The sequence below is a fragment of the Schistocerca gregaria genome, chromosome 3 (assembly GCF_023897955.1).
Source record: "Schistocerca gregaria isolate iqSchGreg1 chromosome 3, iqSchGreg1.2, whole genome shotgun sequence".
Taxonomy (NCBI): domain Eukaryota; kingdom Metazoa; phylum Arthropoda; class Insecta; order Orthoptera; family Acrididae; genus Schistocerca; species Schistocerca gregaria.
The window spans coordinates 430,207,934-430,280,022 of NC_064922.1; the positions used below are offsets into that span (position 1 = coordinate 430,207,934).

General features: G+C 39.7%; 1 protein-coding gene across 1 annotated transcript; it reads left to right on the top strand.

The window, feature by feature from the left end:
• The first annotated feature begins 1,856 nt into the window (after nt 1-1,856).
• On the top strand, nt 1,857-43,874 carry LOC126354645 (polyprenol reductase). Its single transcript, XM_050004415.1, has 6 exons — nt 1,857-2,524; nt 8,323-8,471; nt 15,917-16,111; nt 21,860-21,991; nt 23,427-23,590; nt 42,523-43,874. The coding sequence occupies exons 1-6, from the start codon at nt 2,340-2,342 to the stop codon at nt 42,613-42,615; spliced, it is 918 nt and encodes a 305-aa protein (XP_049860372.1). The 5' UTR covers nt 1,857-2,339; the 3' UTR covers nt 42,616-43,874.
• The last annotated feature ends 28,215 nt before the right edge of the window (nt 43,875-72,089 follow it).

The window sequence follows — 72,089 nt, forward strand, 5'->3', positions numbered from 1 at the left end:
TTGTCTCTGACAGAATTACGATGTCATCGGCGAACCTCAAAGTTTTTATTTCTTCTCCATGGATTTTAATACCTACTGCGAATTTTTCTTTTGTTTCCTTCACTGCTTGCTCAATATATAGATTGAATAACATCGGGGAGAGGCTACAACCCTGTCTCACTCCCTTCCCAACCACTGCTTCCCTTTCATGTCCCTCGACTCTTATTACTGCTGCCATCTTGTTTCTGTACAAATTGTAAATAGCCTTTCGCTCCCTGTATTTTACCCCTGCCACCTTCAGAATTTGAAAGAGAGTATTCCAGTCACCATTGTCAAAAGAAACGTAGGTTTGCCTTTCCTTAATCTTTCTTCTAAGATAAGTCGTAAGGTCAGTATTGCCTCACGTGTTCCTACATTTCTACAGAATCCAAACTGATCTTCCCCGAGGTCGGCTTTTACCAGTTTTTCCATTCGTCTGTAAAGAATTCGCGTTAGTATTTTGCAGCTGTGATTTATGTTCTCTGGTAGTGAGAACATTAGAAAGGTCTTGTTTTGTGTATACTCACCGAGTTACTACTGCTGATACTTCGATCCCATTTGTAACAGAAATAAAATTATCGGCTGTTTTGCCACGATGTACACCAGGCTTGACGAATGAGAATTGGCGTTACAAAAATTAGTTTTCATGTCTCGGTATCTGGTAATATTCTTTCATGTATACTGTTTCACAATACATACTCACAACTGACTGTCAGTGCAACGCATTAACGATGTGACCGTAGATTTAAGACGGCTTTAACGGAGAAAGAGACTTCTAAGACTCTCCAAGATGGTGAACACCTGGGCCCACTGGCTTCAACTGATGTCTGGGCTCGGCATAGATAACGCCATCTCCTCTATCCTAACCTGCTTGATCCACGGAGGTTCCATGCCTTGAACCACATACCACAGATAACTTAAAGTTCTCATAACGTCATTGTACTCAAACCAACATCTAAGTCACATGACTCGGTGCACTAAGCCGAGCATGTTATTACGCATTTATGGTGCACAATTTATAACGTTTTTGTTACAGATCAAATGTTGTACATTTTAACAGATACAGAAGTAAAGACCTTCACACGTGCTCAATTAGTCTTGCTTTATATCCTACAGATTGGGTAAAGTGCCGAAAATCTCAGTTGAGTAAGTGAATTACTTTAAAATACTTGCAGAGATATTTCCATTAGTTGAACGTTAGGATGTAGGCCTAGTCCTTGGATGTAAAACTTGGCGAATGACTAAGATTTTGAGACGATATGTCATTAACATCTAGCCCACTACAACAGTATAATCAACGTTTTGTAATATATTACGCTTCCTATCTTGATATCGATTCGGTATCTGTACTGGACTAAACAAAAGTAAGAATAAATTTGTGCTTATCATGTGTAAATACCTGACATTATGCACATAAACGAATTTCCTGTCTAACGAAAGCTTGCTAAAGCACTTCAGACATATTCTTGTGGAATGCTGCGTTGGAAATTGCTATTTTGTCTTCCACTCTTGTGGAAGCGGCGAACTACAAGAATTCACAGCGAAAAAAAAAGTATTCACTATAGAAAATCATTCTGTCGCTTATTAAAAGCACTGTCAATTCGTCTCACTTGACAACATATAAAAACGATAACCAGAGTTTTATTATCATGAATTTCGGAGAAAATAGGTTAACTGCACTACAACATGTGCAAGAGAAGTACTACAGTTCTTTGAATTGTTAAAATCAGTGCCTGATTTCAGCTGAAAACGGGCGAAACTTTAACTGTCAGCTCCATTTCACACAGCACGTTATGACAGGAACTCTGCTTTCTGCCCCAAGTCATGTGACTGGATGTTGGTTTCAAGTGTTAACACGGCAAAGATGGGGACGTGCGGTGTCCAAGTTATATGTAGGCTGTTCCTTGAACGATGCATTCTAACTCCTGCGTAACTCCTTGGCGCAGACACATCGTTGCATGTGGAGCGAACGTTGCATTTTGGTCTTTCTTCCAAGCGTCAACTTTGGTCAGTGCCGTGCGGGTCACATGGACTGTGTTTGTTTATATTTGTGTTAGTTTGAAATGAATAGCGTTTGAAAACTTTGAACTATACCTAGTATCAGTTTTTTGATTACTTGTTTCTGAGTTCAGTAATTTACGCAGGCGGTCACGTCCGAGAGGGTAATAATGCGTTACTCTCATTCTGTAGATAATGAGCTGCGGACTGGGAAAAGTGTGTTAGTAGCACGGAAAAGAAAACCACCTTTCACCAAGTTTTTATACTTCTTTCAAGAGAAGTCATTGCTGTGTTGCTACCCGTTGTGAAATCTAGTGTTTACAATGCTTGATCTAAATTTGCTAAAAATTGGATTTGCCTTATTAACTTTGGTGATGATAGTTTTGGGAAGCCTTATGAATACAGTTGAGAAACGTTTGCCTAGTTTTGTGAAACAGACTTTTAGATACGGTAGATTTGCTTATCAGGGTAATGATACGTTTCTGAAACCCATCGAAGTTCCTAAAAGGTAGGCCTATGTCGTAAGTAATTTTGGCAGTTCATGCGACTAAGAACAAGTGTTTGTATGAAATTGATTTTAAGTTGTTTTTACACAGTTGGTAATTTTGGTTGAAATCTGCTTTTGATTGTGAATGTTAATTTAAATTACCAAACTGTTCAGTATTGTAAATAGGGCTAATATATGTATAGAACACTCTACTTTAACTAAGACTCCCTGAATTCTTTTTTGCAAGATATTAATACCGTATAAAAGAATACAGCTAATGTATGTATGATGTCCACTTCCATGATTTAGAAGCCCTGATTTTTTGGGATTAATATGACTACCACTCAGAATGCGGTCATCATTCATATTCAGACCACACACGAGTCAGAGATTCACCGTGTAACAAATCAAAACTTCGAATAAAATGAAGTATACAAAACTTTGTCACCTTTTGAACATTTTCAGTACAATCAGGGTTGACAAAGTTTGTATGAAACTTTAAACAAAGTACTATATAATATTTACACCCTACATTTTACACATTACATGTTAAGTTAATTTGTTTCGCATTATTGTAGGTTACAGTGCTAGTAGTAAGCCCTTTCTAATGTTTTATTGTATTTATTATTTTAAATAATGTAAGTTTTGTATAGTATTTCTTATTTTAAATCCATTTCCTATGTGGTTTTTGTAATTTATTATTCATACACTCTATATGGGCACTTTGTAGAATTTTGTTAAGAGGCATTAGAGCAAGTGAATCTCTCTCAACTTGGGGTCCTAAGGGACTTGCCCACTATACATCAACGGAAGTGTCGGATTCCACCCATCAGCTTTGACCTGTGATGTAATCCTGGTGTGGTGTGTGACGTCACGACAGTGTGGAGTTTAGTTTGTGTGTGTGAAGTGATTATAGGTGTCGTTTTGATGCGGTTGGTGGTGTCTTTATGGGTTGCATGTTATGTGGTGTATAGGGTGTAGTTGCTTGTTAGTCCTTGACGCGTTAGGTATTAGGTATTTGTGTTGACTGTACGTTTACAGGAATAGTTTTCGGTGAGTTAACTATTTATTTTTTGTTGTGTCTAAGTTATTGTAGTGTTGTTTGATGTTCATCGTATGTGAATTTTTGTAAATTATTTTGCTTATGCCTTTATTAGTTATGGATATGACTGACAAATTTAACAGGACACATTTGTGTGCGTAGATGGGGGACAGTGCTTTGTCCCGCATCAAGTTTCTCCAGCTTTTTGGGATGTTGGCCGAAGGGGTGAAGTGTTCTGTCTGTCTGGAAGAAATGCAATTGACGTAAGTTCTGGGATCTCGGACCAGGAACGGCTACATGTGAAGATGCCGTAGGGATAACCCATGGTGCTCTATATGGCGAGGTTCCTGGTTCGAGAAGTCTAGGCTGGGCATGTGAGAAATTGTGTTAATGACTTATCATTTTTGTCATCTCTCACAGTTTCTGTGCTCATGAAATTGGTGTGAGTGAGAGGACTGTGCTTGATTTGTTATCATTTTGTCGTAAAGTGTGTTCGGAGTTTATTAACTGCAGGGGTAAGTTGGGTGGGCCTGTGGTGGTGGTGGTGGTGGTGGTGGTGGTGGAGGTTGATGAGTCGCAGTTTGGGTGGTGGTGAGTCGCAGTTGTGGTGGTGGTGGTGGTGGAGGAGGTGGTTGATGTTGATGAGTCGCAGTTTGGGAGGTAGTAGTATGGGACGTGCAACTCTTTGGTTCTTGTATGGATGTGGGGCAGCTGCTGTATAGGGGGGTGGTTTTTCAGAGTGTGTATTTAGGGTTTTGGAGGGGCGGATGAAAAGGGAATTAGTGGGATTAATTGAAAATTTCATAGAAGAGGGTAGTATCATAGTAGCAGACGCATTTTCATCTTTGGGTTTGGGTAAGCAGGGGTACAATCATTTAGTAGTTAATCACAGTGTTGATTTTAAAAATTATGAGACCAGAGCCTGTACGAATACCATAGATGGGTTTTGGGCGGCCGTTAAGTCAGTTATTGGGAGGGGGAAGAGGTGCTCTTCTTACCTTCAGCCTCATTTAGATGAGTTCTGTTGATGGAAGAGAGTCCCTGAGGGCTGTTAGTAGGATGTATCGGCCGAAGGTTGTTGGTTAGGGAGGTGTGGGGGGGGGGGGGGGGGGTTGACTGCGGCTCGGGTGGAGAGGTTAGTTGTTGGTTAGTTTTTTGGAGGTGTGTGGGTAGTGGTGGTTGTTTTGTGATGTTGTTGTGGAGGATCTCTCTTGTTGCAGTTGTTGTTGAGTTGCAGTGTGTCATTGAGATATTTTTGGTTTTTATTTGTTTATGGGTTTTTGATTTTGTGTGTGTGTGTGTGTGTGTGTCCTAGAGTGCAGTGCCAGAACTTTTTTGTGGCTCGGGTGGAGAGGTTAGTTGTTGGTTAGTTTTTTGGAGGTGTGTGGGTAGTGGTGGTTTTTTTGTGATGTTGTTGTGGAGGATCTCTCTTGTTGCAGTTGTTGTTGAGTTGCAGTGTGTCATTGAGATATTTTTGGTTTTTATTTGTTTATGGGTTTTTGATTTTGTGTGTGTGTGTGTGTGTCCTAGAGTGCAGTGCCAGAACTTTTTTGTGGTAAATTGTTTTTTTCTGTGACCGATTCCAGAGGATATGGTGTGTAGTGGAATTTGGGAAGGATGTGGGTCATTTTATTTTGTCGTTTTGTGCCGTTTGGTACAGTGGCGTGTGTTTGTTTAGTTTTTCCCCACCAAAGAACCTCCAATATCCCACACTTGTCCTGTTAGTGTCATTATATATTTTTGGGGGAAGATGTGGAAGTTGTTGTGAATGATTGTTTCCACCATATTGGTGACATCATGGGTCAAAGCAGACGGGTGGAATTGGCTGCTTCTGTGTTCCCCATGATGTCTTATAAAAGCTAACAGGTATCTCAACAGGTGCACTGTCTTTCCCTTAGGAAGTAAATACATTCGCATTACACAAAAAATGCACGTTAATTGACATGCCTTACACCATACTAGCAAAAGTCCACTATAGTAAGGTGCCTTTGACTGATAGTTTAATTATCATTTGATCTGTTGTCTGCAGGAAGGATTAATGAAAGGCAAGGGACAGCAAGGTCGTAAAATAAATAGATGAATAGTTGTTGCTTAGAATGTGGTATACTGTGATGATTCAGTTCTGGCAAGGGTAGGGGAATATGTTGCCTGTGACTTTGTAGAATGGTTAGTTCTGAGATTGATCTGGAATGATTCAGATACACCACAAGAAAATGTAACCTTCATTATTATATACATCATAACTGCTTACTGACACGTAGGAAAACACCTACAAAAATTTTAGATGAGATTTACATTGTTTTAACACGGTAGGTGATATGATACATTTGCAGCTGCCTGTATAAAGAGGTGTGTTGTATATAGCTGTTGGAACTGTTAGTTGCTTTTCGAGAGAGAAAAGAGGAGTGGGAAGGGTGGAAAGTACAGTAAGGTCGCTCAAGACTCCAGGCCTAGGTGACCTTCCATCCGTTCTTTCCTTTAACATACAATTTTTTTTTCTACTGCTGAACTTATCAATCAACATTATTTAGAATTTTTTCTCCCAATCATTCGGTCTCTCTATAATTTTACTTTTTCTCAAGTTTCCTTATGATACTATTTTTCATACAGTGGTGATTATGAGTAGTGCCTAATAGTGGCAGTAAAATAATGATTTGTGAGTTGTCATGTAAGACACATGTTAAATCTCTGCTTCAGCAGCATATGCCGATCTAGTAAGCACTGATTTACTTTTCATATTGGACAGAGAATATTTATTTTAGTGGGAAACTCAGCTCTGCAACAGCAGTTTATGTGTGCTTGAATGTAGGAGAAGGGAAATGGAGCCAAACTGTATGGAAAAAAATATAGATTCAGCAGTTTAGAGACGAGTATATTGTGCGATCAAACAACATAATGCTATGCTCTACATGTATTGGTATCATGCTAAGTGCATTGGGGTTTTGGAGGTTAGTCTGCGGCACTAAATTGTGTGGACTACATTTTTATAGGTTAGCACACTGGACTCGCATTCGGGAGGACGACGGTTCAATCCCATCTCCGGCCATCCTGATTTAGGTTTTCCGTGATTTTCCTAAATCGCTTCAGGCAAATGCCGGGATGGTTCCTTTGAAAGGGCACGGCCGATTTCCTTCCCAATCCTTCCCTAATCCGAGCTTGCGTTCCGTCTCTAATGACCTCGTTGTCGACGGGACGTTAAACACTAACCACCACCACCTACATTTTTATAGAGAATTCTCTTTGGAGTATTGCAATTTGTATATTAAAATAACATGTAAATTAGTTGTAAATAAAATAGAAAGAAACTTCCACATGGGAAAAATATATTAAAAACAAAGATTCCAAGACTTACCAAGCGGGATAGCGCCGGCAGACAGGCACATTAACAAAACACACAAACACACACACAGAATTACTAGCTTTCGCAACCGATGGTTGTTTCTTCAGGAAGGAGAGGGAAAGACGAAAGGATGTGGGTTTTGAGGGAGAGGGTAAGGAGTCATTCCAATCCCGGGAGCAGAAAGACTTCCCTTAGGGAAAAAAAGGACAGGTGTACACTCACACACACATATCCATGATATGTCTGCTTGTGTCTGTGTATGTGCGGATGGATATGTGTGTGTATATGTGTGCGAGTGTACACCTGTCCTTTTTTTCCCCTAAGGGAAGTCTTTCCGCTCCCGGGATTGGAATGACTCCTTACCCTCTCCCTTAAAACCCACATCCTTTCGTCTTTCCCTCTCCTTCCTGAAGAAGCAACCATCGGTTGCGAAAGCTAGTAATTCTGTGTGTGTGTTTGTAAATTAGTTGTGTAGATATATGAAAATTTAGTTTCTACTGATCTCTGTAGAACATTTAACTCTTTCACTCAGCAGCTCTTAGCTTAATGTACTCCAGTTTTGGGATAAGTTGCATAGGCATAAAAATTAGGCCTCATTGTCAGTTAGTTTGTTACTGCAATCAGGTTTTCTGCTTTCACATTCATTGGCTTCGCCAACACACAACCAAATTGTCACCTTCAAACCTAACCTTAGACCTGGGGTTGTGCTACCGTCAGTCTATCACCACAACCAGGTTGGATGTGGTTGAGACTGCTTTTACAGTCTTATCAGTCTGTGACCCCCTGACTGCTCCCCCCCCCCCCCCCCCTTTTTCCACCTTGTATGCCAGCACTGTGTGGTTAATGTTCATTAAATTTTGTAACTGGACTCCCCTGACTGGATCCGTCCACTTTTAGCAGACCCTCTTTCTTCTTACTCACTTCAGAATCACAGGACTGATGACCTCGCTGTTTGGTCCCATAACCCCTCCGTCAGTCAATCAATTATCACCAGAACCAAGATTGCAGAAGGGGGGGGGGGGGGGTATGTAACTGTTTCTGCAGGTTAGGCAGTTTGTAGGAAAGTGCTGTCTTGTGTTACAAATTGGTAGTTTCTGTAGCTGTGTAAACACAGTATTGCATATTTTCAATTAAATTACACTTTTTTAAAAAAATTATGGGACACCATTTTTGGGTAGTATTTACCATCAGATGATGACGGATGCGTATAAAGGTAGGCACTGTATACTTGTGTCTACAATTATATTTGTGTATAAGCAGTATTGAAATTCTGCCTCCTCAAGGAAAGTGATGATTAGCAATTCTGTCTCTTAGTTTTATATAGTCTTTGGAAGAGAATTTATCTTTTGATAAAATTACATTTTTAATCAGATATGCTTACCTGTTGACAGAAGTTTGGTGTTTCATGCAGACTGTTTCTTTTTTTTTTCTCCGCAGGTGGTTTCGCCATTTTTATGTTTTTGGAGCTTTTTTCACATCATTAATATTTGTGGTTGTACTGGGAGTATATGTTTTTCACGGCAAGCCACATCCATTGTTGCTTGCTTTGCTGGATTTGCTTGGGTCAACTAGCCGCAGAGCAAATGGTAATTCTTCAATATTTTGTAATTTCCTGTTGTGGTATGGTATTGCTGTATCCTGAGTGAACTATAAACAACAGGAGGGGGGAAGATTATCAGCCAACCATTCAGGGAATATTAACGGCATTGGTAGTGGTGTTGAGTGCTGTGGCCTGGCCATAATACAGAAACAGTGAATCTGTGTTTGCATGCTGTCATTTTTTGTGTACTATATATAAATAATAAAAGTTCGGCCTCTTTCCAGGTTGCTCATATGTATAAGCTGCATGACGGCATAAGACGTCGAACTGCACTGCCAACAATAGCCCTGTGTACACTGGCAATACTTTAATCATTCTCGGTATCTTCGCTCTGCTGAGTTTTGTAGACAAATGTGAACACTCGCTAAATTCACAATCAGTACTGTCTGTAAATTAAGTCATGCTAGATTATCTTTGGTGAGGGAACACTTTCAGTATCTTTGAAGTGTGTTCAGTTAGTATTAATTCAGCTCTTGCACCCCTCTCCACCAGTGATTTGCTGCTCAACCAGGGAGTTTTGATTGTCCTTGTGTTTCCTATTTTATTTTATGATTATCTTTTCACCCACTTTGTCTTTTTCCTCCCCATTTTATACTTAACTCTCTTCTGTCTTACTTGTTTTTTTCCCCTCTCAGACCACTTTCTATTTTCTTCTTTTTCAAACTTTCATGTCTCTTCCACGCTGCTTACCTAGACTCCCTATTATTTGATTAGATGTTTGACTTTCGTTGATTAACTGCCATGGTTGGAATACAATCCCAAATATACACTATAAAATGAACAGCGGCTAGTGCATTGAGACTGAATGGTGGAGACAGATTGTTAAATTTCAGTAAAGAAGTCTGATGTAGTGCCTGGGAATGTGTATGTCACACCAACACACAACAAAGGAAATAAAAGCAATATGCTGAATTATAGACCTGTATCATTGACATTGATTTGTAGCAAGACTTTGGAACATTATGAAATACACTCGTGAAAATGAACTATTGATACACAGCTACCATGAATTCAGAAAATATTGTTCTTGTGGAACACATTGGCTGTTCATTCCCATGAAATTACGAGTAGTATCGACAGGGGCTGTCAAGTTGATTCCATTTTTTTCTAGATTTTCAGAAGGCTTTTGACACTGTACATTACAAGTGACTTCTTATGATACTGCTTGCGTTTTGAGTATTGTTACTGTTGTGTGAGTGGGTTCATTATTTTCTATCAAAAAGGTCACAATCTGTGGTAATTGACAGGATGTCATTGAGTGAAACCAAAGTGATATCCGAAGTTCCCAAGAAACTGTTATAGGCCCTCTACTGTTTTTAATGTGTATAATGTATACAGACAGTGTAGGAGCCAATATGAGTATCCATCTCAGATAGTGTGTTGATAATGCTGTAATTTAGCATCTAGTAAAGTCATCAGAAGATCAACATGAATAGCAAAATACTTTAAATAAGTTTTCTGCGTGGTTAAAGAGGAAGCAGTTTAGCTTAAATAATAAACTGTGCAGAGATCCTACATAAGAGTGCTAAAAAATCTCATTACACTTTGGTTACGCAATAAAGAACACAGATTTAATGGTTGTAGATTCAGTTACGTGCCAACAGCAGAATTGGCAAAAGGAGATCCCTGACAGTTGGCAATGCCACTGCCAGCTTTCAAGTGCAAAGTGAAAATGGCTGCAAGTGAAAACAATAGTCATCTATAGAGATGCTGCATCACTGAACTGTCGCTATAGAGACATACAAAATCAAGTTATGTGACTGGTTGAGATTGACGTGCAAAGTAACCTTGCCAAACCCACTGCAAAGGCCAGAGAACATTTTTCGCTAACTCTACTCTAGTGATTACCATTACAGACATCTTAAATTGAAGCAGTCACATTGGAAATATTATGAGGAAGACGAATCAAAGACTGTGTTTCGTAGACAAAACACACTTACAAGATGCAACAGAACTACCGACGAGATTGCGCACACTAATGAGTCAAGAAGCAAAATTCTAAATTTATCCAAACTGGTTTTGATGCCTGAGTCCAATGATGGCACAAATGTGTACAGCAGCATTGTGACCACAGCTTGTTCACAAATAGAAGAGGAAGGGCTCCCTAGGCCTAAAATCAGCAGAAGTCGATAGGAGTCAGTTGGTTTTGTTCGTCTGGGTGCAGCCTACCTTAGCAATCTAATACAGGACATTCTGTATGTAGCCATTGTGAAGTGACTGGTGTGCCGTGTTGAACTCCACAGTAAAATAATACATCACTTGATGGGTGACGATGAAGCACTTCCCGGCCCATAGAGGGCAACTCCTGATACTCCTACCATTCCTCAGAGAAGGGCTAGGGGTACCACATTACAGAGTGGACCAAGAAAGTTAATTAATGATATTGCTGAATGTTGCGAGCCAGAGTGTTTCATCCTCTCTCACCCGATAAGGTGTACCATGACATATACATGGGCAAGCTTCATCTCAATGAAAGCAATTTGCAGATTTTGCAAAGAGAATCCTGGGAAATGACCAGAAACTCCTGGCGAGAAGAATTAAATTTCAGTTCATATTTTTCTGTTCGACAGTGCTTCAAAACTGCATTCTGCTTTGTCTAAATTACTTTAAAGTGTCATTTTGTTTTGAGTGTAAAAGAATTCCTTTTTATCCAATAGGTGACACAAATTTCTCTCAAACCCTAACATAGTCTTATGGTAAAGGTGCTAGGTTGCTAGGCCAAAGGTGGTGGGCACAACTCCTGTCACACGTTAGGATTTTTTATTTTTGTGCGCGTCAAACTAGAAATGCATCATGGAAAATAGAAAACTGCTTCAGATGAAGTGGCTATCTGTTTTCCAAGATACATACTCACAGCTGTGGTTGCTCTGACTGTACAGTCTTTTGTGATAGAAATGACTGCCATCAATATTTTTATTCAATTGCTCATGGAGGCAACGTGTGATACTTGTTACCATAACCTACACTACTTTATAAGTGGTTTCAACAAGTGGATCATTTTCTTTTTGGCCTCTCCTCATTACTTCTAACTATATATTGTGCATCCAGTAATTCCGACATGGCTGTCTTGAAACAAACAATTGAAGAATTCCACATGGTGCAGAGATTGCTCCCAGTCTGCAGAAACTTCAACCAATACTTAATGAAAGTATAGACTGGAGTTAAGGTATTACATCTCTGTGGAATATTTCGTTATCCATGGGATTTGCGTGGGGAAAAAAGTACAGAATAAGAGATCTGTACATCTAGAGCATAGAGACATTGCTGATTGGTAGAAATGAAATATCAGGAAAGCAGCCACAGAAATATTCTGTTTGGATGAAACTTGTAATATAATGGTAAGTTTTGGCAGTAGGATGATGATGTCAGCTTTACGAGATGGGGAACCTCCTCTAAAAGACTTGTTATTGGAAGCGTTGATTGCAGAAGGGTTTGTCAGAGAATCCCAACTAAAATTCTGGATTGAACCTACGAAAGGTGATTACCATAGTTAAGTGACCACTGTAAACTTTGAAACTATTCTGCAGATATGATTCTCCCAAATCTTCTCAAGAGTCAATCATTGTAATACCATAACAACAAAAAGGTGGACAAAACACTCACATGATATGATACCAAAGTGAGGATGTAGGAACGGCTGCAAAAGAGGTGTGTTGCTGTAATGAGAGCATGAGGAAGCGGGGTTGCTTGCTTTCAATTCAAGAACATAGACCTGCTAGAAAAACATATGTAATTGATAAAATGGGAAAAGAGGAAGGTCACACGGTGGTGCACCTGCCACCCTATACTTGTGATTTGAGTGCAGTGGAACTGGCATCTGCAGCACTTCAGGATAAATGTCCAAAGGTAATCTGTTTAAGATTGCAAGTGAATCCTTTCTTTCGGTAACTGCTAATGGCTGGGAAGGGTACTGCAGGAAGGTCCAGCAACTAGAAGTAGGTTACTGGAGGCGCAAAGGTGTCATCAAACTTGAAATAGAGGAAATCAGCATCAACAATGGTAATATTGAATTGCAGTAACAAAAATAATGCATCATTCACAAATGAGAAACATAGTGAGACGGAGTCATATTGATTTATTTTTCTGTTCATAGACAGATATGGTATAGAGCAGTTGACAACTGTTGTTGTGGTGGCTAATAGATGCACTGCCAATGCCACTAGGAGTACAGGTTGCATTTGTACGCAAGTGTGTTTCCAGCACTGCTCGACATTAGCATGTTCCCCTCACACTGCCCCTCTCCTCTCGACAGTCTGTGTACTGGTGGTCAGTGGATGGAGCTTGCCTACCATTCTCCTTGCACCCTCTCAGAATTTGTTCTTTGTTTTGTAAACAAACTGTAAGTTGAATGGTAGTGTTGTTTAGAGGACAGTTCGATCTTCTGCGTCAGTTCTGCTGTTATATGATCATTATTAAATTTTATACAAGGCAGGGGACATTGCTTTTTGAGTCAAGCTTCTATAGTACAAATGGCCCAAAAGCTATTCAAATACTTACATAAAACCTCAATATCATCATCTTAGTTACGAAGGTCACATGTACAGTCCAAACAGTAATCATAATTAAAAATATTAATGTATTACAAATTATAATGTCAGTTTATATGGAGAAATGGAATGTAGATTCTTTTCTTTTGTAAGATTTCTCATCAGTGTTTCTAAATGATGATCAACAGTGAAGGATCCCAGCATCCCTGATAGCGATGTTCAACTGTAGGAATGTCTAGGTGGTAGTGTTCACCCTGTTCATTCCTTACAGCACCCAAGTTTTAACAGAAAATATCAAGATACAAATATGAGAAGTGTATTTTTAGGGTTCAATTTTCCATTTTCTGTAGTTCTCCAACAGTGCATTTACTACAAAAACATGATGCTCTTCTCTTCTGTTGCCCAAAAGCCGTGAACAATGGCTTCAGAAGCAGTCCAAGAATGTAACTCGACATTTGTTACTTTAACATCAAAGGTCTCATTGATCGACAAATTTCTGATTTCTGGTCTGACAAATATAGTTTCTTCCAACTCAACTTGTTCTTGAGAAAGTTTTCCAAACAGTTCAAAGCAACACAGTGTTTATCAAGCCCCTTACTAAATTCTTCATTAGTCCTAATGTAATATGAAGCGGAAGCAGTGTGATTTTGCGCAGCTGATATATTATTCTTTACATTCTCCTGCCCAGCAGTATACAGTTGTCTCATTTGCCATTCTTTGAAATTGTAGTGGTTTTTAATGTCGTGCTTGTTCCACAACTTCCAAAAACAACAGTGGTTTGTGAAAAAGTAAAGCAGTCATCAACCCAAAGGTTAGTTTGAACACCAGAATGCTTTACTAAGCATGGTTTTATTGAAGGTGGTATGCCCTTGCCCCCCTCTGACCTATAAACTGACTTACACATCCAGTTACAAGGGGACCCACAGTGTAATGTGGATTCTGAACAATGGTGCAAGTAATCATTTTCCAGCCTATAAACTATGAAGTAATGCAACTTTTATATCACAACTGATAAGCTACTCATAATTTAATTTCCTCCAGTAACAGGACATGAAACTTAAATTGGAGAGGCTTGCATATTGGTTGGGTTAACTCAGCCCTTTCAAAAGCTGGCAAAAAGGCAGCATGCAATACTGTTATGTTCTCCTTGTGATAACCGTGATCCATAAATGTTGACTGTTACGGTGAGTAGAATAATATTTCTTTGTGTTTATTTTGTGTCACTGAACCAGAAAGTGAAGCTGAAATGGCTCTCATATTTTTCCAGTAATGTTTATTGTATTGTACACAAAAATAGGAAAAAATATGAAAAAAGATCAAATACCTTAAGAGCATTTCTTTTTTTGCTTGCCTCTAGTACTTCCTTGAAAGAGCATCCCTTTTCACCCTCCAGTAATATTCACATAATAAAGCAGTGCCCCGTTTCCCTTGTACCATTGCACCAAAATTCAAATCCCCCTCTGGTCATTCAGTTTAAGATTTTCCATTGTTTCAATAAGACTTTCAGGCCAAAGCCAGAATGTTTATTTCAAATGGGCCACAGCCAATTTGCTTACTCAACTTTCTTCACTACAAGTTTGTTCTCTGTGTATTTACGACCTCAACATTAAAGTATTGTTTTCAACATTCTCTTGATCAGTTCTGTGAAATGTTCCACTACCTTCTCCTGCGTCAGCTTTCATTTCCTTTCCATACTTGTAAGTGTCAGTATCTCACGTAACTCAGTCTACAGTACCAAACTTACTAGTGTATCTGTTTTGAGATCTTTATTATCCCAACAAAGGATGGAAATTCAGAAGATTAGTGGCGGTCTGTATGCTACCCGACTCTTACCCATCACAGTGAGTAGGGTGGTGGTGGTTGTTGGGATGTTTAAGGGGGACTACAGTGAGTAGGGGTCCATCTTCTCATGCATTGTTCCTTTTTCATCCATGACTTCCATTGTCATAATTCTTTCTTCTGTTACCAAACTCCATTTGTTTTGTAAGATGAGCTATGTCTTCCATAATCTAATTATGCTGTTTTTGTGACTGATCGGGTAAAAGCCACATTACAGATTCAATGGTTCTGTATTTGATAGCTAGTTAGTCCTGGTAATTTTTTTATATCATTTATCAAAAATTTCACCACTGCAGCTTCTTTAAGATCCTATGTTCAACTTTAGATCCCCCCTATCAGTTACTGGATAAGTCCGTTCACAGTGGAGAGTAACACAATGACATGCCACCAGCAACAGGAACTTGTGGACATTGAAGGTGAGCCGTGTTGTGGTGTTCCAACTTTTGGTTGATGAGGAGCCAGTCTCTCTTACACCATCATGTGCTCGATGTCTTAGGTTCATTTTTCTCCTATATTACGAAAAGATATATATTTTCTTGCATTGTTGAGTTTAAAAATAGTACAATCAGGTATCTTACTTCCTAACAATCTGTACCAATGTTCTGTTACATGTTATATTTTATGCAGCACTATCGTGTAAGCATTTCACTGTGCTGTAACTGATTTTGACTACACAGAGGTCATATTCAGACTGTCAATAGATGAAAGGAAGAGGCTATTCTTTTGTACAAAGTTTGCCATTATCCTTTAGTTAAAGGTAAATAGCAAGTTCATAATATGCGAGGGTGTGGAAGTATTTAACTATGATATGTAGATAAGTTTACTGTAACTGTGTGACAGAGGACTTCTAGTAAGTTGACCATGATAAAATAGACATTTTATTTGAAGCTGTACTGGATCAGAATCTGGATTTTCTAATGCTCAGTGTTTTGATACAGTTTTTGTAATCAGAAATCCCTCATTCTCTAGCAGAATAACAGAAAAAAAAGACATTTCATCTGTATGTTTAGTATGATAATGGTGAATTACTTACAGGAAGTGACTGCTTTTATTTTTAAAGCATGGCTCCCCTATAAGACTCTTACATCCTTTTTTTTAATTGCAGTTTCACCTACGTCAGTACTGCTTGCTTTGTTCCTGTTAACTCTGCAGTCTTGGCACCGCTTTTATGAGACATGGTTCATTAGCATATATTCAAACTCATACATAAATATATATCATTACATCATTGGTTATGGACATTACTTCGGATCAGTTATGGCTGTCCTGTGTGAGTCTCCTGGTTTTATAAATAACCAAGGTAAGAAAATATAAAGACTTATTGTGTAATTATGATCATGAACCATACATGAAGGGTGTTTCATTTATCTGATGATTATTGTTGGGTTTCTGAAATGTTTGCAGATTCATTTTGTAAACTTTATTATTTTGTGCTCACCGCAGATCGAAATCACACTGGGTTAAATAGGGACTTCTAGTGAGCCAGATATTGTTTGCTAATGTCTCTGTCGTGGAACACACCATGAACTGCATGCAAAGAAACAATGGCTGTGTGAGCCCTTGCTGAATCCTGTAGAGAAAACCTGGGGCTTCATTCTGTGTCACTCAGTTCGTTAAAAATGGTTGCAAAATGTTTTGCATGTATCTTTCACTGTGTGATTAAAGAATTGGTCCTATTACTATGTCACCACTAACTGTGCATCTCACTCCTGTTTTCTGATTGTGAAGGGGTTCTGTATGAAGAAGGAGACTATATCTATTGGCACTCCAATGTAAACAGTTTTGGGAACCATATATTACGGACTATAAGATGCTACAGACTGTAAGACGCACCTTAATTTTTAAGCAATTTTTTTCTTCAAAAATAACATTTTTACTATTTTTATTAGGTCACAAAGCCAAACTAAAAAAAATCTTAGTTTATAAAACTGAACTGATCTAAAGAATCCCTGAAAATCATTATCTGAACTTTCTTCTTCTTCTTCTTCCTCCTCCTCCTCTCTGTCGTCATCATAGTCCTCTTCATATATAAGATTGTCTTCACTGTCATCAAAAGCATTACTTATGCTGCAGTTTTGGAAATATTACACTCTCATATACACTTTAAATGGTTTAAATATTGAGACATCAAGAGGTCGCAGTTGTGAAGTAAGTCCTCCCAGAATAACAGCAAGTTCTGTATTTCCCTGTCTCAATTTCTCTTCCACAGAATTTTTCAAATGACTACTAAACTGATCTAACACAAGAAGAGAACTCTTCTTCAATAAAGCACCTTACCTTTTCTCCCACATTCTGTTAATCTATAATTTCATACTAGCCTCATCCATCCAACCCATACATACATGAACACCACCACCTGGTGACATTTCAGAAGGTTTTGGAACTGTTTTGCACTTGAATATGATCATTGGATTAAGTTTAGTACTGTCAGCACAACATGGAAGGACAACAGTGTAGTGCATTTTTTTCATGTCTATTTCTTTTTATAGTTATGGTTTTCATCACAAGAGTTCCATTACTTGGCACATCAAATGTCAGAGGAGTTTTGTCCATGTTAGCTTTTTAGCTTTTTAGCTTAGTTCCACATTGGTTTTCTTTTGATGTTGAATAATAAAGCAATGGAAAGATACTGGTAATATTTTCTCTTGTGGCATTTTCTGAGATATTTTGGTCGTGGGTCACTTGCTTCCATGAGTATATGTCCATTTGTAAGATTGATGGGAATCAAACATTGCACATTTTTATATTAATTTTGAGTATGAGATGCACTTGAATTTTGGAGACTTATTTTTTAAAGAGTGTGTGTGTGTGTGTGTGTGTGTGTGTGTGTGTGTTTCATAGTCCATAAAAACGAAACCAAGCCTCATCATAAAACAGAATGCGGTAAAGATTCGCTTCACCGTCATGTAGCTGTTTCAAAACCAATCTAACCCTGTGTGTAGGATCACCAGGTTAATGTTGTTGCAATATTATTACTTCATAGGGCCTTAGCTCAAGTAACTTAGCAGCTCTTTCTTACAGAGGTGCAAGAAGTTTGTGTTATTTGTGCAAGATGTCTAGAAGACTTTATATGGGAGTTTTCCAGACACTGTACATTGTTGTTTATGCTTCTTGTCATGACACTTCCTCTTTCATGAAATTTGTTCATTAATTTTTGATTTGGGTCACGACTCAGAATTCGAGCACTTAAATTGTGACTGAACACTTGTTGTTGAATGAAATAATTCCATCTTGTAATTGTTGCATTCACGGACTTCACTGTACACTTGTAATGTTTGCTTCACTGTTGGAATGACACTGACAGAGATGTGGGACCCATTTGATCGATCTGTGAGGCTCCAGTGGCCAGCAAACACAACCCTGTGTGTGCTGTCATCAGATAAATGGAACAGTTTGTATTTAATATATGTGTATGTTTATCCAATTATAAATAAATTACAAAGTTCTTGTTTATATACATTATATGTATGCTAAGTATGCTTACTGTTTGGCTAGTGGTCTGTTTTACAATGCTTTATAGTTTGAGTCATAGTACATGGATCCCTTGAAAAGATCTCTGTGTGACTTGGAAAGAGTTCCCATACATTGCATTAAGTTCAGTACAACAGAATACCTTAATATTCTTGTAGAATTAATAAACAGCCAGTCAGTTTGCAAAGTGGAAGGTTTACTTAAACCCCTTTACTGTGATTCCAATGTTCATAAAAATATCTTCTTCAGAAGGAAATAGTGACAACCTTCCGAAGAAGACATTTTTATAAACGTTGCAACCATGGTAAGGGACTTAAATAGACCTTCCATTTTTCAACTGACTGGCTTTTTATTACTTCTACAAGAAGATTTCATCACGTGGTTCCTGCCCCAGCTATGTACAAAATTTCAGAAGAATGCCTTAAGTTTGTGAAATTACAGTATTACGAAGCTAATGCGCGGGGAACTCACCTGACACTATCACATGATGACATGTACAAATTTGAACACAGGTAACTAGAGATTGCAGCTGTTGGTAATTGTCTTGAGCACAAAAAATTCATGATTTTCAAAGTATAATAATACACTGAAGTGCGAAAGAAACTGGTATAGACATGCATATTCAAATACAGAAACATGTAAACATATTAAAAACAAAGAGTCCAAGACTTACCAAGCGGGAAAGCGCCGGTAGATAGGCACAATGAATAAAACACACAAACACACACACAGAATTTCGAGCTTTCGCAACCGGTGGCTGCTTCGTCAGGAAAGAGGGAAGGCAAGATGAAAGGATGTGGGTTTTAAGGGAGAGGGTAAGGAGTCATTCCAATCCCGGGAGTGGAAAGACTTACCTTGGGGGGAAAAAGGATAGGTATATACTCGCGCGCGCACACACACACACACACACACACACACACACACACACACACACACACACACACACATCCATCCATACATACACACACAGACACAAGCAGACATATTTAAAGGCAAAGAGTATGGGCAGAGATGTAAATCAAGGCAGAAGTGTGGAGGCAAAGATGATGTTGAATGACAGGTGAGGTATGAGTGGCGGAAACTTAAAAATTAGCGGAGATGTGTCAGCTTGCGAACCATTCAATGAAACATTAATAATATGGGCTTTCTGAGCAAGAGATCCACTCGTGTAACCTTGATGACTGCACGACAGAATGCTTTACGTCTCGCCTGGGCCCGTCAACACTGACACTGGACTGTTGATGACTGGAAACGTCATGTGGTCGGACAAGTCTCGTTTCAAATTGTATTGAGTGGATGGACGTGTAGAGGTATGAAGACAACCTTATGAATCCATGGACCCTGCATGTCAGCATTGGTATGTTCAAGCTGGTGGAGGCTCTGTAATGGCGTGGGCCGTGTGTAGTTGGATTGATACAGGATCCCTGATATGTCTAGATAGGACTCTGACAGGTGACATGTAAGTAAGCATTCTGTTTGATCACCTGCATCCATTCAGCTTTTGTATGTCCATCCTTTTAGCAGGACGTCTCTGGGATGACGGCCGTTTACTATCCTGACAAAAAATAAAAACCACCTACAGCTGTCCTTCTGATTTTGTTTTATTTTGTCCCTACCAGTTTCAGTGCTTCATTGTGTCATCTTCAGGCTGTTTCGATGTGGTACAGGTTGATACAATCCCCCTGCACAACCCATCAGTTGCCAGCATTACTGGATTCGCAGATAATGTGTCAGCGCTCTCTGATGGACAGTGTGATGAAGTGTGAGGTCCTAAAAGGAATCTGTTAAACTTTGTTCACACTATAAATCGGCCAAATCTAAAGGGTATAAATTCAACTAAATACCTAGAAATTACAATTATGAATAACTTAAATTGGAAAGAGCACATAGAAAATATTTTTGAGAAGACGACTGTGTTTTATTGGCAGAACACTTAGAAGATGCAGCAGGTCTTCTAGAGAGACTGCCTACACTACGCTTGTTTGTCCTCTTTCGGAGTTCTACAATGTGGTGTGGTATCCTTTCTAGATAGGATTAGTGGAGTACATCAAGAAAGTTCAGAGAAGAGCAGCATGTTTTGTATTATTGAAAAATAGGGGAGAGTGTGTCATTGACATGATACAGGATTTGGGGTTGGAAAAATTAAAACAACGTGTTTTTCATTGTGGCAGAATCTTCTCATGAAATTTCAGTAACCAACTTTCTCCCCTGAATGTGAAAAATATTTTGTTGATGCTGACATACATAGGGAGAAAGGATCATTATTAATAGAGAATTATTGTGAAGGTGGTTCGATGAACCCCCTGCCAGGCACTTAAGTGTGATTTGCAGAGTATTGATGTAGATGTGCACTTAGGAAAACAAAAAGTGTAGTTTCAAGTGAAGATTGGAGTATCTTGTGCATGAAGAGCTGGAGTGAATGAAACATTGTGATGTGCATGTCGGGAAGGCAGTGTGAAGCAGTCAAATGAGGTATGCTATGTGGTGAGCTGGAGAGAAGATAGGCGTGTGAGGTGAGCAGCATGTCATGTCAAAGCTGAGGGAATATCAAAAACATGAAGCCATGGATAAGGGACTGTAGGAATGTCACCTGCAGGAACCAGTTTAATAAAGACATAGGTATTTTCTTTCTTTCACACTGCTGCCGTTCATTGGACACCTCTTGCAAGTCACAAAGATCAATACTGTGTGCACATTGTAACATGCCACTTTTCATGTGGGATGCTGGGAATGTAAGCACATGGTCACTACTTATTATATGGACTGCTGCAGGAGGAACAGAAGTGTGTGTGTGTGTGTGTGTGTGTGTGTGTGTGTGTGTGTGTGTGTGTGTGTGTGTGAGGGAGGGCAGGGGGGGGGGGGGGCAGGCAGCACACCAGAGTTAACATTGTATTCATGATACTTGCCACAATTCTGTATTACAGTGGCATGCTATGTTGTTTCCTAGTTAAGGCTAACAACAGATGACATTAATCCACACCTGACCATACACAACTGACTTCCTTCCATTCCTCCATTCCCAGGAAAGTTCCAAGTTACATTGTGCATGTAGTATTCCATATTCTCATAATGCATTAGAGCTCTCAACATGCAGCACGTGCTGGTGGCATAACATTTTTAACTAAATTGGGCATGTAAAATGTAAAGTGTTCTCGTGAGAAGCAGTTTTTCATCCTAAATGTAAATGCTAGTCTTTCATTCCTTTGTGTGTTTTATGTATATCATCATCTGTCTGTCCATCCCATTCCTGCAGCTTATTCTAAATCTATCCTGTCATTACACCCACTAGGTCATATTTTGTGTCACTATATCACATTCTAGCCATAGAAGAACTTGCAAGCAGCAAATTTCCACACTATAGGTTTTAGAAAGTCATTTGGATAATGAAAAACCCAATTTTGTTCATTATTAGTAGCACATCACTATAGGGACTGATGGTCCAGATTTTCCTCTTCCTACCCATTTTAATACATCCATGCATGTATTTCAATGACTCAGCTTATGGTGGTGATAGTTGACTTTTCTCATTGTGCATTTTGTTTCACAAATTTATGATCATATTTTCTCAATTGACCAGAACAAAGAGTGCAGTTACATTTTGGGGACATCTCATTCCTTGAAGTCATTGGAGTGACTATGTTTCTTTGGGCATGCTACAATCAGTACAGGTCTGCGATAATTCTTGCCAACTTGAGAAAAAACAAAAATGGTAAGTGCATACCAGTTTTACCACAAATGTTATCCAGAATTTTGTGTAGTGAATAATTACAATGTTTTCATGTTATCTGCCTAGTTAATACTTGTACAACATTTCAGTTGTTAACATCATTTTAGTCACTGTCCTATGTTTTTAATTTGTTATTTTGTGAAAACTAAAGTTATTTCCTTGCGCAGTAGAATAGAAGACTCGTGCAACAAAAATGCAGTATGGTCACAAAAATGCAGTATGGTCACAATTTTCATGGTATAAATTTTTTGCCTCTATTTTACAGGATAACTTTCTCAAACATGTAGAAACTCTAGGGATTTATAGAAGAGAGGGTATGGAACAAAAAAAGATCAAATAACTTAGGTCCAGATATGCATAGTTACCGTGCTAGAGACCATTTATTCAATCATAAATTCTTACAGAGACTGTGGTCTAATATGCACTGTACCATGCAGCCACAGATACAGTGTGTGTTGAAAATGGTTTCCATGTGCCTCAATGCATGCTTATATGTGCCAGCTCGAGTACGCTGCTCCAGTGTTTCCACATCTGGAATGGGCTCTGCATACATATACTTTTGAGATGGCCCCATAAGTCTGTTTCTGGTGAGCATTGCACATGTTGTAAGTAATAAAGGTAGTAACAATTGTCATGGAGAATGTTCCACATGCTCCTCTGGCTAACTCTGTACTAGTGGGACAACTGCCTGTCACTGAAAAGGTGGTCAGCTTCCATAGTGTTAATTGCATTTTCCTCATAGTCTGGTGTTCAGACATTTCGGGTACATCCTCTATGATTTCCTGTTTCCTGAAATGAGCCTGTCCCGGACAAATGGTGAAGCACTGTAGCCAACATTGAATGCTGGGGTGGTTGTCGGTGGGGACAGATCTGATACAACCTCACTGCCCAGTGCCCGTTGTCATTTGCCTTTATGTGAGTAAAGACAATGGCAGCAAGCTCTCAATTTGAATATGAAACCATTGTGTACAGTGCTGTATCACATCCACTGCAAGATAGGTCAGCAAGAGAAGTGAATCGGACACAACTTTACCAATTACCATGGCAGGAAAGGGCACTAGGGCATGACGTATGAGGAACAGTACCACCCTCTAACAAGAAACCATGCATACTGTAACTGTGGCTGCATGCTACAGTATTAGACCACAGTCTCTGTAATAATATATGATTGAATAAATGGTCTCTAGTATGGAAACGTAAGTTCATTAGACCTTTGTTCTGTATCTTCTCTTTGATCACTCCCAAGAGTTTGTACAGGTTGGAAAAATCAACCTTTAGGAAAAAATATTTTCTTGAACTATTGTTGTTGAGACTATGTACTGAAATTTTGGGATAATCATGTATCATTTACCTTAATGTCTTGTGTGGTAAGATGTATTAATAATTATTTCTGTTTATTTTTTCATCTTTTTGCCAGGCCAGGTTGTAACAACAAAACATAGTATACCTTACGGAGGATGGTTTGAACTTGTGTCATCTCCACATTTTCTCGCTGAAATATTAATGTATATGGCAATATCAATAATTTTAAGAGCAGCAAACACGTGGCATGTAGTCTTTCTTTGGGTTCTGAGCAATCAGGTAAGGAGAAGTCTGAGTGCGCAAAATAAGATCTAATCAGTTACAGTAAAGAGAGCTCATCTTTCAGATAGTAAAAAATAAAATAGTACATTAACATAATTGAGAAACTCTTGATTCTATGCTTTTTATCATAATAAATAAACCTCTTTCTTTTTCAAATTAATAGTTAGAAACTTACTTTAGAGAGAAAGTTGTGTTCATATTTGTTTAACATATCAGAGCTTGAGAATACCGCTTTAGTTGTAAATTACTTTATTTTCACGCGACCAGTTTTGGGCTGTTATAAGCCAATCTTCAGGTGTCGTACTGGAAATAGCAAAAGATGGGAGATAATTTTCACACGCCGCAACACACACAAAAATAAAAACAAATTTTCCTAAAATGTTTTGAAAACTTTTAAAACACATTTCAAAACCGCCAGTCAGGCTAGGTGCTATGAAACCTATGTCAATGCGCAAGTGGCACCACATAGTAGTACGGACGACTGCCTGGGTAAAGAATATATACAAATGATATCACTACACTTACAATGTGCTGTGGTCCCTGAGCGCCGCATGTACTAGGTGCGGTATGCTGCATATGAGCGCAGAACAGGGAGTAGCGCATGCGATCGAGGAGGCAAATTGGTAAACCAGAGTGGCAAAAGTGCTGCCATCTATTGAAAGACAGAACACGGGGCCGTGCCTGGTACACACGGCGCTTGGGGACTACAGCACAGTGTTAGTGTGGTAGTATCATTTGTATATATATTCCCTACGCAGGCAGTTGTCTGTGGTACTGACTGGTGCCACTTGCGCATTGACATAGGTTTCGTAGCACCTAGCCCGACCAGGGGATTTCGAAATGTTTTTTAAAAGTTTTCAAAACTTTTTAGAAAAATTTGTTTTTTATGTGTGAATACTCGGAAAGGCAATCTGCCTAGGAAATTGTAATCCAAAATATTACTCAGCAAGCTTGGAAGCTGTGAGGTGGCAGCCCCATCACCAAGCTTAACCTGCGCAGTGCTTGTAATGCGGCCAGGGGTTTCTGTACCTACTGGCTCACATCAACAATTTGCCTGAGATAATGGATTCAAAGGAAACAGACATAGGCTATGGAACAGAAATTTGTGAGATAGAAACAAGAAACACTGCTTCGCATTTGGGACATGGAACATTCGTAGTCTAAATAAACCAACTACAGCAGCGACTTTGATATCTGAACTAAAAACATACAAGACAGATATTATAGCTCTATGGGAAGTTAAGTGGCTTGGAGAAGGGATACACACTGAGGATAATTGTCATTTTTTTATGGTGGAGATGGAAAAACATCCTGACTATGGTACTGGTTTTGCTGTTAAGAACAGGATTGTTAATTGGGTTATGGAATTCCATCCCACTAACAAAAGAATGTCGTACAAAACAAACAAACACCAGTGGTACAATATAACATTCATAAATGTCCATGCACCAACTGAAGATTCAACTGAGGATGAGTAAGTTGAGTACTATGAAGAATTAGAGAGAGTAGTCGAAAGTATTCCAACAAGAAATATGAGAGTAATCATAGGGGACTTTAATGGAAGAAATGGGTAAAGAGGATATGTTCATCCCCACTATAGGAAAATGTAGCAAGCACTTGACCACAAATGAAAATGGATTAAAAATGATCAACTTTGCGCTGTCAAAGAATATGAGAATTTGCTCGATGATGTTCCCTTACAAAGATAAGCACAAATGTACATGGTGCTCTCCAGATGGGAAAGATGAAAACCAAGATGATTTGGAATCAATAGCCAAAAGCCCTACCAAAACCTAGTTTAGACATGGAATGACTAAAGGAACTGTCTGATAAAGGAGCTGTGTGATTGAAATGAGTAACCGATTTACAGCATTACAAGAAGTTCTGAGGAGGAAAATAGTGTAGAGAAGGCTTGGAAGAGAATAAAGACAGTAGTAACAGATGCAGCAGAAAAAACATTGGGCAAGAAAAAAAAACAACAAAGAAACAGAAATGGTTCAACAAAAAGTGTCAGAGGGCAGTAGGAAGGAGGAAAGGAGCCAGGATTCTAAGGCTGCGTAATAAGGAGAGCGAGGACAGGAGGGAGACGTTCAATGCGGTTAGAAGAGAAACAGCAAGAGTTCTACGAACAGAGGAAAGGAAATATCTAACTGAGTCCTAGGATCTATAGAAGTGGAAAGCAGGAATGGAAACTCAAAGTAGTTTTTTCAGTATACAAAGAAAAGTAAGAGAGGTTATCAAAGTGAAAACCTATTCATAAAAGATAAAAATCAGAATATGCTAACACAGCTGAAAGGTATCCTAGAAAGATGGAAAGGGGTCATTCCATGTCAATTCAACCAATTTGAGAAAATGTTCGAGCTGACAGTCTCAGATTTGGCTGAAATTCAGCACACCAATGCTACCGAGTGTGGAACACTTATACACAAAATTTTAAGTTCCCCTGCCAATTAGTTCCAGAATTATGACTTGTGAAAGAATGTGGCGTGACCCGGAAGTTGCAACCCGCATTTGGCAATCCATCTTCAGACCCAGCTTCTGGTCTTAATAACTTTGGAACTATTCCACACAGTCCAGTGAAATTTTTACAACCCAGTAACATCCACTTAGAGAACACACGCTATGAATCAAAACACCAACAACATAATTCTGAGGGGAAAATAAAAAATTCCAAAAGGTGATTAAATATGTAATATGTTACAAGGTACATATTGTATGTGCCCTCCATGCCAAATATAATTCACTCAAAAAGGGTATACATTTTTTTGTGGTAAGCTTAATGTGTCCTAAACACATACAGAACTCATCTTGCCCATATGTCACACAAACAAAGTTACATGCACATGTAACTTATGTTCCAGGTGTGTTACATTGCTAAAAAAATGAAGAATATTCTGATAATTTACATGACAATGACGAAAAGTATCAGCCACCTACGACGACAGTGGATGAGCAATTAAATACTTCAGTGACTGCTCTTGGTTTGTCTCCCATGAAGACACACAAAGTTGGGAAAAGAGACGCCCAGCTATGGTAGAAGAAAACTACAAGAAGCTCAAATGGAATTAAAACACAAAATAGCTGACACATGACACACTAATGGTGGAAGAGGAAGAACTACCTGCTCCAAAGGAACAGAAATTATGCCAGAAATGCTCAGATTTGGACAAAATTGGGCATGATTTGAAAGAAAAATGTGCCATATCCAAACGCCAGAAAAAAGTAGCTATTTTTACCCTTGCATCTTCCAGCTGGTCTATTGACTACACTGCAAAGGAATTCAGTGTTTCTACATATATGGTAAAGCAAGCTAGGAAAATAAAAGCAACCCAAGGAGTGCTTCCACAACTTCAGGAGGCTCAGCGTAAGCAATTGAGTTCAGAAATAAAGGTGCTAGTGTCGGAGTTTTATGAAGATAATGACTACAGCCAAATAATGCCTGGAAAAAAAAAGAAAAAAGAAAGACTATGTAACGGTGAAAATGGGAAATGTATGTGTGCAGGTGCAAAAAAAAAAAAAAAAAAAAAAAAAAAAAAAAAAAAAAAAAAAAAAAAAAAAAAAAAACTGTTGCTATGCAACATATCAGAGCTATATGTAGAATTCAAGGAAAAGTATCCCAGTACCAAAGTAGGTTTATCATCTTCTTTCAATCTTCATCCAAAATGGGTTGTGCCTGTAAGTGCAAGGGGCACACACAATGTTTGTGTATGTGAGACTAGTCAAAATGCTAAGCTGAGGTTTGCTGCTATAAAGGATTCTGGTCTGGATTACAAAGGTGCAATGAAGCTGCTAGTGTGTGGCATCAGTTCCTACCAGAGCATGATACACAGGTGTGAAAAGTGTCCTGGTAAGGCAAATCTTGCAGAACACATGAATAACAAACTGTATGGTGAACTCCTTATGGATGACAATGAACTTGTTTCTTTTAAACAATGGACATGCATGGATCGCACACATCTTGAAACAAAGCAAAGTACAGTGTTTAATTCATGATACCATTGCAGTTCATGCCCACATTTGCACTGTCATGGCATATGTGAAAAACAAGCTGCTTCACATACATTTTGCAAAATACTTCAGTGATGGGACAGCTAGTCAGCACAAAAACTGCAAAAATCTCACAAATTTATGCGTGCATTACCGTGATTTTCAGATTAACGCAGAATGGAATTTTTTCACAAGAAGTCGTGGTAAAAATGTATGTGGTGGTATTGGTGCTACCATTAAGCGAATGGCATCACGAGCTAGTCTGCAGCACCCTACAGAAGGTCACATTCTAACACCTCTTCAATTATTTACCTGGGTACAGAAAAATATTTCTCGCATACAATCATTCTATGTTTCGGAAGATTAGGTGAAATCAGTCGAAGAGTTGCTAAAAAGCAGACTAGAACACGTTAAAACTGTTGCCGACACAAGGAGCCATTATCACTTCTCTCCAGCGGACTCTGACAATGTGCAGATGAGCAGACTGTATGGTTATAACTATAGGTTCATGCGCAACATGTGTCTTCACAGTGTGTCTGACTCAAGCAAAAGCAGCAACATACAACCAGGTTGCTATGTTATTGCTGTTTATGATGACAAATGGTACTTAGGATGTGTTGCAGAGTGCTGTGAGGCAGAAGGTGATGTATTTGTGAACTTCATGGCACCAGCAGGAACAGCAAGATAATTTCATTGCCATGTTTGGCAGGCAGGTGTTGGATTCCTTTTGAAGATATTCTTATGACAGTTCCAGTTCCTACCACAGTGTCAGGAAGACAGTACAATTTGCCACTCAATGTAGAGAGTACAGTAGCTAAAGTTTGGGAGAACTTCTGTTCGAAGCACAATCGACTGGTTTTTAGCAGTTAAGGTGCAGTAAACATTAATGATAGGTTGTGTTAATCTGACTAAATGTTGTTGTTTACTGATTAAACAGTTGTGGGAGAGGATAAGAAGAGGCAGAACAGTTTACGATATGTTTTTACAAAATTGTGTTGTGGAACAATGGCCACATCACCAAATACATCTGTCAACTTCCATTGTACACAAATGTCTTGCAATAACATGCTGAAATTGTGAGATATATATCATTATGGTCTACTTATGCAGTGTTTGAAATTTGACTTGGATATCACTTGTCCCTTTTGTGCTACCACACTTCGAAAATCCATGTTTTTCAGGTAATTTTACAAATTTTCATGTGCATGTAACTCTGTTTGTGTGACTGATATGGGCAAGATGAGTTCTGTGTGTGTTTAGGCCACATTAAGCTTACCACAAAAAAATGTATACCCTTTTTGAGTGAATTATATTTGGCATATAGGGCACCTACAATATGTACATTGTAACATATTACATTTTTTAATCACCTTTTGGAATTTTTATTTTCCCTCAGAAATATGTTGTTGGTGTTTTGCTTCATAGTGTGTTCTCGAAGTGGACGTTACAGGGTTGTAAAAATTTCGCTGGACTGTGTGGAATAGTTACAAAGTTATTAAGACCTGTAGTTGGGTCTGAAGATAGATTGCCAGATGCGGGTTGCAACTTCTGGGTCACGCCACATTATTTCACAAATCATAATTCTGGAACTAATTGGCAGGGGAAACTAATATTTTGTACACGAGTGTTCCACACATAGTAGAATTAGTGTACTGAATTTCAGTCAAATCTGAGACTATGAGCTGGACCCCCTGCTTGAACTGACATGGAATGACCCAAAGAGTATTTCTCAGAAATGTTAAATTGCACTGATCCGCACATAACCTACAATTACGCAATGTATGAGAGTGACAGCATTAATAATGACAAATGTAGAAGCACAGAACAGGAAGTGATCCACTCCATTCCAAAGCTCATAAACAACAAGGCTGCAGGCAAGGACCAGATATCAGCAGAGATGTTAAAAGAGGGTGGAAGCAAACTACTGAATGAAATTTATAACCTTATCACAATGATCTGGAAAACTGAAAAACTGCCTGAAGATTGGAAAACTGCAATAATTTGTCCCATACACAAGAAAGGAAACAGAATGGAATGTGGAAATTACAGAGGAATCAGTTTGCTGAACATAACATACAAAATCCTGTCAATGGCCATTCTGGAAAAAGTTAAACCTTACCAAGAAACATTATTCAAGGTTACCAGGCTGGATTTCGAACAAACTGTTCCACAACTGATAATTTGTTTACTGTACAACAGATCTTTGAGAAATACTGGGAATTTAACAAAAACATCCACTGTCTCTTCATTAACTTCCAGCAAGCCTATGACAGCTTACACAGAAGTAGCCTCTACATCACATTACGAGAATTTAGTACACCTAGTAAAATCATTAGGATGATACAACTGTTCAGAGGATCCATATCCCCCACCTTTCCAATTAAAACAGACTTACGACAAGGAGACATTCTTTCATGTGTCCTTTTCAACCTTGCATTAGAGAAAGTGGTTCGGGAGAGTAATTTACATCTATACAATGGTCTCTGATTCGAACGCAGTGAAGTAAAACTCCTGGCTTATGCAGATGATATACCGCATTTACTCGAATCTAAGCCGCACTTGTTTTCCGGTTTTTGTAATCCAAAAAAACGCCTGCGGCTTAGAATCGAGTGCAAAGTAAGTGGAACTTCTGAAAAATGTTGTTAGGTGCCGCCACAACTAACTTATGCTGTCGAATATATGTAGTGCTACACAGGGATGCTTTGCAGGCACAAAGATAAATACTGGCACCAAAACCTCTGCGTTAGCAAATAAATTAAAAGAAAAGGTAGGAGAATGTAAACATAAAGCCCTATATTCTTTCATGTTTGCTGCTATCTCGTTTAAATCCTGTCTGCCTAATAAACTACGAAACTAGAGTGAGACAACAGCAAATGCGGAAGAATATACATTTCATGTCATGTTTATATTTGTATTATTCTTATGCTGAATAGTGATACAGTCAGAAATGAAGCACGGCAACAGACTAGATTTTTAAATCTAAAATGTCTGTAATTTCTGTGCAGAATGGAATGTAAACTAAAACTAAAGTAATTTACAACTGAAGTGGTATTTTCAACCTCTGCTATAATGCTCAGTTGCGGATGTTCTTCCAACAGGATTGTTTGTGTTTAACATATATGCTTATTGTTTTGAGGTCCATTTACTTGCATGGTCACATGGCTTGAAATTATTAGTTCATGCATTTGAAGCAGTAAAATCGGCAGTTTGTAGCCTCATAGCAAATTGATTTACTATTTCTCCTATTATAGTACCATCTACTGTGATTCTCAATGTTCTTTTTGAAACAAATAACTCTGCCATGAAATTATGAATCTCGTACATCATTTATGAATGTTTGGATATAGTAATTACTTTCTTAATAACCACAACTTGTTACAAAAAATTTTAGCTGACGGTGACAATTCAAAAACACCAAATATGGCCATATACTAGAAATAATGTTTGTACCAGATATGTAGTTTAGTGAGGAAACCATTTATTTGAGAATACCATTATTAGTCAAAAGTTCTTGATTGTCATTTGGGACACACATGAGAAGATTGTTTAAATCACTGACATAGTGGAGTGGAGAACTGTGTAGTTGTGCCTATTTGAAAAGCAACTCGTGTTTAGGTCCCTGCTCAGTGTGTGTGGAATTTATACTTCTACCAACTAAACTCACACTCACTCTCTCTCTCTCTCTCTCTCTCTCTCTCTCTCTCTCTCTCTCTCTCTCCCCCTCTCCCTTTTGTGAACTTTGCATTTGTACCTATATATTGCAAGTTGAATTATACCTACGATTCTGCATCAAAATCCCTAATTTTCATGCTAGCTTTCAAAACATAAACTTCCATTTCCTGTAGCACTAGTGTTCTAGATCTTAGTACTGGGCAAGCAGACAGTTTTAATGTATTTGGAAGTTCATTCTCCTCTCGAGTGTCTCATAAAAAGGTGCAAAAGAGATCATATGTAAAGCTGTCAGTGGCATGAATGATATTGCCCAGGAATTGTGGATGACACAGGAACTAAAATTGAAAGTTAGCAAAAGCAGAAATGCCAACCTATGTTATAAAATGTTCTCTTACAAATGAAAATCCAGAAATACTACCTCAGTTTAATTTGACTCTACAATGCTAGGTATTAGTGTCAGCAGTGTTGAGAAACAGCTGACATAGCTAAAATTGAATTAAATCCCAGAGACTGACAGAATCCCAGTCGAATTCTATACTGAATTCGTGGCTGTGTTAGACTCTGACTTAATCATATCATACTGTAGATTTCGGGAATCAAAAACTGTGAGTAGGAGTTGGAAGAAAACATTTGTCCAACTGTGGAGTGTTGGTTCATAAAACTACCATCCAGTATAATTGTAGAATATTAGAACATGTTCTGAACTCAAACATAATGGAATATTGGAAACTGAATGACCTACTCCATGAAACCAGCATAGATTCCAAAAACATTCGTCATACAAACCTGACATCCTGAAAGCTGTAGGACCAACCAACCTGGTAGATATGTACTTCTTGATTCTGGAGAAGCATTTGACACTGTGCCACACCAATGCTTATTTACAGACGTATGGTCATATAAGGTGTAAAATGAAATTTATTACTGGAGTAAGGATTTCATGGTAGTGGGGATGCAGCATTTTACCTTGGATGGAAAGGGATTGACAGATACAATGTGAAAGTTTCAGGCATGCCAGAGGGAAATGGGTTGGGACTCTTGCTCCCCAGTTGTATATTAAGGTCCTGGCAAGCAATGTTAATAAAAATCTCATTTCATGCTTCAGTTATCAATGTGGAAGTACTGTCTGAAATACGTTGTATGCATATTCAGTGTGTCCTTGTCAAGATTTGAAAGTGGTGCAAAGATTGGCAACTTGCTTCAGATATTCAGAAAGGTAAAATTGTCCACATAGCAAAAAGGAAAATGTATTATCATCTGAGTAGGAACAGGAAAATTTTTTCTAAATGATAAAGCAAAAATAATCTGCAACGTGCAATTTTCTGTGATATAACACAAAATCAGCAGTTTCCACGAAATGTCAAAAAATTTGGCATTTTCCTGTTCTGTGTAAATGTATCATAATCTGAAGGCAGTAGTTTACTATTATTAGTAACTGTGAGTCGTCCTAACTGCCGTCTGCTTCACGTCTGCTGTTCAGCGAGCTACCTTAATTTAAGTATTAACTGTATTTTTCTTACTTGTCACTTCTTCTTCCGCGTGTTTTTGCTTTTAGGAAGCTTTGATTGTCGAGTGCTATTAATAGTGTTCCTTAGATTTCGTGTTTGTTTTGAATACAGTCAGAGAGAGTCCTTTTAGTCAGCCATAGTGCCAGTAGTGCTAGTGTTTGTTTTCAATACAGCCCAGAGACAGGTAGTGCTATTTTCATTGTTTTCTACAAGAAGTGGCTAGCAATCACAGTTTAGTCAATAATCAGCCACCATTAGTCAATTAGCAGTCTAGTTAAAAGTTGATTAAGTCTCTTCAGTAAATTGGTTTCTTAGGATGGATAGGATGTGTGACTGCTGTGTACAGACGCAGGAGGAGCTGGCCACTCTTCGCAAACAGCTGAGCGTGTTGATGGCCGCGGTCAGCCGTCTTCAGGCTGCTGCCTCGGAGTGTAGTGGCAGTGGGGAGTCTGGTGCGTCGCAAGGTACACCCCAGGTGTTCCATGCTTCACCCACTGTCCTTTCTGTCGAGACATCTTCGCGGGGTTGGGCAACCCTATCCCCAAGGGGAGTGGTGGGTTCAGCGGCTTTCGCAGCGCACGAGGTGGAGGGTAAATGTGGAGGCTGTCCGTGTGGCATCGCCCGCTCTGCCTGTGAGTGGATATGTGGCTGCTCTTTCAGCAGGGTCCAATCAGGCACACGGGGGGAGGGGTTTATTAGTTATTGGGAGCTCCAACGTTAGGCGGGTGATGGAGCCCCTTAGGGAAATAGCGGAAAGGTCGGGGAAGAAGTCCAGTGTTCACTGTGTCTGCTTGCCGGGGGTCTCATTCGAGATGTGGAGGAGGCTCTACCATCAGCGATAGAGAGCACTGTGTGCACCCGATTGCAAATTGTTGCTCATGTTGGCACCAATGACTCCTGCCGTCTGGGTTCAGAGGTCATCCTTGGTTCGTACAAGCGGTTGGCAGAATTGGTGAAGGCGGAAAGCCTCACTCGCGGGGTGGAATCAGAGCTAACTATTTGTAGTATCATTCCCAGAACCGATCGCGGTCCTCTGGTTTGGAGCCGAGTGGAAGGCTTAAATCAGAGGCTCAGACGATTCTGCAGAGATCTGGGGTGCAAATTTCTCGACCTTCGCTATCGGGTGGAGAAATGTTATCGGGTGGAGAAATGTAGGGTCCCCCTGAATAGGTCAGGCGTGCACTACATACCGGAAGTGGGGTACAAGGGTAGCGGAGTACGTGTGGAGTGCACATGGGCGTTTTTTAGGTTAGAGAATTCCCTCCCTAGGCCCGACAAGACGCCTCCTGAGACGTGGCAGGGTAGGAGTAGGCAAAATGCAACAGGGGATAACAATATTAATGTGCTAATAGTAAACTGCAGGAGCGTCTATAGAAAGGTCCCAGAACTGATCTCACTAATAAACAGTCACAACACCCATATTATACTAGGGACAGAAAGTTGGCTGAAACCAGACATAAACAGTAATGAAATCCTAAACTCAGATTGGAATGTATACCGCAGAGACAGGCTGGACAGTGAAGGGGGAGGCGTGTTTATAGCGATAAGAAGTGCAATAGTGTCGAAGGAAATTGACGGAGATCCGAAATGTGAAATGATTTGGGTGAAGGTCACGGTTAAAGCAGGCTCAGACATGGTAATTGGATGTCTCTATAGGCCCCCAGGCTCAGCAGCTGTTGTGGCTGAGCACCTGAAGGATAATTTGGAAAATATTTCGAGTAGATTTCCCCACCATATTATAGTTCTGGGTGGAGATATTAATTTGCCGGGTATAGACTGGGAGACTCAAACGTTCATAACGGGTGGCGGGGACAAAGAATCCAGTGAAATTTTTTTAAGTGCTTTATCTGAAAACTACCTTGAGCAGTTAAACAGAGAACCGACTCGTGGCGATAACATATTAGACCTTATGGTGACAAACAGACCCGAACTATTTGAAACAGTTAATGCAGAACAGGGAATCAGCGATCATAGAGCGGTTACTGCATCGATGATTTCAGCCGTAAATAGAAATATTAAAAAAGGTAGGAAGATTTTTGTGTTTAGCAAAAGTGACAAAAAGCAGATTACAAAGTACCTGACGGCTCAACACAAAAGTTTTTTCTCAAATACAGATAGTGTTGAGGATCAGTGGGCAAAGTTCAAAACCATCGTACAATATGTGTTAGATGAGTATGTGCCAAGCAAGATCGTTAGAGATGGAAAAGAGCCACCATGGTACAACAACCTAGTTAGAAAACTGCTGTCGAAGCAAAGGGAACTTCACAGCAAACATAAACATAGCCAAAGCCTTGCAGACAAACAAAAATTACGTGAAGCAAAATGTAGTGTGAGGAGGGCTATGCGAGAGGCGTTCAATGAATTCGAAAGTAAAGTTCTATGTACTGACTTGGCTGAAAATCCTAAGAAATTTTGGTGTTATGTCAAAGCGGTCGGTGGATCAAAACAAAATGTCCAGACACTCTGTGACCAAAATGGTACTGAAACAGGGGATGACAGACTAAAGCCCGAAATACTAAACATCTTTTTCCAAAGCTGTTTCACAGAGGAAGACTGCACTGTAGTTCCTTCTCTAGATAGTCGCAGAGATGACAAAATGGTAGATATCGAAATAGACGACAGAGGGATAGAGATACAATTTAAATCACTCAAATGAGGAAAGGCCGCTGGACCTGATGGGATACCAGTTCGATTTTACACAGAGTACGCGAAGGAACTTGCCCCCTTCTTGCAGCAGTGTACCGTAGGTCTCTAGAAGAGCGTAGCATTCCAAAGGATTGGAAAAGGACACAGGTCATCCCCGTTTTCAAGGAGGACGTCGAACAGATGTGCAGAACTATAGACCTATATTTCTAACGTCGATCAGTTGTAGAATTTGGGAACACGTATTATGTTCGAGTATATTGACTTTTCTGGAGACTAGAAATCTACTCTGTAGGAATCAGCATGGGTTTCGAAAAAGACGGTCGCGTGAAACCCAGCTCGTGCTATTCGTCCACGAGACTGAGGGCCATAGACACGGGTTCACAGGTGGATGCCATGTTTCTCGACTTCCGCAAGGCGTTCTATTCAGTTTCCCACAGTTGTTTAATGACCAAAGTAAGAGCATATGGACTATCAGACCAATTGTGTGATTGGATTGAGGAGTTCCTAGATAACAGAACACAGCATGTCATTCTCAATGGAGAGAAGTCTTCCGAAGTAAGAGTGATTTCAGGTGTGACGCAGGGGAGTGTCATAGGACTATTGCTATTGACAATATACATAAATGACCTGGTGGATGACATCGGAAGATGTTGCAGATGATGCTGTGGTGTATCGAGAGGTTGTAACAATGGAAAATGGTACTGAAATGCAGGAGGATCTGCAGCGAATTGACGCATGGTGCAGGGAATCTCAATGTAGAAAAGTGTAATGTGCTGCGAATACACAGAAAGATAGATCCCTTATCATTTTGCTACAAAATGGGTCAGCAACTGGAAGCAGTTAATTCCATAACTTATCTGGCAGTACACATTAGGAGTGATTTAAAATGGAATGATCATATAGCCGGCCGCGGTGGTCTAGCGGTTCAGGCGCTCAGTCCGGAACCGCGGGATTGCTACGGTCGCAGGTTCGAATCCTGCCTCGGGCATGGATGTGTGTGATGTCCTTAGGTTAGTTAGGTTTAAGTAGTTCTAAGTTCTAGGGGACTGATGACCACAGATGTTAAGTCCCATAGTGCTCAGAGCCATTTGAACCTTTTTTGAATGATCATATAAAGTTGATCGTCGGTAAAGCAGATGCCAGACTGAGATTCATTGGAAGAATCCTAAGGAAATGCAATCCAAAAACAAAGGAAGTAGGTTACAGTACGCTTGTTCGCCCACTGCTTGAATACTGCTCAGCAGTGTGGGATCCGTACCAGATAGGGTTGATAGAAGAGATAGAGAAGTTCCAACGGAGAGCGGCACACTTCATTACAGGATCATTTAGTAATCGCGAAAGCGTTACGGAGATGATAGATAAACTCCAGTGGAAGACTCTGCAGGAGAGACACTCAGTAGCTCGGTACAGGCTTTTGTTAAAGTTTCCAGAACATACCTTCACTGAAGAGTCAATCAGTATATTGCTCCCTCCTACGTATATCTCGCGAGGAGACCATGAGTATAAAATCAGAGAGATTAGAGCCTACACAGAAGCATACCGACAATCCTCCTTTCCATGAACAATACGAGACTGGAATAGAAGGGAGAACCGATAGAGGTACTCAGGGTACCTTCCGCCATACACCGTCACGTGGCTTGTGGAGTATGGATGTAGATGTAGATGTAGAATGGTGAAATTTGATTTTGACTTTATTTTCTCAGTGCTGAGGATTGTTTATAATCTTAAAATGACAATTGATTTTCCCATAAAAACTGTGATCTTATGAGTTCCACAAGAAATCCTCATTATCACTGATGGCTTTGGATGTGAAGTCAAATGAAAATACTCCACTTTCAGGATCTCTGTTTCAGTAACAGTTTTAGTTATTTCTTGACATTTTTACACAGCCAATCGTACAAAAATTACACAATTTTGAGAGTCTTTAATGTGATGCATCACTTAAAACTACATATTTTCATAGTGTGCAGTTATAAATGTGAAAAACAACAAGCAGATGGCACTTTAGTTGTGCAGACATGACACCTGATATCACTTCAGCCTAACCTAGGCCCCAGTCTATGTAACAGATTATTGTACCATTACAAACATAATTCATGAAGTAGTGAAAATAATATTGCACAAGTATTAAAATAAAAGTTCTTAGTTTTCTGTTTGACTGTGAGAAAAACATTTACATAACATCATGTATTTTGTTCTCTGATTGGGTGATTAAAAAACCCAATGTTTGCCATTTTGATTTACAGGTTTGTGAAGGTAAAGTGCTGTACCTGGTTACTGTTTATTTATACTTTCACAACACTAAAATATGCAGTTTAATTGGTGCACCACATTAAAGATTCCTTAGAACAGCATCATTTTTGATGTAATATATTGGACAAAAATATTTGGAACTCTGGCACTATCAAATAAAACCATTATCTGTAGTACAACTTGAAAGTGAAGATTGTTTCATCATTCTGGGAAAATGATTTTTTTTAGATTAAACAAGCAAGATTTTGAAATATATGAAGGGAAAAATACAAAATAGGAGTAAAGGAAATACTGAAGTGGGCTGCACCTTCAAAATAGGCTAACAACTCATATGGACACACATCCATGTAATCTGTGTTCACAGGAGTACATTCATGTTTCAACCATGGAATGATAATAAACTCCATCCATACTGTGATGGCAAAAGGTCTGTTGGGTTTATCTATGTACCATTTATCAGCGCTTTAAAAAATTCTGAAGGAGTACATACTCATTCATAATTTAGTATAAAAGCAGCTTTCCATTTCTCGAGGATATGTGGACATTTTTTCACTCTGTAGTGAACTGTTGTCAGATTGGTGGCAAAATGTCTTAGAATAGAACTTTGAAATTCTCAGAATACTTTCTTTTGAAAGACTTTTTCAATGTGTTGTTATAAAGTTATTTTTTCTTGAATTGATTAGATTTAATTTGCAATGTGATAAAGTGTGATGCATCTGTATTTTTTCATTTTGAACATAGCTTTGGAAAATAGTGGCAAGACTATTTTTAAGAAGAAAAATAAACTGTTAGAAACTAAGATAAAAATGGACACAAAAAACACCAAAAATTGCAGAAAAAACACTATAATTGGCAGAAAATAACGTGGAATAGAAACAAAATATCAAAATTGGCTGTAAATTAAAACGCTTTTTTCCTCTCCTTATGTATGACTACACTATCAATGAGTCACAGTTACGAGAAGTCGACTCATATAAATACTGGGATGTAACAGTTTGTGATGAATTTAAATGGAATGATCACTTAGACTAAGTCACCAGTAAATAAGGTGGTGGGATACTGGGAAAATGCAGTTAGTTCACAAAAGAGGTTGCTTACTAAACACTTGCATGACCCATCGCAGAATATTGCTGAAGTGTGTGGGGCCAATGTGAGACAGGGCTAGCTTGGGTATTGAATGTGTGCAAATAAGAGCAGCATGGATGGTCACAGCCTTGTGACCTATGGTAGTATGCCAAGAAACCTTAACTGGTAGATGGTCGAAGATAGAAGGTAACAATACTGTGAAAGTCCATATACAAAATTTTAAGAACCACTATTAAGTGAGGAATGTAGAAATACACTACAAACTCTTACTATCCATCCCGCATGGTCTGCAAAAGCAACATTAGACTAATTACTATGTGTGCTGAGCCATGTAAGTATTTTTTCCGCATTCAATGCATGGTATGATGGGAACTACCCTATTCCATGCATTTCACGTTGATCTGGAGAGTGTGGATGTATCTAATAATAAAATGAACATTTGGAGTAACAATAATAATTATGTAGTCTGTCTCTGTGGAAGTTTAATGATCACCAGAGGAAATTGACCTAGCTCACTGTTAGGCGACATACTATTGACATGACACTGTACTCACATAGTGAACTTATCACCTCTCTCAGCACATGAATACGCCAGCCAGTAGTGTTCGTCACTACCTGAATAAATGCGGATGCCCAATGAACTGTCAGTTGGTTCTGTGCTCGCCTCTGATACTGTAAGTTACTGTTATTGCTATGCTACAGACTATTGGTAGCAACCTCGTTTGGCACATCATCTTTCTTTCTGGTTGCGATTCGGATTCTCTGTCTCTTTGCTCATAGCCTGTTCACACTGTTGTGGCATAGGTTTCCTCTTTGCACCTCATTGCATAGGTCACCTAGAGCTCGTCCTAGAACAAGAACAAGAAGTGCAATGAAGAGCAGCCGACAAGCGAAATGGCGTCATGGTTAAGTGGCTACGGTGTTGGGTTACCAACCGGGCAAGCCATGTTCAAACCTCGCTTGCACCAATTTTTTTTTTCTTCAGCATTCACTTTATTCAAATTCACGTCTGTTTTGTGGTGTAACGTCTGTTTGTAAAAGAGAGGTAAGGTAGACGCCTATAACGACAGTTGATGCTGCACAACTACTCTATTAGCAGCTGAAAGGAAGTGACTTTCAAATGGGAACTGCAGACATTTGATGACAAGGCAATAAGTCAGTGGAATCATCCACCGGAAAAAATGTCTGGTGTGTCATACACGGCATTAGTAACAGTGTATGCGTGTCATTCGTAGGAATCTCTTATTGACTCACTTAATTTGTATGACTGGTAAGTGAGTGGGATTGCCTCCTTGCCCAATATAATTGTTCATATGAATGTGAATGTGATAGCTCCCAAGGAAATAATGAAAACATAATAATTTGTCACATAAGCCGCAACAAATGAATGCATCAGTTTCACAATCGTACAGTTTGTTTGTGCTCTCTGAAAACTATGTTTTTAGCATTTTCTGAAGTTGCCTTCTATTTTGGATGTCTCGACTCTTGAATTCCTTTGTTGTAACATAGGTCACACCCGTTTATTTGTTGTTTTCATTTCTGTGAGACGTCTATGTGGTATCTCACCTGCTCTCACTATTCATCACACATTTACTAACAACAGTAACATATTCTTACTGGATGGCCATCTTCTATAACCAGTGTATATAGGACAACTGCCAAGATTGCAGAAAGAGAACAAACATTGCAGTGACCAGAAAAAAGAAACCACGAGGGAGTTTTGAACGTAGTTCACCTGCTTGGCAGTCCAACACCATGACCACTTACCCATGACGCCATTGCTGTTCCAGGTGGCTCTTTATTGCACTTCTTTTTCTTGGACTGTTTCTAGTTTGCTTTTTTTTCACAGTTCAGTAAAACTTCTTCCTGTTTGCATGCTTTATCTGTGTTCAGTTTTTAATGGGCTATCCACTTGGCTATCATACCGTTAAATCTGGGGGGGGGGGGGGGGGGGGGGAGGGGCTGCGATGGGGAGTTTCCCTTGTGAACAGCAACACACATAGGATGCATGTCCCCATTACGGATGCTTGTGTCAATGCCACCACATACCGTGATCCCACTTTGTGGCACGTATTCCACTACTTGACCTATGGTGCGCCAACTTCCCTCAATCACTGTTTGGCAGATGAGTTCAGCTCACCTAGGTTTTCGGTTGTTGATGAAATCATTGTTTGGGACACTGAGATGGATGTACGTCAGGTTGTCATTCTGGCAGGATTGTGCCAGTGGGTATTGAGCTTGCTGCCTGGGGCATTGGGACACGTTCTGCATGAAGGCGTTAGCTTGCCATGTGTACTGGCAATGGATCAACTGCAACATCGAAAGAATTGTCCGTGGCTGCACGGTGCCAGGTATCACCCCCATAATCTTTCACCCCTTGCCCCCTCCCCCCTCCCCCCGCCCACTTCCCTGTGAAGCACATCAGTCTTGGTTTTGGGGGCCTTTTATCAGGACCAGTGTGGTTGGTCATTGTAAATGCTTATTTGATGTACCCATATGTTATATTCTGACATCCACCATGACTGACACCACACTCTCCATTGGGCCATCAAATGGTTGTCTTGCATGTTGGTCTCTGATAATGTACTACAATGTACATAGTCCACCTTGGAAGGATTCTCTGAGGCCAGTGGCATAGAACATTTGCACAGTCTTTCCTCAAATGGTGAAGCAGGAGGTCACATTTGGACTTAAGCAGCAAATGAAAACAGCTGTCATATCCTCTGTCACTACGTTGGTCCTCAACCTATTTTTGAACACTTATTGAATCACACTGATTAAAAATCTTAGCCCTGTTGAGATACCCCACCGGTGGCAACTGTTGCCTCTGCTTCACCTTCTGACACTGCCCCCTTCAGAGCCCCGCTTCTGTCCCTTGCAGTGTTAGGCACTTAGTGTGACTGTGTGGCCATGGGTATACTGAGGCTTGGACGCCAGTGGCGGTAGTGAAGACCCATGGGTGGCAGTTTATGTTTGTCCAAATACAGCTCTGATGTCGAGTGCTGATGTTGCATCCGCTTCCACCCTCCAGTGACAACACGGCACTGCGGCTGGCACTCCAGGTGGCTGCCTGTGACTCCCTACCGTTGCACTGGTGATCCATAATTGTCCTGAGTGGATAACTGTCTGCCTACTGGTGACCTTGTCATGGCCTATAAAGGCATGTGGATTGATATACATGTAATCACTGATTGCAGTGCCATTTTGGATGGATGGTGTTTGGGCAGATGTGATTATCCGTGTGACCGCGAATGGAGAAATTAGTTTCGTGATTGCAGCACCGCTATATGCGATATGTTTACATCGTAGCAGGGAACTGACGCTTCAAATTATAAATACCAGTGGCCCAGCCACAAAACAACCCGCGGGCATGGGGGAAATACTGGTGGGTGTAACAGCCCCGTGAGGGGTGGCCTACGACATAATTAGAAGGAATAGTGATTCTGCGTGCAGTTCACTTGTGTTCTTGATAGGTATTGTTATGTGCATGGTTGTAGTATAATGATTGAATTTAAGCCTTCCTTCTTCCAGCTAAGATGTAAAAGCTAGAGAGAGTTGTTTTGTTTAGTGTGTGTGTGTGTGTGTGTGTGTGTGTGTGTGTGTGTGTGTGTGTGTGTGTTCGGGAGGATTGGGGCTAGCACTTAATGTTTCACATTCTCCCGCTGTCAGTTCTAATCACACGTGTTACTTCTGATTCAATTATATTTGCCACCTTTAGTGAAAGTGTGGTTCAAATTTTTACTGCACTTATTTTTCAGCTTGTGCTTTCTGTTTTAGGTTGAAAGTGGACTCCTGTCACATTGGTGGTATAAGGCAACATTTCCCAACTACCCCAAGGAAAGGAAAGCTGTAATACCATACGTTTTATGAAAGTTATGATTCTGATAGACTGATTACAATATTTTTTTTTTGAGTAATGTTGGCAATACTGTACTGTGATGAAGTTATAAGGAAGCGCCAAGCACTGTTGAATTACATCATCTGTCTATATATCATTATCATATCATTTTTCTGATTGTTCATATCTATTATTATGTGATTATCTTCTATTCATGTCATAATGAGGGATATTTTTGTTAAAACATAATATTAAAAACAACAGCTCTAATTAATAATGTAGTGGTTATTGGCCTACATTTAAAGGGAAGCGACATCTTCACTTTTAACTATTTATTTACATATGTTTGGAGTTTGCATTAGTACTTTTCTTGGCAGATTGACAATATTATTGCTTTAAAATCCCAATGTGGAAATTACACACAACATTTATAATGATAACAGTTGTATACTAGTACCTCTCTTACAATTGAGACACTGTTGAAGTGTCAAAAAATTCTTGAGCAGTTGTAACTTAGGTATAAATGACATTACTGTAGTGTGTAGATAAAAAACCAAATTGTCAAAAAATTGTTGAGCAGTTGTAACTTACACGTAAATGACATTCCTGTTGTGTGTAGACAAAAAACCAAATTTGTTACCTCAGTATAAAATCTTAATTGAGAATTATTATTAATCTTTCGTTGAGGTGATAACAGATTATTGAGTGAGTTTAGCAGTACAGTTTGGTACTACACCTGGAACTAAGAGTTGCATATATTTCCAATGCTGTTGTGAAATGATAACTACACAAGCAACAGTAAAGACGCTTTCCCCTAACTGTAGCTCATCTTGGGTGTGTCAAAAGTTTGCCATTAAGCACATGCTGAGGTGGAGGGCCATCAGAGAACAGTATCGATCAAGCAGTGACGAACAGAGGATGTGAGCCACCATACTCGGATAAACTAGGGTGTAACTTCCCTAGTAGGTTAATTCTTGAGTCCCTCACAACCTATCAGATTATGAACATGATATCTTTTTATTTTTGTTCTATCGACTCCACCTAGTTCAAAATGGATGCTTTGACCTTACTATCATACATCCACATTTTCAAAACTCCAGTAATTTAAAAGACTGCACATAGATTGCCTTTTTTTTAAAAAAAAAAAGTCTGTAATATCTTACTACCCTGGAAAGTATTGGGGGAGCTAATATAACAGTTACTTACCTGAGGTAAAATAAGAGTTCATAATTAATATTTTTAGATTTGTCTTGTACTTGGTTTTTAAAATAAAGTTGATCATAAGAGCGTGTTTTAAAGCTACTTATTCCAAATCTTGCACATGAATAATAAGCACATAGCTAAGTTTGCCATGTTTGTGTCGAAATTTTCTGACACAGATGTTAGCAACTCCAAAGTTCTTACACTCTTCTGTGCTGTGTGTTTGAAAAATAGGTAGATGTTGATAAAATCATGTTAAAATCCTGTAATACCACTTTCAGTCAACTTAAGTTCTTCATAAATCTGGAAAGTATATGGCCTTCCTGCATTTCCATCAAATGTGCATGACACAGTATTCACCAAGTTTATCATTTATATCATCTATGGAAATAATAAAAAAAATTACAACAATAATAAAGCACTTTCAATTGTGCAAAGTGATGAGTCACAGCACACGTTACAGATCACAGCACGTGGTAGTGAATGATACCTGATGCTAGAAAGTGAAAAATGTGGGCTTAGAGATCTCTGCAGAATGAGATGTTCATAGCTGTATAGCAACAAAAAATAATGTTGTAAAGACCGTTTTGGAAATAACTGCTATTTTTAATGTGCCAGAATGTGAAGTAAATAATGATTGATTTACTGTGCATGCGTAATTTTAGGGTAAAGCAAGACAAAGTGTTAAGAAAAAGTTGTATAGTGATTGTTCTAATGACTAGATGAATATGTTTCTGTTGCATTACTGTTGCCATGAACCACTACACCACTAGTACATGCAGCAATGGAATGCTCAAGTGATGCGGTACTTCCTCTTCAAACTTCTGCAGCTTGTGCAGATTGTAGGCCTTACAATCCTTAAACTAGTCGTAATTGTTGTCGTGTTAGAGATTATTTCAGATTAATCACTGTGCCTGCCAAGTTTTTGTGTGAAACTGTGCTGTCAGTTCCCCGAGTAGATCCAGCATTGTATTGGACAGAAGAGTCTTCTTTCTGGTGACAGGAATGATAAAAGTGGCAGAAACAGAGATATTCCAGTGCAGTCCTCCCCCCCCCCTCCCCCCCTTCCAATTAGGTCACTGATGTGAGTGACTCTAATATGGCACTGAAATCTTGTGGAAAATATAGTAAGATTTATTAAGCATACCAATTACAAACAAACATTTTTTAATGAAAATTACTTATCCTTGTGGATTTTGGGGTGTTGAATCCCACAGTGATAAAAAAAGCTCTGTAACCCACAGTTATTTGCAGCAAGACTCAGTATTTGGAAAAAAAAAAAATATTTAAATGAGTTGTCTCTATGTATTTGGTATATGGTTTCAATTAGTAATGTAATTAATGATGCAATAGTAGAGCAGGGGCTCATTATTGCTCCAGAATAAACTAACCTGCAAGAAAATCTTTAAAACCTGGAGAGAACAACACTCTGGATCTAAAAAAATCTGTTACCAGCTTTACATGTCAGGTTGGGCTTAATGAAAAAGTTTGTGAAAGCCATATCCAAAGATGGAGAACTGTCTTGTCCAGTGAGCAGTCTAGATGCTTAATGACATAAATTCTTAGGAAGATCTGTTTGGTTAGTTAAGGTGGTGATGGCTGACTGACTGTTCTGGAGGAATTATGGAACTCTGGCAAGAAATATGCACACAATAGGAAAGACTTGAACAACTATCTTCAATGCTTGTCTGAGCAAAACTGAATGAGTGGAAATACAGTCCAAGTCCCAGGCCTGGTCTGAACAGAGTAGTGTCTACTCCAGTAGAATTTTCTGAAATGAACTTGCAGGTAGCATGCCGCTGCTTTTAACTCTCTTGGGTGGCCTAGTTCTACTAGCCACACCTTTTGGCATTGAGAGTCCATACATGAAAAATCCAGGATGGACTGTAACAATGCAAGAGAAGGAAAGTTCTACTCACCATATAGCAGAGATGCTGAGCCGTGATAGGCACAATAAAAAGATTCACACAATCATAGCTTACACACACACACACACACACACACACACACACACACACACACACACACACACACACAAGCACAACTTGCACACACATCTGCAGTCTCAGAGAGCTGAAACTACACTGCAAGCACCAACACCAGTGCATGATGGGAGTGACGACTGGGTGGGGCGGGGAGTGGGAGTGGCGGACAGTGAAGTGTTGCAGTTTAGACGGAAGGTAGGAGAGAAGGTGCGGAGGGGGTAAGTAGAGGAAAGGAGAGAAATTAAAAAAAAGAAAAAGAAATTAAAAGACTGGGTGTGGCGGTGAAATGATGACTGTGTAGTGCTGGAATGGGAAGATGGAGGGGGTTGGATGGGTGAGGACAGTGACTAACGAAGGTTGAGGCCAGGAGGGTTACGGGAATGTAGGATGTATTGCAGGGAAAGTTCCCTCCTGCGTAATTCAGAAAAGCTGGTGTTGGTGGGAAGGATCCATATGGCATAGGCTGTGAAGCAGTCATATTGAGATGAGGGGCATCGTGTTGGACAGCGTGTTCAGCTACAGGGTGGTCCACTTGTTTTTTGTCAGTGGCCGTTCATGCAGACAGACAGCTTGTTGGTTGTCATGCCGACATAGAATGCAGCACAGTGTTTGCAGCTTAGCTTGTAGATCACATGACTGGTTTCACAGGTAGCCCTGCCTTTGATGTGATAGGTAATGTTAATGACCGGACTGGAGTAGATGATGGTAGGATGATGTATGGGACAGGTCTTGCATCTAGGTCTATTACAGGGGTATGAGCCATGAGGTAAGGGATTGGGAGCAGGTGTTGTGTAAGGATGGATGAGTTTATTGTGTAGGTTCGGTGGACGGCGGAATACCATAGTCAGAGGGGTGGGAAGGATACTGAGTAGGACACTTCTCATTTCAGGGCACGATGAGAGGTAATTGGAAACCCTGGTAGAGAATGTAAGTCAGCTGCTCCAGTCCCGGATGGTACTGAGTTACGAGGAGAATGCTCCTCTGTGGCCAGACTGTGGGACTTTGGGAGGTGGCAGGAGACTTGAAAGATAAGGAATGGGAGATTTCTTTTTGTAATTACGGTCAGTGAAGGCTTCAGTGAGGCCCTCAGTATATTTAGAGAGGGACTGCTCGTCACTGCAGATGCGATGACCACGGGTGGCTAGGCTGTACGGAAGGGTCTTCTTGGTATGAAACGGGTGGCAGCTGTCAAAGTGGAGGTGTTGCTGGTGGTTAGTAGGTTTGATATGCACGCAGGTACTGATGTAGCCATCTCTGAGGCGGAGGTCAACACCTAGGAAGGTGGCTTGTTGGGTTGAGTACGACCAGGTGAAGCAAATGGGGTAGAAGTTGTTGAGGTTCTGGAGGAATGTGAATAAGGTGTCCTCACCTTCAATTCGGATAGCAAAGATGTCATCAATGAATCTGAACCAGGTGAGGGGTTTAGGATTCTGAGTTTTTAGGAAGGATTCCTCTAGATGGCCCATGAATAGGTTAGCATAGGACGGTACCATGGGGGTTCCCATAGCTGTACTGCACATTTGTTGGTAGGTAATGCCTTCAAAGGAGAAGTAATTGTGGGTGAGGATATAGTTGGTCATAGAGACTAGGAAGGTGGTTGTTGGTTTGGAATCCATAGGGTGTCTGGAAAGGTAATGTTCAATAACAGTAAGGCCATGGGCATTAGGAATGTTAGCGTACAGGGAGGTGGCATCGATAGTGACGAGCAGGGCACTGTGTGGTAAAGTGAGAGGAACTGTGGAGAGTCGGTTGAGGAAATGGTTGGTATCTTTTATATAGGAGGATAGGTTCTGGGTAATAGGTTGAAGGTGTTGGTCTATGAGAGCAGAGGTTTTCTCAGTGGGGGCACAGTAACCGGCCACAATGGGGCGTCCTGGATGGTTGGGTTTGTGGACTTAAGTAAGCATGTAGAAGGTGGGAGAGCAGGGAGTGGTGGGGGTAAGTAGAGAGATGGACTCTGGGGAGAGGTTCTGGGATGGGCCTAAGGATTTGAGTAGTGACTGGAGATCCTGCTAGATTGCTGGAATGGGATCACTGTGGCATGGTTTGTAGGTGAAAGTATCTGGCAGCTGATGGAGTCTTTCTACCACGAAATTCTTGTGGTTCAAAACTATGGTGGTGGAGCCTTTGTCTGCAGGTAGGATTACAAGATCAGGATCAGTTTTTAGATGGCGGACTGCGCTTCTTCGTGCGTATGTAAGGTTAGTACGCCTGTTGAGGGATTTGGGGAATGATGGTGAGGCAAAGTTCGAGGATAAGAAATTTTGGAAAGTTAACAGGGGATGATTTGGAGGCAGTGGGGGTGGATCATGGTTGAACTGAGTTAGGCAAGGTTCAATGTTGGTCTTTGGTTGAGTCTGATTGGTCTGGTTGGTGGCGAAAAAGTGATGGTGAGGCAAAGTTCGAGGATAAGAAATTTTGGAAAGTTAACAGGGGATGATTTGGAGGCAGTGGGGGTGGACCATGGTTGAACTGAGTTAGGCAAGGTTCAATGTTGGTCTTTGGTTGAGTCTGATTGGTCAGGTTGGTGGCGAAAAAGTGTTTCCACTGTAGGGACTGGGAGAAGCAGAGAAGGTCTGTAACTAGTCCTGCATGGTTGAATTTGGGAGTGGGGCAAAAGGTGAGGCCTTTGAAAAGGACTGGTATTTCTGTGGGGCTAAGGCTTCTGGAGGAAAGGTTCATGACTGTGTTGTGGTTCTGTTTAGGATTTGAGTTCTGTGTGGTGGTGGGAAAGAGTTTTGGAGGGAGGAATAAGTGTAGTAGGTCTGGGAGACAAGGCTTGTCAGCTATGAGGGGGCATGGGGGATGTTCGGAGGTTGTTGTAGAAGTGGTGGACAGTGGTACTCCAAGGCAGTAATAGGAAGTGAACAGGATGGACAGCTTTTTGAGGTGGTGTTGTGTATGTTGCTCAAGTTCCTGCAGGGCAAGAGTTTCAGTGTGTGTAATGGATTCCAGGAATCTGTGATTACATAGCAGGAGAATTTTGGAGATGGAGAGAAGGTACTGTGAGGAGGATTGGGCTTGGTTGATATGGTTTTGCAGGACTATGTTGGTGAGGGCTAAGGATTGGCGGAATCTGACCAGGTGTAGGTCATTGTGGAAGGAGGGGTGGCAACCAGAGATGGGTAATTTTATGGTGAGGCCATTAGGGGGGATTTCATGATCCAGGCAACAACGCAGGAACAATATGTGTGACTGGGATCTGGCTAGGGACCAGTTAATTTTTCTGTATTGACGCAGATGGAAAGAGCAAGGATCCATGGTGGTGGTGGGGGGGGGGGGGGGGGGGGACGTAAGAAAGTAGAATTACGTCCGAAAAATTATGCAAAAATACACCAAAATACGTGTGAAAAGTACAAACTTTGCTTCTACATACAGGCCTCAAGAAGTTCTTGGGTGGTTGCTGTTTCTTAGCCTCTCACCTCTCATGATCATATATGTTCCACAATGCGTCAGCTCAGAGTGCTTCATTACTTGCATGATAAGTTTTTAATTTTTCACTGTGGAGCTTACTGTTTAGTCGAACCTAGTTAAAGTTGTTTTAACTGTGGTCACTTGCTCCTTCAAAAGTATTAGAAGCTGTTTCTGTTTCCCTTCTAGAACACACCTCTTCACCTAGAAGTGTGTGACGTCATGTTCATCAAGCACTTCCACCAAGATTTTGCTGACTTTGCCCATAAAATTCAAGATTCATAGCTTCCTCAAATCTGATTTGCATCATGCCAATTGGCCAACCAGACATTGCACTTTTTTAATTTACCTTAAATGCCAGTGTAATGCACATTCCGTACTTTTACATTCCACTGTACTCCTATTAAACATTGGCAATCTTCCTTTACGGAATTAGATTGCTCACCTTGCAAGGACCACAGTTTGAAAATTTTATCTTTCAACTCTAGCAAATCGAAAGAAAAAAAGACAATTGTCTAAGTTACATTGTAAATTTTCACTCTTTCTATGTTGTCATAATACAGTCTGGATGAAAACTGGAACTTTGTTAGCTGCGTGTACAGTTCTTCTGCATACTCATGCCAATTAGCTAGACAACAACGTTGATGACCACTATGATGCTGACATCTGGAATTAGAAAAATCCCTTCAGTCTGTTCATTTAAGACAAAGTATTACAATAGATCCCCATGTTCTTACTATGGTGTACAGACCTTGCCATTGTGTATCTGACTTACCTGATCTATCTCATCGTATGCTCTCATCAAACAACAAAATTGTATCGCTAAAACAGAATTGTTTTGAATTCTGTATCTTTTCATAATATTCCTTGTTCCTTATTTTGTACTGTGTGTTCTTTCACACACTGATGCATTTCTTGCATTTGCTCCTTTAGTTCTGCCACATTATGGTCAAAATTATACCTTAGTTGGCCGGATTCTTCTGTAATAACCCTGGAATGTTACAGGCTCTTCCAAAGAAAAATATATGTGGTGTATATCCTGTTGCACTGTGCAATGTCATATGAAATACAAAAATTGTATATGGAATCCATCTGTCCTATCTGTTTGAGCTCTGTATCTTCTCAATTTGCACACTCTTTCCATGGTTCTTCTCATGAAATTACTTGCTTTGTCACTCAGCAGTACCTTAGTATAATTTTCTTGACTAGTATTTGTGCTAACATGTCAGGATCTTGCTGTTTAAAAGGTTTAGCTACCATAAAAAAAGGTTCAAATATCTCTGAGCACTATGGGACTTAACATCTGAGGTCATCAGACCCATAGAACTTAGAACTACTTAAACCTAACTAACCTAAGGACATCACACACATCCATGCCAGAGGCAAGATTCGAACCTGTGACTGTAGTGGTCGCGCGGTTCCGGACTGAAGTGCCTAGAACCGCTCGGTCACAATGGCCGGGAGCTACCATAAACCTGAAATGTAAGAATATAATTATTTCTTTGGTCCATCTGATGAATGAACCTACTGTATCAATGCTGCACTTCTCAAAAAACTTTTCCGGTGCCCTCGTGATCTTTAGGGCATCTTTATGTGCCTCCTAATGATTTTATTATTATGATAGCTCTGGCATCTCTAGATGTATTCTGCTATATCCATCTTCATACCATTCCATGGTTGGCACTTTTTTATTTGTTCGTAAATTCTTCCTATTCCTTGATGTCCTACTGGATAATCGTGACACTGTTATGGTATCATGGGTTGTGTTGTTCTCATTTATGCCATTCACAGGTCTTGTTGTGTATACTTGGCACACAACCTGCCATCTCTTGACGTGTGTCAACAGCACTGCTGTTGTTGCCTGCCTGTGGATCACTGACCCGCACAACAGCTTCCTCTTCTGTTGCCCTCTAATGTAGGCTCCTGTCGTCTTTCAGTTGTGTGCCAGCAGTCCTGGCCTTTCTCTCTTGCGGGAGTGTGTTGGCTACTTGGTTTCAGTTGCTACTTTTATATGTTACCTGATAGTCATATTCCTCCAGCTTTAATCTAATTTTTTAAAATCTTGATAATGGACCTGATACACTACCTATCAATGTTAGGGATTTATGGCCGATACATATCAAGAACATTTCTGCTAAATGTGTATGGTCTAAAGTATTTGACTGCCCAACAAATGGCTAACATCTCCCTCTTAGTAGTACTGTACTCTCTTTCTGCCTTACTCTGTGTCCTTGAAGCATGTGCAACAGGTAGGCCCCTTCCCATTTTTGCTTGACTTAAAGCCAGCCCAATAGATATTTGACAAGTGTCTGTGGTGATTATGAAATCAATTTCAAAGTCTGGATACTGCAGTATCAATGGATCAGCTTCTATTGTAATAGATGTAAAGTGTTTTCCTGCTTGACACCCCATGTGTAAGCATTTCCTTCTTTAATAATTTGTGTAATGGTTTGCAATTTTGCTGAAGTTGCTTATGAAATAGTTAAGGTATCCCACAAGACCCCGCTTAGCCTTCAGTTGTTTCATTGTTTTAATATGTGGATATTCATTTATTAATGTGATGTTCTGTGAATCTGGCTTCAAGTCATTGGCCGACAAGATATGGCACAAATAGCATTTTGTAATCTGAGGTTTCACAAGTAGCTTTAAAGTGTGGAATCTCGATTCTTTCAAATACTTCCCTCAGCCACACATTACATTCGCTAACAGGAGCAGCCAAATATCACCAAGTCATCCAACTTGTCACCCTGTAGCCCTGTCAAAATCGAATTCGTCAATTACCAGCTAAGGGAATTCCACCCATTCTCGTCTGTAATGTTCAGTACACTTTTACCAATGCCTCAGGTAGATACACATCCTTGGAGATCTGTTTTGGATTGATAGCCTCCTTCATTCTGTTGATTTTTGTTCTTATTCAACACCTCCCCCCAGGAACCATGGACTTTGCCGTTGGTGGGGAGGCTTGCGTGCCTCAATGATACAGATAGCCGTACCGTAGGTGCAACCACAACGGAGGGGTCAGACAAACGTGTGGTTCCCGAAGAGGGGGCAGCAGCCTTTTCAGTAGTTGCAGGGGCAACAGTCTGGATGATTAACTGATCTGGCCTTGTAACACTAACCAAAATGGCCTTGCAGTTACGGTACTGTGAACGGCTGAAAGCAAGGGGAAACTACAGCCGTATTTTTTCCCGAGGGCATGCAGCTTTACTGTATGGTTAATTGATGATGGCGTCCTCTTGCGTAAAATATTCCGGAGGTACAATAGTCCCCCATTCGGATCTCCGGGTGGGGACTACTCAAGAGAAAGTCGTTATCAGGAGAAAGAAAACTGGCATTCTACGGATAGGAGCGTGGAGTGTCAGATCCTTTAATCGGGCAGGTAGGTTAGAAAATTTAAAAAGGGAAATGGATAGGTTAAAGTTAGATATAGTGGGAATTAGTGAAGTTCGGTGGCAGGAGGAACAAGACTTCTGGTCAGGTGAATACAGGGTTATAAATAAATAAAAAATCAAATAGGGGTAATGCAAGAGTGGGTTTAATGATGAATAAAAAAGTAGGAGTGCGGGTAAGCTACTACAAACAGCATATTGAACGCATTATTGTGGCCAAGATAGAGATGAAGCCCATGCCTACTACAGTAGTACAAGTTTATATGCCGACTAGCTCTGCAGATGACGAAGAAATTGAAGAAATGTATGATGAGATAAAAGAAATTATTCAGGTAGTGAAGGGAGACGAAAATTTAATAGTCGTGAGTGACTGGAATTCGACAGTAGGAAAAGGGAGAGAAGGAAACATAGTAGATGAATATGGATTGGGGCTAAGAAATGAAAGAGGAAGCCGTCTGTTAGAATTTTGCACAGAGCATAACTTAATCATAGCTAACATTTGGTTCAAGAATCATAAAAGAAGGTTGTTCACATGGAAGAATCCTGGAGATACTAAAAGGTATCAGATAGATTATATAATGGTAAGACAGAAATTTAGGAACCAGGTTTTAAATTATAGGACATTTCCAGGGGCAGATGTGGACTCTGACCACAATCTATTGGTTATGAACTGTAGATTAAAACTGAAGAAATTGCAAAAAGGTGGGAATTTAAGGAGATGGGACCTGGATAAACTAAAAGAACCAGAGGTTGTACAGAGTTTCAGGGAGAGCATAAGGGAGCAATTGACAGGAATGGGGGAAAGAAATACAGTAGAAGAAGAATGGGTAGCTCTGAGGGATGAAGTAGTGAAGGCAGCCGAGGATCAAGTAGGTAAAAAGACGAGGGCTAGTAGAAATCCTTGGGTAACAGAAGAAATATTGAATTTAATTGATGAAAGGAGAAAATACAAAAATGCAGTAAATGAAGCAGGCAAAAAGGAATACAGACGTCTCAAAAATGAGATCGACAGGAACTGCAAAATGGCTAAGCAGGCATGGCTAGAGGACAAATGTAGGGATGTAGAGGCTTATCTCACTAGGGGTAAGATAGATACTGCCTACAGGAAAATTAAAGAGACCTTTGGAGAAAAGAGAGCCACTTGTATGAATATCAAGAGCTCAGATGGAAATCCAGTTCTAAGCAAAGAGGGGAAAGCAGAAAGGTGGGAGGAGTATACAGAGGGTCTATACAAGGGCGATGTACTTGAGGACAATGTTATGGAAATGGAAGAGGACGTAAGTGAAGATGAAATAAGAGATACGATACTGCGTGAAGAGTTTGATAGACCACTGAAAGACCTGAGTCGAAACAAGGCTCCGGGAGTAGATAACATTCCATTAGAACTACTGACGGCCTTGGGAGAGCCAGTCCTGACAAAACTCTACCATCTGGTGAGCAAGATGTAGGAGACAGGCGAAATATCCTCAGACTTCAAGAAGAATATAATAATTCCAATCCCAAAGAAAGCAGGTGTTGACAGATGTGAAAATTACCGAACTATCAGTTTAATAAGTCACAGGTGCAAAACACTAACGCGAATTCTTTACAGACGAATGGAAAAATTGGTAGAAGCCGACCTCGGGGAAGATCAGTTTGGATTCCGTAGAAATGTTGGAACACGTGAGGCAATACTGACCTTACGACTTATCTTAGAAGAAAGATTACGGAAAGGCAAACCTACGTTTCTAGCATTTGTAGACTTAGAGACAGCTTTTGACAATGTTGACTGGAATACTCTGTTTCAAATTCTAAAGGTGGCAGGGGTAAAATACAGGGAGTAAAAGGCTATTTATAATTTGTACAGCAACCAGATGGCAGTTGTAAGAGTCGAGGGGCATGAAAGCATGAAAGGGAAGCAGTGGTTGGGAAGGGAGTGAGACAGGGTTGTAGCCTCTCCCCGATGTTATTCAATCTGTATATTGAGCAAGCAGTAAAGGAAACAAAATAAAAATTTGGAGTAGGTATTAAAATCCAGGGAGAAGAAATAAAAACTTTGAGGTTCGCCGATGACATTGTAATTCGAATAGTCAGAGACAGCAAAGGACTTGGAAGAGCAGTTGAACGGAATGGACAGTGTCTTGAAAGGAGGATATAAGATGAACATCAACAAAAGCAAAACGAGGATAATGCAATGTAGTCAAATTAAGTCGGGTGATGCTGAGGGTATTAGATTAGGAAATGAGACACTTAAAAGTTGTAAAGGAGTTTTGCTATTTGGGAAGCAAAATAACTGATGATGGTCGAAGTAGAGAGGATATAAAATGTAGACTGTCAGTGGCAAGGAAAGCGTTTCTGAAGAAGAGAAATTTGTTAACATTGAGTATAGATTTAAGTGTCAGGAAATCGTTTCTGAAAGTATTTGTATGGAGTGTAGCCATGTATGGAAGTGAAAAGTGGACGATAAATAGTTTGGACAAGAAGAGAATAGAAGCTTTCGAAATGTGGTGCTACAGAAGAATGCTGAAGATTAGATGGGTAGATCACGTAACTAATGAGGAGGTATTGAATAGGATTGGGGAGAAGAGGCACTTGTGGCACAACTTGACTAGAAGAAGTGATCGGTTGGTAGGACATGTCATGAGGCATCAAGGGATCACAAATTTAGCATTGGAAGGCAGCGTGGAGGGTAAAAATCGTAGAATGAGACCAAGAGATGAATACACTAAGCAGATTCAGATGGATGTAGGTTGCAGTAGGTACTGGGAGATGAAGGAGCTTGCACAGGATAGATTAGCATGGAGAGCTGCATCAAACCAGTCTCAGGACTGAAGACGACAACAACAACAACAACAACAACAACATCAACAACTTATTCAACACTCCCATTCCTCTCAGACTCCTATAGTCAGTCTTCCTTCACCTTGCTTGTGTCGCTTATGGTTTTCTGCAGCACTCTCTTTTGCCTGCCTCTGTTGTGGATGGGCAGTTTGCTTTCTGCCCCCTACTTGCCCTCGCATTTTTACATGTTTCTCGCTTCACACTCAAGCCTTTACCTAAAGAGCCCTCTGCACTGTGCAGGGCTCAGCTTGTGTCTCTTGTCTCCATCTCTCTATTTGAGTGTCATGCCATGTCTGAACCTATTCTGAAAGAGCCCTCACTTTCCTGTAGTTGTGCAGTTGTATTAGAAATAATCTGATTTCTAATACATAATTACATTGTGTAGAGCTCACACTCCCACTATGTCTTTATTGTGATCCCTTCCCTGTGGATCTACAGCCTTCAGGTGGTGTAATTGATTGTGACTCCATTTTCTGTAAAGAAATCTCAGTCAGTCAGCCCATCAAATGGATGTTCCATCTTCCTCAATAACTTTAAAGCAATGCCTCAATGGCATTCAGCTTCCCTTTCGTAATCTGAAGGTTGTAGTTTCCTCTGCTCTTGCAGCTTTGTTAGTGATTACCCAAATCCTAATACTTCCAGATGAGTGCAAGGCTAACTCTCTGATTTTCTCATAGTACCTCTGAGAGCTTCTCTAAACTAGTCCTGCATTGCGTACACCCATGAGCCTCTCTGTGCTATGCTTTCGCCACTTCCTTCCCGCCTGGCAAACATCTGATATACATAGTAGTGAGTGTCTTTTTTATGGCATAATTTTCAATTAACATGGCATGCACACCTATCCAAGAGGCAATTAGGTCTCTGCCTAACAATTACTACGTGCCACATGTACTATTTTAGTTTTTACTAATTTCAGCACAGCATCATGCTGCTCTGGATTGATGAGTTCCATTGCAATACTGCAACTATTCAGGAACTTGTTAAGTGTACTGTGAGTACAGTACAACAACAGCAGTATTAATTTGAGTGCTTCTGATAAACTGAGAAATTTCCTATTGGGTGACAGTTGCATGCCAATACCATATATGAAATACTGTCTCTGTCATGTGACATGCCTACTAGGCTATTCCAGTCACCATGGCAGTTCTTTCTGCTGCCCAGTTGTTGCCATGTGCTGTCTATTATAAAGTGTTGCCTGTGGTTCTCGTGCTGCTGTCTGCAGCTGCTGGTGCTGCTGCTGTTGATGTGTGCATTTCAGGGCATGGTATCGTCTGCATTCTGGTACTGACATACACTGCTGCTGCCACTGCCCCCCCCTCCCCCCAATTACTCCATTTATACATGTCATCTGGTAGCGATGGTGCTGCTGCATCACAACTGCCTGCTGTTTGCAACCTTGCACCATGTTGATCATCTCTGGCTGCTTTTCTGAGCTATCTGTGTTAACCTCAAGAAGAACAATGGTGTCTTTCAGCTGATCATAGCTTTCCTTGTTCTCAATTTTTGTCACATTTTGCACAGAAGAAGACAAATGTTGGTGACATGTAAAGTCTGTAGGATATGGTTTACATATTGTTCTACACATTGTAAGGTTCTTGTTATCTGCTTCACCATATCTCAGGGTTCTGAACAAATACATGTACTGGAATGTGTGCACAATCGGCAACAGTGTGATACCTGAAGTGCTAGGTGTCTTATCTTCACTGCATACAAAGTTGCCTTCTCACATCCCCACAGATACATTGGGCATAAGGTGCCTTGGCTTTCATATTATTTCATATTATATATTTCATATTATTCTTGTATATTGCTATAACAGGCAAGACCTTGTCCTAAGGATCAAATTCCAAAAAACAGAGGTACTTAATCATGAAGCTTGAAACACGTTGGCCACACTAAATTATTATATTTTATTTTATTTACTTATTTATTTCTTTTTTGGAAGCTTTTCATTGTTTCGAACCTTTGCACTTCAATAATTTCCCTTCGCAACAACTACTCATTTCTCAGTATTTCTAGGAACGAGTGTCCTTTCCCCTTTTTACTCCCTTTATGATATAATGTACCTCCTTCTACCTCTATATAAATATGGTTTCGATCATCCCTTCTCTGGGTCCACTTGAACATTGTATGTTTCCCTTCTATGGGGAAACCTCCTTATTCTCTATCTACAAGGTGCAACACATACATTTCTTACTACTTGACTGAGTACTCCAGCACTATTCCCCTTCTAGGTACTCCAGTTGGCCACAACTTTCCAAGTATGCATTCTCCCCAGGGCCTTTGTGACTTCCACATCTCTATACTGTCCTTTCCTTTATATTTAACAGATACATCCCACAAGTACTTCCACAAAATCCTTCTGACAATTCACTCAGCACTTTCCTTCTCACGTATCCTGTGTTCTTCCTTATTCACATGCAAACATGTATTTGTGGGAATGTGTTCTTTATCTCTCTCCCTTGTTAGTTTGTCATCCCTTGTGTGTCTGCCCCGGTAGCTGCGTGGTCAGCGCGATGGAATGTCATGCCAAAGGGCCTGGCTTCAATTTGTGGCTGGGTTGCAGATTTTCTTCGCTCAGGGATTGGGTGTTACGTTGTCCTAATCATCATCATCTCATCCTCATCAATACGCATGTCACTGAAGTGGCATCAACTCAAAAGACTTGCACCAGGCAAACAGTCTACCTGCCGGGAGGCCCTAGCCGCACAAAATTTCATTTCATCCCTTCTGTTATCTAGAAACATCACAACTCATTGTTCCTGCCCATGAAAAATAGGACATACCTATCAACTTGATCACAATTACTTCTTACTATTACTGTAAGTGCAAGTACTGATTTTTTTGTGTACGTGTATCACGCACGCACGCACACGCACTGAAGCGCCAAAGAAACTGGCATAGACACTGTGGTCGGCAATGTCTATATAAGACACAAAGTGTCTGGCACAGTTGTTAGATTGGTTACTACTGCTACAATGGCAGGTTACCAAGATTTAAGTGAGTTTGAATGTTGTGTTATAGTTGGCATATGAGCAATGGGAGACAGCATCTCTGAGGTAGCGATGACGTGGGGATTTTCCCTTGTAACCATTTCATGAGTGTACAGTGAATATCAGGAATCCGGTAAAACATCAAATCTACGACATCGCTGCACCTGGAAAAAGGTAATGCCACCTGGAAAAAGGTAATGCAAGAACAGGACCAGTGATGACTGAAGAGAATCGTTCAACATGACAGATGTTCAATCCTTCCACAAATTGCTGCAGATTGGAATACTGGGCCATCAACAAGTGTCAGCATGCGAACCGTTCAACGAAACATCATCAATATGAGCTTTTGGAGCCAAAGGCCCACTCATGTACCCTTGATGACTGCACGACAAAACTTTACGTCTGACTTCAGCCTGTCAACATCGACATTGGACTGTTGATGACTGGAAACATGGTGCCTGGTCGAATGAGTCTCATTTCAAATTGCATCGAGTGGATTGACATGTATGGGCATGGAGACAACTTCATGAATCCACAGACCCTCCATGTCAGTAGGGGACTGTTCAAGCTGGTGGAGGCGTGGGATGTGTGCAGTTGGGGTGATATGCTACCCCTGATGTGTCTAGATACTACTCTGACAGGTGACACATACATAAGCATCCTGTCTCATCACCTGCATCCATTCATGTCCATTGTGCATTCCAACAGGCTTGGGGCAGTTCCAGCAAGACAGTGCAACACCTCACATCCAGAATTGCTACAGAGTGGCTCCAGGAACACACTTCTGAGTTTAACCATTTCTGCTGACTAGCAAACTCCCCAGACATGAACATTATTGAGCATATCTGAGATGCCTTGGAACATGCTGTTCAGACGAGATGTCCACCCCCTCGTACTCTTTCGGATTAATGGACAGCACTACTTCAGACATTTGTCGAGTCCATGCCACGTTGTGTTGCAGCACTTCTGCACGCTTTCGAGGGCCCCATGCAATACCAAGCAAGTGTACCAGTTTCTTTGGCTCTTCAGTGTGTGTGTGGGGTGGGGTGGCGGTGGGGGGGGGGGGGGGGGCTTTATAGTCAATCAGTGAGGATTTATAGTAAGATATAAACCCGGAAAAAAGGAATGGTTTCATCTATTGAATGTATGAATCTGTAAAGAGGAAATTGGAGCCACTCCTTAGGGGCTGAAAAGTAAGGAATGAAAGGAATCAGTGTTAGACATCAAGAAGAAAAGATGATAGAACCCAAAGACTGAATCCATTCCCACCATTTACCCCAGGACTCTCCCCCTGCTGGGTGCATCGTCGTGACACCGAAGGATGCAGAGTGGTTGACATGCTGTACAGAATGGACGTGTCCTGGACGGGACCTGTAGAGTGAATCCAACACTACACTATTGCACGCTTATAGAGAGCAAGTAATACTACTTGATGTTATGATCTGTATCATGTTCAGTATATGTAAACTGAACCCCGGTCCCTATTCTAAACCTCCCCTATAAAATCATATATTAACCCAAACACTTCTTTGTTACTCGTAAAATGCATAAAATTCTCAGATGTCACTTAAGTCTAAATGTGTTCATTATATCAGTTTCAATCCTATCAATTCAACATTAGTACAATACTACAAAGTGGTCTTTACAGAAGTAGATGACAGTGTGAGGCAAGTCCAAATACCCTCTGTGGCTGTCTTCAATTTGACTAAATGTTTTTTTTTCTTTTTTTTCTAATAAGTAGCACTTAAGCTATTTAAGATAACATTGTATTCACGATCTTCACTGGTTATTTTTTAGATCTAAATTGTTTCACCATTTCTGCTCTATATAGTTGTTTCTCCTTCTCAGTGGTTGGTTCTGCAAAGAATAATGCTTTTGGTTGAGGAATATCAATATTTCTATATGGTCCTCTATATTTAGGAAAAAATGTGCTCACCTCTGTTTTAACTTTCAAACTTAAATGATGGCCACGAATCAAAACTAAGTCACCAATCTGAAATTCTGGTAAGTGAGCATTGTATCGCTCCCACTCCTCTTTTTTTCCACAATCTTCTATGTTGCTGTTACTAGTTACTGTAGTTCTTCTGGTGTTAATACTTCACTCTGATTCCAACAAAACATTTTCAATAATCTCTCCTGTAAATGACTTATCCATTACCTTCACAGGTGATAACCCCATTGTTACGTGTGGCAAGTTGTGCATCACCACCTGAAAACCCAAGAGCAGCTGAGTCCAAGATGTATATTTTGTGGAACAATATTTTCTACAAAGACTTGGAATTTCCTTCATTACTCTTTCACAGGTTTTCTGTGAGGGTGGCAGTTTGAGATAGCAATATGTTTTATATTTCCCCACACTGAAAATTCTTTAAATGCCTGACATAAATTGCGGCCCACTGGCTATCAGGTTTCCCTGTATCTATGAAGTATTTTCTTATAAAAATGTGTATACACACTTCCTCTGCCTGTTGGCAGTTGACTGAAGAAACCTCCTGCAGTGAGGGCATCTAATCCTTTGGGTATTATAGGATACAACTTATACATCACTGCTTGATTGTCATCCTCATTCCCTGGCACACTTCACAGGTCTTGATTACTGTAAAGACTTCTTTGTAAACGTGTTTCATCCTTTGCTTTATGCACTTACTCACACTAAAATGTCCACAACCATTTTGAATAAACTTAAGATTTAATTCATCTGTGCAAGGTATACACAACCTCCATTTGAGTCTTATTTTCTTCATTCTTCAGAGCATGCATCTTTGTGAATAGTCCATTCAGGTCTGTTATCATCCAAGGCTAATCCCTGTTTGAGTGTTAACCATTTATCTTTAAAAGTATGGGTCATCCATTATATCTTGTTTAATACACAACACAAGGTTCCAAGATTTATTGTTGCTGTAACTTAATGCTAAGAAATTTACATTAAAAGTAACTCCAGGACCTTCTGTTCGTACCATACCAATCATTCCTAATGGAAGATGTGATAGTGCATCAGGAAGCACATTTTGTGAACCTTTTATGCAATTGATCTCCATATGATACTCGTGCAAGAATAGTACCACATCTTCTCTGTAACAAATGGCTTTCCATGAGTAATGCTAGTGCTTGGTGATCTGTCTATATGATTATTTTAGATCTCCAGGTCGAAGTTTGAAACTAGTGTATACCCGACACTGTAGCTAATAATGCTTTCCTGTGGCTGTATAGTTTGGGCAACGGCATGGCCGTAGTGGATACACCGGTTCCCGCGAGATCACTGAAGTTAGGTGCTGTTGGGCGTGGCCGGCACTTGGATGGATGACCATCCAGCCGCCATGCGCTGTTGCCATTTTTCAGGGTGCACTCAGCCTACTGATGCCAATTGAGGAGCTACTCGACCAAATAGTAGTGGCTTCGGTCAAGAATACCATCATAATGACCGGGAGAGCGGTGTGCTGACCCCATGCCCCTCCTATCTGCATCCTCCTCAGAGGAGGACATGGTGGTTGGATGGTCCCGGTAGGCCACTAGTGGCCTGAAGACAGTGTGGCTGTATAGTTTAATTTGTGTTTGCTTAATGCTCTACTGGCAAATGCTCATGTGTTGCACTGTCCTATTGGGTCTGAAATAGTCCACAAGCTATCCCATACTCTGAAGTATCAGTACCTAGTTGAAATTGTTTATTCATACATGGATGTTGTAAAATGGGTGAACTCACCAGTGCTAACTTAATGTTGTTGAAGGTTTCTGATTCTTCCTCTTCCCAAATCCATTTTGATTTCTGTTGCTAAATTTTCAATAGCCATGGAACATTCACAGATTGACCATGAATGTAGCAACAGTAGAACCCTGTTAACTCAAAAAATGACTTAAATTGCATTTCTGGAGAGTCTTTAATTGCTCTAATTCTTTCTGGATCCAGTTTGAACCTGTTTATTACTGCTCGATGTCCTAAAAATTTTAACTCTTCTGTAGCAAAGTATGTCTTTGAATGCTCAATTGTAATACCTTGTAATGTCTCCACAGCAAATACCCTCTAACACGCACCAATTAATCATTTTCAATGAAACCATCCACATTCATTCACTTTAGAAAAGTTATCTGATCTGATTTTCTCGTAATATATGCAGCGACAGCTCGTCAATGCCAAAGTCTTTTCTAGTGCATTTATTCTTTGAAATATCAGAGATGCATATATTCATTCTCCATGGTTGTTAGAGAGGGGGAACGAGGACAGCTTCTGGAGTATCTGTTGAGGGATTGATGTGTTTCTGAGAGATACATATTCTGCTTTTCTTCTCACTAAAGCAAGCCAATTAACATTTGTGCAGCTAGCGGTTTGTTTTGAAGCGAAAGATATTGTGAAAGGAAAAATAATTAAGGCGTGGAATCACCGGACATCTGGACATGTAATGGAGGTGGATTTAATACACGATTTCCTCCATAAATAAGGTTTGTGACTTTTTTGTTCTGGAGTGAATGCACAAATGAGTTTTTTCTGAATTATTTGTTGATCACGTTGGCCCTGTAGTTAGTGGGGTAGCTTCAGCTGTGATGAAGAGAGCCTGCAATCACTGCGTCTGTCTTATATCATCCAAAAAGGCTTCATACACATCTGGAATTCGCAATCTTTCGTAAAAGGAACAAAGTGTCCAAACGATTGATTCTCCCGACTGACTGCAGTGTTTAACAGTAATAATAAATGTAAAGATCTCTTACAGCAAGCCAGCTGCTGATTACCAAGATGAAGGACTCCACCAAAGATTCTATTTGGCTGATTCTTTTTATCACTATATCAAGTAATGAAATCTTATATTAAAAACTATATGTAGATAAAGGAGAGAAAGAGAGAGAGTGAATGAAAATAGAGGTAATACTAATAATCCTTCATTAGTCTAATTTTTCACCTGTCTTATCACAGGTCAGCCAAGAACTGGGAGGACCTTACTTTACTGTATAGACTTATGTGTGAAGGTGAAGGGATATTAAAGACAACAGATACACGTCTACACAGACAAGACATTACACAAAGATAGCGGCTAGCTGCATTGATCATCTATTCTTAGATTAAAGGGACGGCAACTTATTGTCCGAACATTTAAAATGTTAAAACCTTTCACATAAAAGCTTTACAAAGTATTTGTTAATAACTACAATGTTCTTCCCAAATTTTGGATACTAGAAGTATATAATCCACGTAAATGACTAAGTCTTGTAGTAACTCATTCCCTAAGGCAGCTTCAATAAATACAGATACTGAGATGTTCAGTCCAAATGGCAACACTTTAAACTGATGACTTACCTTTATATAAAAAAAACTGTGAATTTCTTAGATGCTGCATCCAGTTTCACCAATCAGTATCTGGCAGTCAAATCCTTATAGCTGAATAATCGTCTGTGCCTGTAGCGCATTTTGAGGATTGATTGGATCCTCAGAACTTACTGTCTTTCTTGTAGCAGTTAAACTTATTTCATAATCTCCCATGTCATATATGTTATCTCAACACCTGGTTATTATAGCTACATGTTCATTCCTTAGTTGCAAAAGCTAAGATTATGTTATACGTAATGACCCAGTCCATCCCAAGTAGCAATATTGTACGTTAACATTAGGTACTACTAAACATGTTTGGATAAACAAAAGATTGGTTATTCTTAGAGTAAGACTTACAGGAAGTTCTTGTTTGATTTGTCTGGCTTTAGCCTCTGTATAGCAGTAACGTACATTCCAGCCGCTGGAAGTTTAGTATATAATGTTCTTTGTTTCAGCAGGTCCAGTAAAGATTCAGAAACAACAGAGTTTTCTCTTTTTGAATCTGCATGTATTGCGATTCCATAATTATTCATGAATCCTTTAACAATGGGTTTAGTAATCATTTTTCTGTTCCTCCTGTAGCAACCATTTCTTTAGTACTAATTTTTCTATGTATGGGCCTCATCTTACAGTGAGACACCTTGTTCTGGCCCTTTGACCAGTACGATGTCCATTTTCTGCAACTAATGTGGTTTGTGATGGTGACTATTGTTGAAATATTGTATTATTGTTGTTGTGATCTTTAGTCCAAAGACTGGTTTGATATTATACTCTATATTATACTCTATACTGTGCTAGCCTCCTTCATCTCTGAGTAACTAATGAAATCTACATCCTCCTGAAGCTGCTTTCTGCATTTATTTCTTGATCTCCCTCTATGATTTTTACCTACCATGCTTCCCTCCAGTACTAAACAGGTTTTCCCTTGATGTCACAGAATGTGTCCTACCAACTAATCCCTTCTTCTTGTCAGGTTGTGCCACAAATTTCTTTTATCTCCAATTCTGTTCAGTACCTTCTCATTGGTTACATGATATACCCATCTAATCTACAAGATTCTTCTGTAGCACCACATTTCAAAAGCTTCTATTCTCTTTTTGTCCATAGTGTTTATTGTCAATATTTCATTTCCGTGCACGGCAACACTCAATACAAATACTTTCAGAAAAAACTTCCTGGCACTTAAATCTCTACTCAGTTTCAACAAATTTCTCATCTTCAGAAATGCTTTGCTTGACATTGCCAGTCTACATTTTACATCCTCTCTACTTCATTCTTCGTCAGTTCTGTCGCTGCCCAAGTAGCAAAACATCTACTACTTTAAGCATCTCATTACCTAATCTAATTTCTTCAGCATTACCTGATTTAATTAGTCTACATTCCATTATTCTCATTTTTCTTTTGTTGATATTCATCTTATATGCTCCTTTCAAGATGCTGTCCAACAGCTTTTCCAAGTCCTTTGCAGCCTATGACAGATTTGCAATTTCAGTGGCAAACCTCAAAGTTTTTATTTTTTTCTCCCTGGACTTTAATTCCTGCTCCAAACTTTTCTTGTGTTCCCTCTCGCCCTCTCTCTCTCTCTCCTCAATCATTGCTTCCCTTCCATCCCCCTTGACTCTTATAACTGCCATCTGGTTTCTGTACAAGTTGTACTGCCTTTTGTTCCCTATATTTGACCCCTGACCCCCTTCATTATTTGAAAGGGAGTATTCCAGTCAACATTGTCGAAAGCATTTCTCAAAGTCTACAAATGCTATAAATGTAGGTTTGCCTTTCCTTAATCTATCTTCCATGAGAAGTCATAGTCAGTATTGCCTCATGTGCACCTCCATGTCTCTGGAATCCAAGCTGATCTAACCTGATGTTGGCTTCTACCAGTTTTACCCTTCTTCTGTAAAGAATTCATGTTAGTATTTTGCAACCATGAATTATTAAACTGATAGTTCTTTGGTTCTCACATCTGTCAGCACTTGCTTTCTTTGTAATTGGAATTTTTATATTCTTCTTTAAGTCTGAGGGTATTTCGCCTGTCTCATACATCTTGCTCACCAGATGGAAGAGTTCTGTCATTGCTGGCTCTCCCAGGGCTATCCTGATGGAATGTCGTCTACTCCCAGGGTCTTATTTCAGCTTTGGTCTTTCAGTGCTCTGTCAAATTCTTAACACAGTATCTTATATCCCATGTTATCTCCACCCTCTTCCATTTCTATGACATTGCCCTAAGGTTCATCTTCCATGTGTAGACCCTGTATGTACTCCTTCCACCTTTGAACTTTCCCTTCTTTGCTTAGGACTGGTTTTACGTCTGAGCTCTTGATGTTCAAAAAAGTGGTTACTTTTCTTCAAGTGCCTCTTTAATTTTCCTGTAGCCAATACCTATCTTTTCCCTAGTGATATATGCTTCTAAATCCTTACATTTGTCCTCTAGCCATTCCTGTTTAGCTGTTTTCTAATAGTTTCAGAGTCTTTCCTTCTCGTTCCATATGGTAAGTCTCTCTGACCTGCGATTCTGGGTGACTTTCCCAAAATCTACCCCTTTTCCTAGACCTCTCCAGTCCTCCTCCTTCACCCTTCTTCCTTCCCCTTCAACCCTTCTGCCCGAAGGAGCCACTGGCTCCAAAAGTTTGCCGATCACGATAGTCTTTTATGTGTGTGTTCTGCCGCCACTTGGTGAGTAGATTTTTTATCTATCCAATTAAATAACCTCATTTTTTTAGCTGTTTATATTCCCTTTCACCTACTTTGTTTACTTCATTTTGTATTTTCTCCTTTCATCAATTAAATTCAGTATCTGTTGTGTTACCCACGGATTTCTACTAGTTGTTGTCTTTCATCTACTAGATCCTCTGCTGCCTTCACTATTTTCTCCCTCAAAACTAACCATTCTTCTTCTGCTGTATTCCTTTGCCCAGCTCTTATCAGCCTTTCCCTAATGATCTCCCTGAAACTTTCAATCATCTCTGATTCTTTCAGTTTATCCGAGTCCCATTTCCTTAAATTCTTACCTTTTTGCAATTTATTCTGTTTTAATCTACTGCCCATAATCAATAATTTGAGGTCAGAGTCCACATCTGCTCCTGGAAATGTCTTGTGATTTAAAATCTGGTTCTGAAATCTCTGGCTTACCATTGTCTGAAACCTTCCAGTCTCTCCAGGTCTCTTCCACGTGTACAACCTTCTTTCATAATTCTTAAACCAAGTATTAGCAATGATTAAGTTACGCTCTGTGCAAAATTGTACCAAGTGGCTTCGTCTTTCATTCATTTCCCCCAGTCTGTATTGATCTACTATTTTTCCTTCACTTCCTTTGCCTACTGTTAAATTATAGTCCCCTGTGACTATTAATTTTGCATGTCCCTTAACTATCTGAATATTTTTTTTATCTCATAATAAATTTCTCCAATCTCTTCTTTAACTACAGAGCTAATTGCCCTATAAACTTGTAATACTGTGGTGGGTGTGGGCTTCATGTCTATCTTGGCTACAATTATGCATTCACTATGATGTTCACAGTAGGTTATCCATGTTTCTGTTTTCTTATTCATTATTAATCCTACTCGTGGATTACCCTTATGTGGTTTTGTATGTGTAACACTGTATTCACCTGACCAGAAGTCCTGTTCCTCCTGCCACCACACTTCACTAATTCCCACTATACCTAACTTTAAGCTATCAATTTCCCTTTTTAGATTTTCTAATCTACCTGCCCTATTAAGGGATCTAACATTCTATTCCCCAATCTGTAGAAAGCCAGTTTTGTTTCTCCTGATAACTGCATCCTCCTGAGTAGTCCCTGCCTGGATATCCGAATTGGGGGACTATTTTAGGTCTGGAATATTTTACCTAAGAGGATGCCATCATCATTTAATCACACAGTAAATCTGCATGCCCCCAGGGAAAAATAATGGCTTTAGTTTCCCTTTGCTTTCAGCTGTTCGCAATACTAGCACAGCAAGGCTGATTTGGTTGATGTTACAAGGACATACCAGTCAGTCATCCAGACTGTTGCCCCTGCTACTACTGAAAAGACTGTTGCCCTCTTCAGGAATTAAATGTTTGTTGTCTGGCCTCCCAACAGAAGCACCTCCATTGTGGTTGCACCTACAGTCAGCTATCTGTGTTATCATATTATGCTTTCAATATCACTAAGTGTTTGTGTATTTGAATTTGTCAATCTATTATTCCGTTGTTTATTCTTACCGCATGTATACTTCATTACTTGACAAAAGTGTGCTTCTTTCCATTTCTGAAATTTTGAATTAGGTCTACTATTGTTGTGACTTGGCTCTTCTTCATTTTGGTTTCCTCTCTTCTTGTTTGGGGTATCTAGACCTTCTACAAAGGTATGTAATTCATTTACTGTTGAGCAGCCTCTAAACAAAATTTCTTTATGGACATAGTATTATAAATGATTAACTAGTACCTTTGCTAAGTGTACTTTCTTGAGTGGGTTATCTAAATACTTAAATCATGTAAGGTGCCACTCTATATGCATCTTTAAATGTCCCCATGAACTGTTAAAACATTTTGGGTCCCGTAATTCTGACATCAGTTTCTCCTGCATAGCTTCTGGCCATTATTTTCGTCTACTTTTTCCTGATAATTCCCGAAGAGTGAGTGTCTCCCAATTCCTCTGCATACCCTCCCAAGTAATGCCAATGCCTAATTATCTTTTTAGAATCCTCTCACTTTTGTGGTAAGAACCTAGAAACTAAACCCAAGAAGGAAGTAGGATGCACTTTGCCATCATGTTTAAATTTTGGAAAATGTTTATACAAATTCATGCTACTTCCTAATTGAAAATCTTCAAGCAAGGTGATAGTGTTACGAAATCTTTCCACACACTGATTTTCTTCAAGTTCTTTTATGGTTTCGTTGAGTAGCCTGACCCCTTAAATCTTGATACTACCCACATTCTCTGCCTTTTCTCGAAAATTTTGGTCTACTAATTCTTGTACATTTTCCTCCAAACCAGTAAGTGTGTCTTGTGAACAAATTCTATCACTGTTGTTTATTTCTCTGTTCTAAAAATTTGATGCAGTCTTGTGCCTCTGAGATTTGATCCTTTACATATTTGCATTCCTTCTCAGTGATATGTAAATGATCTACATTAGTGAGTAATTCTTTAATATGACCATGTATTCCACATCTCACCAAATTGGTTTTTTTTTAAATGCTGACAGTCTGTCATCTAATTTATTATCTAGCCTCATCTTGAGGTCTGATTTCAGAACCTCATAACTTTCCCAAAATCATCTTCTTCTAATTTCTCCTTATTCTTTTCTAGCTTAGTTATACTTTCTTGCATTTGAAGCATCTTGATATTAAGGTTATACCCTTGAATCTTCATTATCTTTTTCTATTTTCTTATTGCTAGTGAGCTTCTCCTCACACTTTGCTAGTAAAATATCCATATTCATTCCCTGTCCCTCGGCAGATTCTGTCTACTGAATTTAAAATTCCTTGTTAGTTATAGTACACTCTGCATAAAGTCATGTTTTTTGACACTTAGCTAATATCAAAAATTAATTTCTTTATGCTATGTGCTGACATCCTGTAGTTCCCGCATTAATCAGCTGCTGTTGTAGTGGAGCCAGTGCCTGGGACTTTGTGGTGCTGAATCATGCGGTGAGCGTGACGTCCATCAATTGTTACCCTGTTGTTACTCTTCTTCACTGAACTCGCTGAGACCTCTTCCTTATAACACCAACTGTACATGTGTGATACATCTTTTTCTTTTTGTCTCACAAACACTATTTTGTAGCAGTGGACTTTCTTGCTATACTCGACTTCATTTTTCTCTTTAACCTTTTCTCTCAAAACTGTTGGCATATTGCCGGCCGTTGTGGCCATGCGGTTCTAGACGTTTCAGTCTGGAACCGCGTGACCGCTACGGTTGCAGGTTCGAATCCTGCCTCGGGCATGGATGTGTGGGATGTTGTTAGGTTAGTTAGGTTTAAGTAGTTCTAAGTTCTAGGGGACTGATGACCACAGATGTTAAGTCCCATTGTGCTCAGAGCCATTTGAACCATTTGTTGGCATATTTGTTTGTATTTATTATTTTATCAATTTTTCTCATGTCATTATAAAACATATGTTCATTTAGATTTCTCCGTGAATGTTAACATAGAATCTTCTGTAAATTGCTGCTCTGTTTAATCTTCACTCTCCTTCTACAGTATTTCCTTTGTCCTGGCCAATATGGTTGACATATGAGTTGTTTTCACTTGGTTTGGGTCTTAGCTTGTTCTCAGATTGCTTACATGTGTACCAAATTCACACATCAAGCTATCGAATTTTCTTTATGCTTGAAGTCCATGTATACTTGCCCGACACAACTTCATTGAATATACGGTTGCCTATATTATTTATTACAGAATCCAGAGCTGGCCATGCTATTCAGTTCCATTCTTTCTTCTTTGTGCTGTGACCTGGTCGTCTTCTCCAAAGATTTAAGAAATACGCTGAGAGTGAGCTTAAGTCTTGATCTAGCTCCAAAAGCACCTGAACACCTTTTTCTATTTAAAACTTGTATTCTCTCATCAGTGGACAATACAACTTGGTTATGTTGTATTGTCCAGCCTTGTGGACCTCATTTCAAACATTTACTTCTGCCTCAAGTATTCACTCCATACCAAGTTCAAGAAGAAGAAGAAGAAGAAGAAGAAGAAGAAAAACTAAAGAATAAAACAAAGATCAATTGTTAATTAAAGTCTTCTGCCTTCTCCAGCAAGTGGAGATGTGTGACGAATATCCACTTGTGCTAGGTGGGCAGCTCTGCACAAACAGAAAGCATAGGGCAGTCTACTGCTTCTGAACAGTCTTCCTTAACTTACAACCTTTCTCTTTCTTCATGCAGATATTTTCCACCTCTCGTAGAGCCTAAAAGGTGTACAGTGTCATTATCCATAATACTTGACATGTAAAACTAAAACTGTACTATGCACCCATCCTGCGATGCCAGAATAATATTTGATATTGCTTGTTCCATAGCTGCTTTCCTTCATCCGCCTTTGATTGGTGAAGGCTGGTCTGTTGTGCGTCATTGGTTCAAATCCTCTTTGACAACGTGGGTATTCCTTCCCCCAGATATCAGAACCATCTCAGCATGTTTGGCTTATCTTAATACCATCAAATTCCATGCCACCTTTAAGGAGAGATGATACTTGGATGCAATTTAACAAGTGTTATGATCTAGCCCATCTTTGGAGTAAAAGGAATTGTCAACCAGCCTTTCTGGATCAGGGTCTCGTTCATGCAGCAACAAGTGTTGTTTCTATAAATGAGAGCAGCATAGCATTTTATTATTGTGTTTCCATAGTAGAGGGTTGTTCTGATAAAGGACGTTTATATATTAATATTAAGATGATTCAGACTACTATAGTCAGCTTTGGAAAACCCATTACAATAAACCAAATACTCAAAATGAGTGGCAAATGCAACAGCTGTGATTTCAATGTATTGTTAAGTTATTTAAACTTGAGTTACAGAAGACAGCTAATTGAGTCCATTAGTTACTAAGTTATATAATCACAACTGGCCGATAATGAACAAAAGTATGTTCTCATAATAGCATGCATATTGAATATAATAAACAAGATAATTGAAAGTTAGTAAGTAAAACCCCTGGCCATAGGTATAGTGACTTTACAGGTTGTGACGCCACAAAATAAAAGTGATGTTGTTATTCAATGGAAAAGTTGGAAACTGAGATTTCGCTTACTGTTTTATCAATCACAATTGGCCTGAGAATCATGGATTGACCGTTTTCATAAAATGTTGCATTATGAAATGTGAATAGTCATTACTTGCGACTTCGTGTGGCTTGAAGCAGTCACAGCTAGCGTGCTACTGATTAAGATATTGCATTATCGTCTTTCTAATTACTTCATGATTGTAGATGCGATCATACCCGGTCGTGAAGTTATTCTTGTGAGATTACAATTTCCTAAGGGACCAGAAAGTTCTAAAGGGTGCAAAAACTACTGTAACATCACACAAAAGGGAAATTCAATATTAAAGCTGATGCAAGAAGATGATAAAACAGTTTTCTTTTTGTTAATGTAACACGCACATTGGACTGCTGATCTTGGTGTCTGTTATCTTAGCAAAATGCATAATTAAAATGAAAATAATACTGAGGAGATGATAGGAATGAGCACTGCTAAGTGATCCAGTATTTCCAGAACAAATATTTATTATAACTAAAATGTGTATCGTACCTTAAGCTTAGTACTACAATGACGGTAGATTTATGTTCGTTTCATGTCCATTGAGCGCCTTTTTAAATAGATAGCCATTGTCCTCTTGAGTCGCTCGTGCGTCGTCACAATAAGTTATAACAGTTCTTCTTTTCACACTCCACTCAAACTTAGATGGAACTCATTTTTATTTGTTGTTGTTGTTGTT

Excerpts from the sequence above, each read along its gene's own strand:
- LOC126354645 (XM_050004415.1), top strand. The coding sequence starts at position 2,340 with ATGCTTGATCTAAATTTGCTAAAAATTGGATTTGCCTTATTAACTTTG. Across the intron at positions 16,112-21,859 it reads TGGTTTTATAAATAACCAAG|AACAAAGAGTGCAGTTACAT; the intron begins GTAAGAAAATAT and ends TCAATTGACCAG. Across the intron at positions 23,591-42,522 it reads TTTGGGTTCTGAGCAATCAG|GTTGAAAGTGGACTCCTGTC; the intron begins GTAAGGAGAAGT and ends TTTCTGTTTTAG.